Genomic DNA, 72,089 nt, shown 5'->3' with positions numbered 1-72,089 from the left:
GTTCCAAAACAACTAGAAACTTGCCATGCCAGCAAAGATTGTCGATCGTATGTCGTATGTTACCTTAGTTCCACCATGTTGCTCAAACACATTAAAATCTTCCTGATCATGTGGCCTATAGCCCTTACTATCCCTCCCAAAACTATTTGCCTTCAAGAGCCAATGCAGCCGCAGCCATTCCAGGCGCTGCCATCTTAGATCTCCTGTGATGCTGTATGACAGGATGCTCTTGATCGTCCCCCTGTAGGAAGTGGTCAGGACAGGGGAAGGAAGATAAGCTTTTCTCATGCGATGGAGAAAATGCAGGCGCTGCTGTGCCCGCTTCACCAGTGTCTCGCCGTTGAGCCACCAAGCCAGCCTACTTGTTAGTTGCACACCCAGGAATTTGATGCTGGCAACCATCTCCACAGGTGAATCATTAATTCACAGAGAAGTGTGGCTGTGCCTGCCTTTTCTGAAATCGAGAATGATTTCTTTCTTTTCCCGGTATTTAAAACTAGGCTATTTTCTTTATACCAGTTCACCAACTCCTCAACCTCCTTGCAGTAAGATCAGGAGTAGGCATATTGCAACAGCTCTATGAACAAGCTTGAATGTTCTTCCCCCTCTTCAAGTTTCTCCTTGTAAACTAGGGAAGGGCTTAGCTGACATTAAAATTAGTGCTGGTAATTATAAATGTCAGAGCTAGTTTAAAGAAAAATTACATACAAAAAAAATGTTCCAAGCAGACCACAAGATGGCTCTAGCTTGCTTCAACTGCCTTACTTCCACCCTAAACTCAAAAGGCATCCGAAATTAAAATTACTACAGCAAGAAGGGTCTACAGAAATATTGCAACTTCATGCAAACTTTAAATATTTTAAATCGGCTACAGATAGTCTTTGACTTACAACAGTTCATTTAGTGACCAAAGTTGCAACAGCACTGAAAAAAAATGTGAATTATAACCATTTTTCACCATTATGACCACTGCAGCGTGACCCATGGTCACATGGTCAAAATCCAGAGGGCTTGGCAACTGACTCCTGTTTATGACCGTTGCGGGGTCCTGGGATCATCTGTTCCAATTTTTTGCGACCTTCTGACAAGCAAAGTCAATGGGGAAGTAAGTCATTGTGTAACTAGAGCCAGGTTGGTCTAGTGCAGGGGTCTTCAAACTTGGCCCTTTTGTGACTTGTGGACTTCAACTCCCAGAATTCCTCAGCCAGGCACGCTGAGGGGAAAGGGAGAGGTTTCCAAGCTGAGCCATGCTGGCTCAGGAATTCTGGGAGTTGAAGTCCACCAGTCATAAAAGGGCCAAGTTTGAAGACCCCTGGTCTAGTGGTTAAGACACCAGCTAAGAAAGCTGGAGATTGTGAATTCAAGTCCCGCCTCAGCCATGAAAACCAGCTTGGGGGGGGGGGGAGAGATACTTTCTCTCAGCCCAACTTTTACCTTATAGGGCTGTGGTTGTGGGGAGAACAGGAGAAGAATAGGGTATTGGATATGCTTGCCGCCTTGAGTTATTTGTGACGCGACATTGCTCTTTACAACTATACTCCTAAATTTATTTGTTTATTTGTATCCTGCCTTGTCTATTCCAATTACAGCCGTTAAGCAAGCAGGACCTGTAGTTATACATACGATATGTAACATGAGAGACTAGGATATCCAATTCTGGAAAATCAATAGGTCCAAATGTTAAGACACACAAAATGTATCTATTACAACTTAAGAATACAATAAAGTCAAGGTATGTGTTACTAATTATTCAAATATCTTTATATTCTAAAAATGAAAAAAATAGTATGCTTTACACTGCACACATGGAATACACGAACAATGAATTCATATCACATGGATTCTTTTTTTCCCATTTGATTTACCCTTTTTAATTTAAAGTTTATTAATTTTAATTTATTGCAATTACTGTATACAGAGAAATAAAGGAAGCGGCACACAGAGAAGTAAATCAACTTAGCATAGGATCCTTGTTAAACATTTTTGCTTAATCCTACAAAATTAGAAGGCCCTTCAAAGATTCAACAGTTTCCTGGAGATTCCAACCATTTGCCAGGAGCTGTTTGGGGGGGATACTAGCATTCCCCACTTTTCCAGCCTCCCCTTCTCTCCATCAATATCTGCCTTGTTTTAAATAGAATCTCAACTGTCCTATCTCTAGCAAAGTGTTATTTTAATGATAAATGGCATCATTAAAATAACTGAAAATTAAATCCTCAGCAAGAAAATGAAAATTGAATGAGCATTTAATTTTTTTTGGGGGGGAAAAGAGAAAAACTATTTTCAAGGCGTTTATGCATAAAGAGAAAAAAGATGTTTAAAAGCAAATGCTTTGTGTTTGCTAAAGGTCTATTGCAAAACAGAATTCTTGTATAACGATGAGAGTGATATAATTTCCTTACAAACTAGTCATAACAGAACATTATTCATGTTTTCCAGCCTAACCTCTCTGTTACACTGTAATTTTGAAAAGCCAAGTTTCCCAAGCCCTGGTTGGGAACCCCCGATTTAAAACGAGTGAATAAAATAATCTGTAATAAGAGGTAGCATGGTTAAAATCTACATGCTTCTACTAATCAATACAGCTGGGAAGAAAGGTAGCTGAAGTTCTGAATTCTCAATTAACAGGCTAACCACCGAAGACTCTCCTCTCTTAACCTATTGACCTGCCCAGGAATTACAAGCTTGATAAACCTTTCTAGACCCCTTCCTCATAGCCAGAGAAGTTGACAGCCCACCAAGAATATGAGTAGTGTTGTTATAAACCTAGAAGAGACAAGATCTTTACTCTGCTCATAGACCAGCATAGAGTCAATGTTTGTAGCTTAAATATTATCAGGTTTTAAATTATCCCAATTGATCTAATTTAATACACACTCATGCCAGACGTGCGTTGATAGAGAAGAATTTTTATTTTACTCATGCAGCTCTTCTTATACTGACTGGTTTCCAGTGGCTGCTTTGGTCCAAATACTGTAGGTGCCGAAATTAGCATCCATTCACATCTACTATTTCATTCCTGATGGTGTGGAATTTCTCCGCAAACATGTTGCTGGACTTATGCCAACAAGGGAATTACATATCAAGCCTCCCGTGACCAGACAGGTCTTTGGTATATGTGGTTTCCTTCTGGTTCAAATCCAACAAAATATTTGAAGGGAATTCCCACCGCATAGTACTTTCTAGCTGGAGGAGGGAGTATTATGTATATTTGGTACCTTGAGTTACTTGTAAATAATAAAAGCTAATAAACAAACAAATACAGCACAATACTTCAGAATCTAAAAGGAGCCTTTGTTCCCTATTAAAATAATAATCCAAAGTTTTTGAGAATCCCTCATTGCTTCGGTTGAAGTTCCTGGATTTGTAGTCGGATTTATAGAATTAATAGGAATTAAATAGAAGCGGAAACCTTAATTGTTATGATACCTAACCTGATTAAAAGCATCTATAATTAAACTAATTCATCTTTGAGTGATACTTCAAGGACTGTGCTACAAAGTTCAAAAAACAATCAACATAATAATGTTGTATTTATTTGTATTTATATTTTTTCTCAAAACCTTAAATGCTTAATGAGGGGTAAAACTTATTTTATAGGTCACTTGGTAATTTCAAAGCAGTAACTATTCTTAAGCCAGTGGAATTTATTTTAGGCAGTGAATAAGGGCAGCTAGCTTGGGCAACCCCATCTTATTTTTAGGAACAAGGAAGGGAAAAGTTCAGGAGTTCAAAAGCCACCAGGCAGAAATGGGAGGTGGCTAAGCGTCGTTATGGCGACAGATCTCAATCTGGCCTTGTCAGAGTAGTTTTAGAATCCCCCTTCTCATATGAAGACCCCACCCCATTCCTGCTGTGCTCTGAAACAGCAACACAAAAGGGCAGGGGGACCCCTGACCCTGGAATTTGGATCCTCTTTATTAGCCTTTGTGTGCATGGCCCAGTCCTCCCAATGGAAAGTTGTCCAATCAGAGAAGCTTCATCCAAAGGGCGTGTCCAAAGGGGTTTCCCTGCCTGTGCTGGACCAGTATATATTCAGCTGGTCCATTATTATAGCTAATTTAGGAATTAAGAACTGTGTTAAGAGTATTTAGCATTTACAGCAGACATGTCAAACACAAGGCCCGGGGGGGGCCAGATCCGGCCCGCGAAGTGGTTTCATGTGGCCCGCAAAGCCATCCTGGAAACAGTGAGGGAACGGCCCACACTGCCTTGGCCCTGGCCCAGAGACCCTCCTTCTGCCAGAGACCCCCAGATCTGTCCCACTTCTGCCCAGGCCCCCATAGGCACCCTTGATGCGAACGATGTAGAGCTGGCCACGCCCACCCAGTAGGTCATACGCACTCTAGCCACGCCCACCCAGTAGGCCACACCCACCTTGGCCATACCCACCCGGCCCCTTGAGGGCAACCGCAATGCTGATGCGGCCCTCAATGAAATTGAGTTTGACACCCCTGATTTACAGGGTTAATGCTGTTTCCTTAAGAGATGGCTTCTGGGAAATGTAGTCTAGTTGTTAGTAAATCCTATAGCTTATCTAGCCAGGGGGAGGAGCTTCAAAGTTTATTGCAGGACATCCTGGCTACATGCCAGGCTGTAAAGCCTTTGTCTAATTCAGCATCATGCACGCATCAATTAACAGCTGTAACCACGCAGAGCTGAGATGGGGAATTACCCCTTTTTACCTAGGAAAATGGACAGATATGATTATGACCGGACGAATCTACTGCAAAGTAAGTCTCTGCTTTAGAGTTCCTGGACAATAAATATTTGTTTAAAACCATTTCGTTGAGTTATACTGTCTGGAATCTGGAGCTAAAAAGCATTTTAGTTGGGGGCCAGGACACTACCCTAGACCAGGGTTTTTCAACCTTTTCACTGATTGTACCACTTTTAGGACATGACAATATTCGAGTACCACCAGTGCATAGCAAGGTGTCAAAAACCTGATGACTTAAAAAAGGGGGGGGGGGGATTTTGAGTTTTACTGATTAGATTGATTTGTTGTTATACAAATGGCTAGTTTATATTATTACAGAAAAGTAAAAAGTTGAGGTTCGATATTAATGCTTCATTCTACTGCAACAGAGCAAGTGGGAAGTCAGTTCCCCTTCTTTGATTTTTCCTTTCCCCCCCCCCTCACTTTTCTTTCTCTTTTTCCTCGCCACTGTGTCCTACTATTTCCTTCTGTATTTTTCTATTTTATTCTATAATCTAGTAAAAGAGCCTTGGTGGAGCAGTGGGCTAATGCCTCCTTAAGTAACACCAGCTGCCTGCAATTAGTGCAGGTTCGAGTCCCACCAGGCTCAAGGTTGACTCAGCCTTCCATCCTTCCGAGGTAGGTAAAATGAGGACCCAGATTGTTGGGGGCAATTAAGCTGACTTTGTAATAATGCCGCTGGGGGGGGGGCGAAAGCCCTAATAAGCAGGCATATACATAGAATGAAGGCTATTGCTAAGCACATTAATTTGTGCTTTAAAATTGTAAGCCGCCCTGAGTCTTCGGAGAAGGGCGGGATATAAATGGGATTAAAAAAAAATGTTAAACCGCTAAAAAAGGAAAAAAGTACGTTTTACTCCTCTTTATATCCGCTCCTCTCCTTTATATCCTTTTCTCCCCTCTCCTCCTTCTACTCTCCTCTCCCCTTTATATATTCTCTCCTTTTATATCCTCTCATCTCCCTCCTCCTTTTATATCCTCTTCTCTCTCCCCCTCCTTTTTTTGTATCGTCTCCTCTCTCCCCCTCCTCCTCCTTTTATATCCTCTCCTCTCTCCCCCCTCCCTCTCCTTTTCTCTTCCGGTTGTGCTGGAAGTGCCAATCACCTGTAGTCGCATGTGCCAATCCTGGGCTCTCAGCAGAGCCCCAGCAACACTGCAGCTCCGGCTGACTCTTTCCCAGGCCTCTCTGCCGCTGACGCCACTTCAGCTCATCCGCTTTTATACATTTTTTTACACTTTTTTTTTTTTGCAACGCTTTTCAATCCATCGTATGCAGGCCATCTGCCAGGTGCCAAAGTGCCACCAGTGCTACACGTACCATGGATTGAAAAGCCCTGGTATAGGGCACCAGAGAAATTATCTGAAATGCATAAAGCAGACATGTCAAACACAAGGCCCGGGGGCCAGATCTGGCCCGCGAAGTGGTTTCATGTGGCCCGCGAAGCCATCCTGGAAACAGTGAAGGAACGGCCCCCACTGCCTTGGCCCTGGCCCAGAGACCCTCCTTCTGCCAGAGACCCTCAGATCTGTCCCACTCCTGCCCAGGCCCCCATAGGCACCCTTGATGCGAACGATGTAGAGCTGGCCACGCCCACCCAGTAGGCCATACGCACTCTGGCCATGCCCACCCAGTAGGCCACGCCCACCCTGGCCATACCCAGCCAGCCCCCTGAGGGCAACCGCAATGCTGATGCGGCCCTCAATGAAATTGAGTTTGACACCCCTGGCATAAAGGTACTTTGAATTTGTGCTGGAAATAGAACACCATGAAGGGTCATTCTATTTGGTGGACCTCTACCGAAGCCAGTAATTTTTGAATTCAAACACACGTATTAATTCATATGGTTTTAAACACTAATATACAATTGAAACCAGGGAGTTTTCTTATGGGACAAATGGATGAACAGCTGGGAGAAAAATCATGGAACCTTGAATTTGCATTATTGCAGTCAGATTATTATATGCACAAAACTAAAAACATTCAGCACTCCTCACAATGGATGATGGTTGATAAAGATGAGGGAACTTGCAGAGATGGCTAAAGCGACACCCTTATTAGAGAAAGGGCATTTACTTCTAACTGAAAAACCGTTATAGACTTTTTGATGAAACAAAATAAACTTTTGATTTGTGGTTTTAATGCTTAGAAAATATTAGATTATAGAAAGGAGTGAGCTTTTTATGCCTATAGGATACAATCAACACATTTGCTGCAACGAAACCAAGAGTTTCTATTTCTTTTTACCTTTTATTTTTTGCACCTTTTGTCTTTTCCTTACTTTCTTTTTTTCCCTTTTCTTGCTTTACTTTGTATTGGTTTTTCTTAAGTTTTTAATCTTCCTTTTAAAACATTTAATAAAATGATACAAAAAATATCACCCCAGAAAGTCTTTTAAGTGATTTCACGTCATATTTACTATTTTTTTTCTGGGAGGATTGGGCCCCATTTGGCCCTAAAAAAGGAATCTCTCTAAAAAAAAAAGGAATCTCTATTGTTTGGGGACTTAACATGTAGTTGCTTTTATTTGCATTGCTTTTTTTTAATACGTATAACAGACATCCAAACATTTCAAACTTTTTCAGATGCAAAGAAATGGAAACTTAGGCTACCAAATTTCTATTTGTTGTACAGTTGTTATGGCGCACGTCTCCACATATATTTTTTTTAAACTGCGGGGTCTCTAATTGTTCCTTGTTGAAATCTGCCCTGATGACAACCCTTTGCTTACAGCTGGCCTTTGATATCTCCCTCAAGAGAAGCCAAAGTCAGCGACAACTCTCCCAGTTCCTTTTTCAGACGTTAAGCTGAAGCAGGAAAACCAGTCCCCTTCTGGAATTAGACAAGCAACCGTGGAGCTGCACGGCTTTGCTTCATGCCAACATTGACTTGGAGCCTCCAACGGGCTTGAAGGACCCCAATAAGTGTGAACCTTATCAACTATGGGTATCTACTCTGATAGGGAGACTTTGCACTTACTGTCAATGCTGTACTGGAATGCTTTCTCCAGTGTCCTGAGGTTTAATTTTTTATTGTGGTATTTTTTTCTCCTCAGACTTTCCATTGCTCAGGGAAGCACCGAGTCCCGAGAATCTAACATAGCTGGGCCACAGCTATTTATAACTTCAGGATCGCCTTTCCAACTGCTTTAGACTTCCCTTGGCTTTCACTGGGAGAGGGGAAAAAATACCGTCAACAATGTGAGGCTGGTAGCTCCCAAAGTATTTTAATTTCAGCTGACATCTGTGAGGAACTCTCCCAATTTTGTCGTTTGCAGTCCCCGAAATGGCAGCGTTCCATATCCACTGAGGTTCAGTGTGGCTTTTTCTGTTCCTGGCAAACTTCTTCTAAACATCACATCTACTTGAGAAGCCGCTATATATAATATTGATGCGGGGAGGGGGGGTGGAGAACCTCTCTCATTTAAAGATTCACACCTAAATATAAGCAAGGGGACCCAAAAAGCTGCTTTTTCATGAGGCAACTGGACTTCCTTGTTTTTCTTTGAAGACCTTTCGCTTCTCATCCCAGAATCGTCTTCAGCCCTCAGCTGAAAGCGAAAGGTGAAAAACAAGAAACTTCAGTTGCCTCATGAAAAAAAAAACACCTTTGGGATAACTATGACCTGGATGACTAAGAATCTCCATAGACATTTAGATAAGCAAGAGAAATCAGGATTTTATTCCTCAGCGGAACCAACTCCAAACACATCTTTGAAGCTTGGGTGTTTTTTGCAGAACACAACAGGAAATAACAGCTCCTACCCTTTTTTCACAAGATAACGAATTCCAGATTTACAAAGACACACTATCACAATTCACACCATTTCACTCTGATTAACCATAACTTATTGCAGAAGTCAGAGCGCGCAAATTACTTTCATTTCTCATTCTTGAAAAGGACATGCTTAATTAAATCACATAGTTTGAAGAAATTTTATGCTGAACGGATTCATAAACTACCAGATATAAATCAATGTTCACACTACTAATGATTCCTATTTGCAATTCTGTAATCTATTTCAGGGAAATATTATTCACATTCTTTCCTTGAGGAGACTGCCTAATAGAAGACACCAATCATAACTTTTTTAAAAAATCTTTTCTATTTATTTTGACTTAGGTATTTGTCACTGGACTACTACATTTACTTTATTGTTATGCTTGGGGGAGCGTACTGTTTGGAGAACCATAAATTTTTATTTTTTCATAGACAATAAATATTCCTAGTTTATTTGAAATACCAAAGGCATATGGAAAAACCCTCAAACACATTTTCAATATTTCAATTTCCCTATACATCAGGAAACACTCTGATTAATTCAATGACGACGCCTCGTTTCTTCAGAGCTGCACAAATATGCCACTATACAGGTAGTCCTCAACTTATGACCACAATTAAGCCCAAAATTTCTATTGCTAAGTGAGACATTTGTTAAGTGAGTTCCCCCCATTTTATTACCTTTCTTGCCACAGTTAACTGAATCCCTGCAGTTGTTAAATTAATAACAGGGTTGTTAAATGAATCTGGCTTCCCCAATGATTTTGCTTGTCAGAGAGTTGTAAAAAGGTGATCATATGATCCTGAGACACTGCAACTGTCATAAATATGAGTCAACTACCTGAATTTGGACCACATGACCCTGGAGATGCTGCAATGGTCTTACGGGTGAAAACGGTCGTTAAGTCACTTTTTGGAGTGCTGTTGTAACTTTGAACAGTCACTGAATGAACTGTTCTAAGTCGAGGACTATGTGTACTAGGAGAAAAGTTAGGTCAGTACAACGAAGCATTTTAAGCATTTACTTAAAAGCTGCTGGGATTGTACAGGCCTCAGCAGGTGGCAGCATGAAGCCAATCTTGAAAAAATAATAAGACCCATCAAACCTGGTTAGGTTTCTTGCATGAAAGATTACCGGGAATGTCAGGACTATAAAACAAAATGGCTAGTCGAAAAATATATTTCCTGAAGCAGCAAGCTACTGTATTTCTGGATTGTTTTGAGAAAATGAACTGACATTATCTGGAAAACCTTACCTTCTTAATTTCTTGAGTTCACATAATGGAAAAAAAACATAGAAGTAGAAGCTGAATGAACACACCGAAACTACAAATTATAAATGTTTTCAAATCAGACCCATGGCTATATTCCTCCTAGGGGCATTGCACATCAGAACAAAGAATTATGGGATAATGTTGTGTGCCACTAATGATAGTAGGCTTTTTCCTCACAACGGGTGCACAAAGTGCCAATGAATCGTTAGTAACTGAGGAAATGGCTTAAGATTCAAACCTCTGTACCCCCTTTAAAACTCCAGGTAGAAGTTTACAGCTTCTTTATAACCTCAGGTATTTTAGCAAATATTTGGATGCTTTTTTTTAATTGAACAGAGATTCAAGAATCTGCCACCCTGTACTCCTGCCATAGTTTGCTTTTTTTTTGCTGCTCTATTCATTTTTTTTGCAGGTGTCTTTAAAAAAACACTAAATTTGGGTTTTCAGGCATGGCATAGCAGCAAAAGCAGAATTGGGCGGAGTCATGAGAATTATTTCAGCACTTTAGTGGTTTGCTCTCCTTTGAGAGTGAATCCATATTTACCCTGGAAGGAGAATCTCAAAGGAAAAGGGCAAAGTAGGAATACAAAACACAACGCAAAAATTGTGGGAGAGAAATCATAAATTGACAATGTCAACTGCGTATAAAGAAAATTTGTATAAAATGTTTTATAGATGGCACTTACCTCCAGCTAGATTAGCAAAAAAATTTAAAAATGTATCAGGTAAATGTTGTAAATGTAAACATAACTTAGGTACATATTATCATATCTGGTGGACATGTGACAAGGTAAAGGCTTATTGGGAAAAAAATACATGCTTGGCTAGAAAAAATATTAGGAGAACATTTAGTATTTAATCCTGATTTTTTTTTATTAGGTATAGTACCAGAAAAGATCAATAAGAAAAATTTGTACTTGGTTTTACATATTGTAACTGCAGCAAGAATAAGCTATGCGCAATGTTGGAAAAATGAACAAATACCTTCAGAAGAAGAGGTAATAAAAAAGATACTGGAATGCACAGAGATGGACAGTTTAACTATGAGACTGAAAGATAAAGAAGAAACAGAATATTACCAAAGCTGGAATTTATTCTACAAATGGTTAGAAGAGAGAACCAAAGAATAGGACTTGATTATGTATTAGCGTTTTATGAATCCAGATGGCACGCTGTTTGAAAAACTAACATATGTATGTGGAGGTTAAAAAAAATAATAAAAAACTTTATGATAACAAAAAAAAGGAATACAAAACACAACATCAGAGGAAAAAAAGTTGGGGGTGGCCAGCAATAAATATCGAAGCTCCACATACCTCTTTGTCCAACTGTGTTATTACCAGGGTCTCGGACATACAAAGAACATACCAAATAGCTTGGATATCTACCCCACAGAAGGGAATGAATATTCTATCAACTCCCCATTGCAACGCCTCCCCCCCAAAAAAAATACCAAAAAACCCAAAAAAACTAGAAGATGAAATTACGGTTGCATTCAATGTCACAGGACTCTTTACTTTCACGGTTCCAGAACTAGCAAAAGAATCCATGACAGCGGTACTACACAACATACCAGACCTGTGTAATGGCCTTCTGGAACAGTTATAGCCTAACAATATAACTGCTAGGAGAATCAATACTGCTGAAGGAATCTATTGTTACTGATTTATCATTTATAGCCAAATACATTAAAATGGAAATACCCAGAATCATGGACCTCCTCCCCCTGCCTCAGTTTGAGGGACAAATAGGGTCAGAAAAGCAGAGGAACGCATTCACTGCAGAAGCCTGTACCCAACATCTAGAAACTATAGCCCCACACATACACACATACCACTGAAAAGTATGGATCCAATATTAGACAGCACCTTTCTTGTTTTAAAGAAGGAACTAGAGAAGACTCATGAAACTATCAACATTTTCAAAGAAATAACGTTCACGAGGGAAGAAGGAAACAGCATATATATATATATGTATGTATGCATGTATGTATGTTAAGAATTTGTCAAGGCTTTTTGAATGCACCTTGCTAATTAACTCTTTCTTTCCTGCTTTGGCCTGACTCAAGGCTTATCCACAGGATATAGTCAACTTATGACAGCTCATTATTTGTGTAAATTATTCAAATTGCTAATAAAGAATTGGGAGGCTGAGATGATCATTTCAAACTTCTTATGTTCTCATCAGTCATACCCTTTATCTGAGATTCTTTATTAGCAATTTGAATAATTTACACATATATCTGTATATGTATATGTATGTATGTATGTATGTGTGTGTGTGTATATATATACATATATATATATATATATATATATATATATATATATATATATATATATATATATATATATATATATATATATATATATATATATATATATATATATATATATATATATATATATGTATATATGTATATATGTATGTATGTATGTGTGTGTGTGAGAAAAAAAATTTTTGGATTGCTAACAAAGAGTTAAAGGGCAATCCAATTTCCCCCCCACAAATATGAGCTGTCACTGTTGTGACTACAACCTGTGGATGGCCTTGGGTTAGGCTGAAACAGGAAATAAGATTTGCCCCTTGTTTGGGGCCTAGCAAGGTATTCTAAATACTTAACAAACATTTTATATATAAATAAATAAATAAATAATATAATAATATAATATAATATAATAATATAATATAATATAAATAAAATGTTTGTTAAGTATTTAGAATACCTTGCTAGGCCCCAAACAAGGGGCAAATCTTATTTCCTGTTTCAGCCTAACCCAAGGCCATCCACAGGTTGTAGTCACAACAGTGACAGCTCATATTTGTGGGGGGGAAATTGGATTGCCCTTTAACTCTTTGTTAGCAATCCAAAAAAAAAAATTCTCACACAAACCTATATACATATATACATACACACACACACTGCTCAAAAAAATAAAGGGAACAGAAAATAAGACATCCTACTATTAAATACAGTACATTGTGTTGCTTAAGTGTTCCCTTTATTTATTTATTTTGAGTAGTATATATCCTTCCTAGAGCTGAGAGTGTTGAAAAACCGCTCAAATCCAAGGATCCCAATTATTGAAGTAACAACCCAACCCTCCCACAAGAGGAGTTGTGTAAGAACAGAACTCAAGACGAGTACAAGTACACAGCAGCAACCCAGAGCGCAGCGGAATATGGGAAACAGCCCACCTCCAAACAACGTCCCCCCAAAATGGATACCCCACACAACTCTTTTTACAAATGCCTCCTTAAGTAACACCAGCTGCCTGCAATTAGTGCAGGTTCGAGTCCCACCAGGCTCAAGGTTGACTCAGCCTTCCATCCTTCCGAGGTAGGAAAAATGAGGACCCAGATTGTTGGGGGCAATAAGCTGACTTTGTAATAATGCCGCTTGCCCCCCCCCAAAAAGCCCTAATAAGCAGGCATATACATAGAATGAAGGCTATTGCTAAGCACATTTGATTTGTGCTTAAATTGTAAGCCGCCCTGAGTCTTCGGAGAAGGGCGCGATATAAATGGGATTAAAATTAAATTAAATTAAATTAAACCACACTGGCAGGGTTAAGTTCTGTATGTCTAATCCCCCTCCAACCACCACCACCATTCATTAGCACTGATGATGTCACCTAGTCGGGTAATGAAACGCCTGCAAACATCCAACCTCAGAGAGCACCGACATCTCCATTTTTTCTCTCTCTCTCTCTCATCTTTTCCTTCGCGAGAGGCATATTCCTTCTTTCTTCTCAGGAAAGCGGGACTCGCAGGTCCCAAAAGCAAGCGGGGAAAAAAAATGAGGCTGGATCTGAACTGTGTCTTCCCCCTCCTAGTCCAAACTCTCGCCACCAGTTTGCAAATCGCCAGCGACTGACAGCAGGACGCGGCGTCTGCAAGCTACCTCTCGGCCCGGATCGCAAAGGCGGGAATTCGGCGTCCAGGGCCAGGCAGGCAGGCTTGCTAGCTTTATTTGCTTCCACAATCCGGTTTGCAAAGAAAAATAAAATAAAAAATAAACCACAACCCTGCCTGACTCAGTCCCCGTCTTACAAAAGAACAAAGCTGCGAAGTCGGGTTCTCCCTTGGTGATGGAAGTGGCCAAGTTCCCTACGTTACACGCAGTCGTATGAGTCCCCAAAAAGAAAAAGGGGGTGGGGTGGGGGATAATCCAACGGGCTCGATTAGCCCAGTATACGCCACCAAAGTCACAAAGAGCTAAGGCAGCACTCCCGCTAACTATAGTTAAGCTACAGTCAAGCCTTCCATCACGATTTGGATTTCGGATCGTGTAAGCGAGCCAGCGGGTTGGGTTCCCAAATTTACCTTTCCCGAAGCGATATGCGGTTCCCGCAACAACGAGCACAGTAAGGCGCTTGTTGTAGTAGCCGATCGGGGAGTTTCGCTTGAGGGTTTCGAGTTGCTGGAGATCTCGGGAAAAACCTGCTTCATTCGGTAAACCCCGAGCGAAGTCTCCCGCTGAACCTGTTCCCGAGAAATTCAATCGAAACTTTTTTTCTCTCTCTCTTTCTGCGCGCCCGGAGTGTTTTAAGAAGAGACTGGATAACCATTTGTCTGAAATGGTATTCCTGCCTCAGCAGGAGGTGGGGGGGTGGGGGTTGGACTAGAAGACCTCCAAGGTCCCTTCCAACCTTATTGCATTATGAAGTTATGGGTGGGTTACAACTCTTGTTATTGCGTTGCATTGCATTGCATTGCATTGCATTGCATTGCATTGCATTGCTTTGCATTGCATTGCATTGCATTGCATTGCATTGCATTGCATTGCATTGCATTATCCCCCGAAGTCGACGAAAGGGTCCGGCGGGCAATCCGGCCGAGCAATCCCAACGCTTGAGTTCCCGCGCTTCTCCCGGCTCTGCCCAGCCGGGCTGTTGCGCGCAAACCGGAGAGCCTTGCAACGATTTCACCGGCTTCCTGCTCGCTTTTCCAACGCCTCCGTGCTTTTTGCTTTCTGGAACCGAAAAAGCGCAGCCGGATTCGGCTTAAAGCAGAAAGGACGCAACTCGGGCCGGGTTTTTTTGCAACCACCAGATTCCGGGGAGATGATGCCCCAAGAGCGGCGGCGCGGCGTCCGCCCGAACGAGGTCAACCGTCCCCAAGACCATCAGTCCCGCTTTGGATTCCTCTCTCCCATCCCAACCCACCCACTCACCCACCCCCGGGACAAAACCCCCGTGCTTCTTGCCCCGCCGCCGAGCGGGCTTCCCACGAGCCGCGGGGCTCCCGAAGCGGCTTAGCAGCCGCCTGGTTTGAGCCGGAGGTTTGAGCGCCCTGCGCGATTCCTCGACGGCGCCGTCTTCCGAGGAGGATCGGGCTGGGAAAAAGCGCGCGAAGTAGAGGAGGAGACGCGCAGCTCTTTACCTGCTCGGTGGGAAAAGCTGGCCGGGCGCGCTCGGCCTCCGGAGGGAGCCGGTCCGGAGCAGACATGTTGTGTGCCCTCCCGTCTTCTTCGCCGCCGCCGCCGCTTCAGCCGACTGGCGGGCTCCTGACGCGGCGGGGGCGGCGAAAGCCAGCCCGTCCACACACACAAAGACACACACACACACCCCACTCCCCGCAGGCAGGCAGGCGGCTCCCGAGTGAGGGCGGCTCCGGGATGTGCCCGTTCGCCGATTCCCCGCTCGGGTCCTCGTCGGAGCGTCCGGCTGAGACCCTCAGCTCTTACCGCCCCCCAAATCCCTGGCTTCGCAGGCGGACGCAGACGCGAAGAGAAGGGATCGCGCCTGCTTTTGCCCCCCCCTTCCCCCCTCAAAAAAATCAGGTCAGCCGTCGAGGCGGCTTGAAGGGGACGCCTTTTGTACATTGTATTTTTATTGTATTGGCCCTGTACACCGCCCTGAGTCCTTCGGGAGAAGGGCGGTATAGAAATTAAATTATTATTATTATTATTATTATTATTATTATTATTATTATTATTATTATTATTATTATTATTATTATTATTATTATTATTATTATTATTATTATTATTATTAAGCTTGTAAGCCACCCTGAGTCTTCGGAGAAGGGCGGGATATAAATGGAATTAAAATAAATAAAATAAATAAAAAAATAAATTATTATTATTGAGTTCGATGCCCGGCTCTCCCCTTGCGTTTCCTAAAGGAAGTCCGCGCAAGCGCTCCAAGGGCGACCTGAGGCAGCTGATTTAATGAAAAAGGACTTCGACCAAGTCCCTGTTTCTTTTATCAACCCCCCCCCCCCAACACGACCTGAGCCGCCTTACTTTGCATCCATAAAACTAGGTGGCTGGTTAGACGAGAGAGACAGGGGGAACCTCGGCTCTTTTAGGACTCGTGGACTTCAACTCCCAGAATTCCTGAGCCAGCTATGCCCTCAGCATGGCTGGCTCAGGAATTCTGGGAGTTGAAGTCCACGAGTCACAAAAGAGTCAAGGTTGCCGACCCTTGGCCTATACCACAGGTCTGTAACCTGCAGCTCCGGAGCCGCATGCGGCTCTTTCAGCCGTCTCCTGCGGCTCCCAGTCCTCTGCCATGTGCAGTCCAAAAAAAAAAGTCGGACTAATAATAATAATAACATAAAGTTGGAAGGGACCTTGGAGGTCATCTAGTCCAACCCCCTGCTCAGGCAGGAAGCCCTATACCATTTCAGGCAAATGGCTGTCCAGTCTATTCTTAAAAACTTCCAGTGTTGGAGCATTCCCAGCTTCTGGAGGCAGGTTGTTCCACTGGTTAATTGTTCTAACTGCCAGGAAGTTTCTCCTTAGTTCTAGGTTACTTCTCTCCTTGACTAGTTTCCATCCGTTGCTTCTTGTCCTGCTTTCAGGTGCTTTGGAGAATAGCTTGACTCCCTCTTCTTTGTGGTAGACTAAAAAAGTTCAACCAATCAATTCAAATATGCAGGGTAGGTGCATATCTCGCCTTGGCTCCACTCTTCAGTCAAACCCTGTTCTGCGCATGCGCGCATGTACGTACATGTGAACACATTTTTTGCGGCTCCCAGTTTTTCCTTTTGTGAGAGAACTGGTACCGAGTGGCTCTTTCACTGTTTCAGGTTGCTGACCCCTGGCCTATACGAAGAGGTACAGGCAGTCCTCCTAGACTTGACGACAGTTCATTTAGCGACGGTTTGAAGTTACAACGGCACGGGGGTGGGGGAGGAAATGACGTGGGACCGGGGTTTTTTTTCACACTTACGGCCGTGGCAGCCTCCCTGTGGTCACGTGATTTGCACGGAGGGGGGATGCTTGACAACTGACTCGGGAGGGGTTGCTGTGTCCTGGAATCGTGTGATCCCCTTTTGTGACCTTCCGACAAGCGAAGCCAGATTCACTTGAACAACCGGCTTATTAACTTGCTAATTGTAGAGATTCGCTGAAGAACTGTTGCAAGAAAGGCTGTAAAATGACACGAGGTTCACTTAACAAATGTCTCACTTAACAACATAAATTTTGGGGGCTCAATTGCGGTCGTACGTTGAGGACTACCTGTACTTACAATTTGTAGTTCATTTAGTGGACGTTCAAAGATAGTCTGAAGAAAAAAAAAAGTGACTTATGGCCGTTTTTGCACACTTACGACCCATGGTCAGGTGATCAAAATCCAGATGCTTTACAACTGGCTTATATTAATGACGGTCGCAGTATTCCTGGGGTCATGCGATCCCCTTTTGCAAACTTCTGACAAGCAAAGTCAATGGGGAAGCCAGATTCACTTAACAACCGTGTTACTAACTTAACAACTGCAGTGATTCACTTAACAGCTGTGACGAGAAAGGTTGTAAAATAAGGGAGAACTCACTTAACAAAGGTTTCACTTAGCAACAGAAATGTTGGGCTCACTTGTGGTCAATAAGTCAAGGACTACCTGTATAAAAAGCTTCCTTTCCCCCCTTCCCCCGCCCCTTTAATCCCCACCACCACCAAAAGTTGCATCTCTCCAAATGTGAGTTTCTACCAATTGTGTTATGTAGATAGGGCAATGGAGCCTCTTGTTATTTTCTGATTAGCTGTGATTGCATCACACATGAACTACAAACCAGGATTTTAGCCTGGTGTGTTGTGGAAAGCCTCTTGCACATCAGGTTTATGGTTTGAGACATTTTTTTCAATCAGAACAGAGCTGGAAGGGAACTCAAATACTGGAATACCGCTATCATGTTCTTTTTTTTTTTTGTCTAGACTAGCCATAACCAAATCCTGCAACCGTTCTTAATATGTTTTTGTCTCCAGGCCCTTCATCATCTTAGTTGCTCTCCTTTGCACTTTTTCCCAAGTCTCAACATCTTTTTTGTAATATGGTGATCAAAACTGGATGCAGTAATTCCTCACTTGATTTTAGGTTGTTTATACAACCAAAGATTGTCTTCGCATTTTTGGTCGCTGCTGCACACTGCTGGCTCGTGTTTAAGTGATCATTCAGTTAATTAAATAAGCTGTGGTTTGGTTAACCATGCTTCAACTTGTTGGACAAAAGTTACTCTAAACCAGGGGTAGGCAACCTTGGCTCTTTTATAACTTGTGGACTTCCACTCCCAAAATTCCTGAGCCACCATGGCTCAGCTTGGAAACCTCTCCCTTTCCCCTCAGCATGGCTGGCTCAGGAATTCTGGGAGTTGAAGTCTGCGAGTCATAAAAGAGCCAAGGTTGCTTACCCCTGCCTTAGAAATATGGACTTCAACTCCCAGAATTCCTGAGCCACCATGGCTCAGCTTGGAAACCTCTCCCTGTCCCCTCAGCATGGCTGGCTCAGGAATTCTGGGAGTTGAAGTCCACAAGTCATAAAAGAGCCAGGGTTGCTTACCCTTACTCTAAACAAATAGGCCTGATTGATTGATGTTTTAGCCATTCTGGTCTGTGAATCATAATTTATGGCTCAGCATATTCCATAGATCCCATCTTGAATAATTCTCCAGCCATATTGCCCATCCTCCCTAATTTGTTAAATACATCCCTTATAACTACTAAACTCAGCAAAGCAGTTTATGCCCTTGTTTAAAACACACAGAGACATGCATGCAAGGCACCGATCATCTTTAGTCCTAAGGCTTTTCTAAATGATTGTCTGCGTGTTTTTCAATCTTAGCAATTATAAGATTCAACTCCCAGAATTCCCCAGCATTCTAAGGGCAAAATCCTTTGCCATCATCCTTTTGGAGAAACAATGTCCAGCTGTCTACTTTGCAGAAAACATGCAAACCCACTTTGGGATGATGTTTCCAGTTTAGGAAACTCCAAGTAGGAATCTGTCTCTTGAGCTTTCACATTTGGACGACTTCCTACCAGTAACACACACCGGATGAGAAACTTCCAGGAAACACTACATACATAAAGCTCTCAGAAGAAGCAGGCATGCAATTAGGTGTTTCTGAGTTGTCCACACAAAGTATAACCCACTGTTCTTCTGAAAGTTTATTGCTTGAGGCAGTAGACTACAAAAAAGGCTTCTCTGAAATCATCTTAGGCAACTCTTCCTTAGTTACTAGATCTTGTCATTCTTGGGGTTTTTCCATCTTAAAAGAGACCTTAATTGTTGATTTGGACTCACTTTCAGGAAATAGGAGAATCAAAGACCCGAGGTTTAAAAAAACCGGACTTTTTAACAAATAGTAAGCAACCCTAAAAACTTACTTTATCTTGAAACGATGGAAATGATTTTTAACTCTGCTTTTAAATTCTTCGGCTCCTGTTCTTAAAACTAAACACAGCCACAGTGAACTCTTATTTAACACCAGGATTACTTTATAAATAGCTTTGCTCAGATTTGGAGAGCTTTCTGGTATGTAGTTTGTTCCGTTACTAATTCATATTTTTTTGCAAAACCCTTCGGCAGCCCAGCTTTCATTCTTTTGTTAGGGCTTGACTCTTCAACTGCTACCATGTCAAGTCCCCAACTTTCAACCGTTCATTTAATGACCGTTCAGTCCCAACGGCACTGAGAAAAGTCGCTAATGACCATTTCTCACACTTATGACCGCGGCACCATCCCCAGGGTCATGCGATCAAAATTCGGACGCTTGGCAACGGACTCATATTTACGACGGTTGCAGTGTGGGCGATCACGTGATCGCCTTTTGCGACCTTCCGACAAGCAAAGTCAATGGGAAGCCGGATTCACTTAAAAGCCGTGTTGCTAACTTAACAACTGCAGTGCTCCACTCAATAACTGTGGCAAGAGAGGTCGTAAAATGGAGCAAACCTCTTGTTTAGCAACAGAAAGTTTGGGCTCAATTGTGGTCCTAAGTCAAGGACTATTTGCACAAGTTGTGTTTTTTTTTTCTTCAGTGTTGACGAGGTGTGGTTAGTTGGGTTCTCCTGCACATTTTATACTGCACAAATGTTTTTTCCCAAGGGCACAGAAATATAAACGAAGTAGGACCTGCTAGATCCAAGTGACTATATATATTCTCCTATGAGAGCACATGCTGGTAAGTCTGTCCCTTTATACACCCGAAAGTAAGGCCTACCCCGAAAATAAGCCCTAGCTTGATTTTGGGGGGTAGGCCTAATGACCCCTACCCCAAAAATAAAGCCTAGTTTTGGGGCGAGGCACACACTTAAAAATCAAGCTATGGGTGGGGTGATATAACTATCTTTATAGTTAAACAGTAAAAGCCGCCTAAGTTTTGTACCATGAATTTCGATTTCATGCAACTATGTCTCCACTTCCTCAAATAAATTACAATATTTGCAGACCATTTTTCTAATATATAATCTGAAAGTTATATGCATATATATATACCTATATAGCCACTTGCTGGGCCTAAATACTTTTCTAACGTGTAAATATTTCATTAATATTTGAAAATAACACCTCTAGGTAAGATGGGTAGCACAGAGGAATAATAATAATAATAATAATAATAATAATAATAATAATAATAATGATGATGATGATGATGATGATGATGATGATGATAAAAAGGGACATCGGAAGCTTCTTTCTATTTTTTAAATATATTCTTTTATAGTTCCACATTTTTTCTTTTCTTCTTTCGTTCTTCTTTTACTCTATTACATTGTGTAGTTTTTATGTTCTTCGTAAAACTTTTAATAGAATTTTTATGACAACCAAGCATCTGAATGGTTTGAAGAAGGGCTATTAATGGGCTAATGTTAATATACTGTAAATATGCATCAGGTTGTTTGAACGTTTAAAGAACTTTTTAACTGTTCACTTAGAACAATTTTAAGATATTATTATATGTTGCAGTAAGTCTTCTTAACATATTAACACATCTGAATCAGGTAAGTCCTTTGTACTGTATATGTGAGCATACATATATTGGTAAAATGAGTGCCAATTTATACACAAAACAGACAGAGATAATAATTTATTTAAACTACATTTTCATTATGAAAACAGTTTTTCAGAGGAGCAGATTTATTACCTTTAAATACTATGGTTTGGAAGTCTTTCAGCCGAAGACAGATAAATCTAAAGAAGAAGCCATGTACATATAGACTATTGTGGAAATCACAGTAGAAAAGTGTCTAATATGGAAAAAGCTGCTATTTGATTATATAATTAGCAAAAATGGATCTTAAGAGCACAGAATGCTTAAAGTAGGTTTTTAAAATAAACAACATCTGACAAAGTATAATTAGAATTCAGGTTTTCCTTTAAGGACCTATATTAATTAACTAAATGAAAAATAAAATTCTGAAATTTCATTTAGCTAGTTGCTAAACCACACACCTCTAGGACTGTGCAAGTGTACTAACCCAACTTTAATATATAAAATTTAAATCACCAAAGGGGTCATGCTTATGAACACTCTTCAAAATGACTAAGCACCGGCATCCCGCACAAATAACCTGAAGCAAAATGTCAGAGAAGCAATACGTGATTAATCTTACGCAAATGTTTTAAAGAACCTGACCTAACTGCCTAGGACTGAATATGATACAATTATCACAAGGTATTTTAAAGTGATTTTGAGGTAAAAAAACCGAAATAGGTTTTGTTTTATCGATAAACAGTGAAATTACTGGAAAATACCATTAATTTTCAATACAGAACACAGAATATTTTACCAACTCTTTACACAGAAGCATGCGGAAGTAATTAAGACTTCAGTTATTATATGCTAAGAACCAGGCAATCATTAAGACTATAATTCCACAGACTGGCAGCAAAACCACATTCTTATACTTTTGCCATAAAGGTTGTTCAACTTCAATCTCGTCCTTTTTTCTCTTATTCTTCCGACGTCCTTTTAATCTGTTTTCAAAAGCCTCCAGTTCTGCCTGCAGAAGAGAGAGAGAGAAAAAGACGAAATTAAATTAAATGAGGACCCAGATTGTTGGGGGCAATTAAGCTGACTTTGTAATGATGCCGGTTGGGGTGTGTGTGAAAGCCCTAATAAGCAGCCATATACATAGAATGAAGGCTACTGCTAAGCTTGTAAGCCGCCCTGAGTCTTCGGAGAAGGGCGGGATATAAATGGAATTAAAATAAATAAAATAAAATAAATGATAAAAATTTCTAACAATAGAGCTTACCATTTTTTCCCCCCCACATTTCTCAAAATAACACATTGTACGACACAGTGGCCCTGTGTAAATGGAATAATGCCACGGTCTGACTTGGTGATGCTCATTAAGGAAAGAAATGGGACTAATTGAGAGCACCAGACCATGGAAGAGTCCTTCTACTCAAGCATATGGTGGCACATACACACTTTGACCCTACTCATATACTGCAACTGGAAGTTCACTTGGAGTGAAACAAAAAGTCTAGAGCAGGCATGTCAAACTCATGACGTTGCATGACGTTATTGGAACTTTTTCCCCATTGCCGGCAATGGGGTGGGCGCGGTTTTGGCATGGTGCATCTGGCCCGCGGGCCGGCAGTTTGACATGCCTGGTCTAGAATATTTATATTCTTAGTAGTCTTGGAATAAGCAATATTTCAAGCTATTCTCCAAAGTGCCCAAAGGCAGGACAAGAAGCAAAGTCCACGAGTCATAAAAGAGCCCAGGTTGCCTACCCCTGATCTAGATTGACACAAGGAGCTAAGTGGGATCAACTGAGTAAGGGTGTACCACTGGTTGCTCAAACACAATAAATCCGCAGAATGAAGTTGGCTTGTTTAGAATTTCACAAGTTCACTTTAACCTGAAATACCCAGTTCAAGGCAAAACATATGAAAAGTTTATCCTATGCGATGGAAATAATACCTGTTGTCTTCGTTTCTCCTCTTCCATGGCAGCTCTAGCCTCTGCTTCCTTAATCTGCATAAATAAAATATAAAACTCACTGTGTCGCTTTTTGCGAAAATAGTTCTACATAGATTGTCTAACTGCAACATACTTTCATAGGACGTGACATTAGCTCACTAAGGCCGTGGTGGCGAACCTATGGCATGCGTGCCACAGGTGGCACGCAGAGCCCTCTGTGGGCACGCGCGCCGTCGCCCCAGCCCTAGACCTTCAGCTGGGTTTTATAAAACCTTTTCCTTTTAGACCTCCATCGCCGTGTGCAAAAAAAAAAAGGTCAATCAATCAATTTCAACTTCTCGCAGGGAAAAAAAAGATCTCGCAAAGTTGGAATTGATTGTATGAACTTTTTAGTCCCACCCAGTCTGCCATTCCCACCGCGGCCACGCTCACCCAATGGGCCACGCCCACCTGGCCCCCGATGACACATAAGTGGGTTTTGGGTTGCAGTTTGGGCACTCGGTCTCTAAAAGGTTCGCCATCACTGCACTAAGGTATAGCCCGAGAACTTTCGAAGCCACGCTACTCAACTTAACATTAAGAACAGTAAAATGTTGGTTTTAATTGTCAAACTGGAGGGGAAAGAGTGCATGCTATTCCTGATTGTCCATTCAACTGGAGAATATGTCACCCACAGCAGCATCAATCATACAAGTGACACAAACTGCACGATTTGCCATCATTTTACATCATTCATATAATGACATCAGTGCAAAAATTAGTTCAAATCAAGTAAGCACACTGGGGGGGAGGGGATTAGGAAAGCAGCATTGTGCTAATGTGGGAAAGTTTTGGGCCCTGCTCTACATGCTCCAGTGACAGATTTTATTTTCCTGGGCTCCAAGATCATCACAGATGGGGACTGCAGCCAAGAAATTAAAAGACGCTTGCTCCTGGGGAGGAAAGCCATGGCAAATCTAGACAGCACACTAAAAAGCAGAGACATCACCCTGTCAACAAAAGTGCGTATAGTCAAGGCTATGGTCTTCCCAATTGCAATGTATGGCTGTGAAAGTTGGACCATAAGAAAGGCTGAGCGCCAAAGAATTGAGGCCTTTGAACTATAGTGTTGGAGAAGACTCCTGCGAGTCCCTTGGACTACAAGGCGTTCAAACCGGTCAGTCCTAGAAGAGATCAACCCCGACTGCTCTTTAGAAGGCCAGATCCTGAAGTCGAAACTCAAATCCTTTGGCCACCTAATGAGAAGGAAGGACTCACTGGAGAAGAGCCTAATGCTGGGAAAGGTTGAGGGCAATAGAAGAAGGGGACGACAGAGAATGAGGTGGCTGGATGGAGTCACTGAAGCAGTAGGACTGAGCCTAAATGGACTCCAGAAGATGGTAGAGGACAGGAAGGCCTGGAGGAACGTTGTCCATGGGGTCGCGATGGGTCGGACACGACTTCGCAGCTAACAACAACAACAACTACATGCTCCATGACATCGCAGGCACCTCCGAAGTGTGTGGAGCCCGTACTGCTGAGTGCTGGTATGTGTGGAAATTTCTGCCTGCATCTTTTTGCATGTGATCTAAGCATATACTCTTCCCACAAATAGCAGAAGACCAGGTTTTTGAGCATTTATATCTGGAGTTCGGGAAGTGGATTGACCTGGTTGGGCTGGTCCAGTTTACCTGCTGAATCAGAAGCAGCTTCAAACACAGTCTGATCTCCTCCCAGTTAGCGTGGGGGAGAAAAAAACCCCACCTGCCCAAATGACTGTGCATCCATGCATCCATCCAAGGCAAATTAGGCAAAACTTGGTTTAATAATGGGGGGGGGGGAAGAAAGGGGGAAATGGGTACATTACATTCAGGCTATGTAGAATATTCCAGCCTCACATCCAAATGGTGTTCTTCAAAAGGCAACTGGGCTTTCTTGGGTTTTTCCTTTGAAAATGTTTCGCTTCTCAGCCAAGAAGCTTCTTCAGTTTTAACTGACTGGTGGGGAATGGAAGGATTTATAATTCTTTGCACTCATCGGGTCGTTAGGTATCTTGGGAGGCGTTGAGACCACTTTGGAGGGGTGGGGGTGGGCTTTATCTGTATCCACAGAGTTACCTGAGGTGTGGCACCTTTGTGGGACTGCTGAAAGGACAGCATTGTACATGAATGAATGAACGAACCTTTATTGTCAAAGTACAAACCAGGTATACACTGAGATTGGCTGAGCCTCCCTTCGTGCCCCCACCCCCAACTCACACTGACAACAAACCCTCCATCTTATTACACCATGTGAGCTAATTGCGCAACACACCGGCCTCGCAAGTCAATCATGCATAAAGTTTATAAAATTATTTCCCGTTCAGGAGCCTAAAGGCCCATGGATAAAAGCTGTTCTTCAGCCTGTTGGTACGGCTGGCTATACTCCTGTATCTCCTACCCGATGGTAGGAGAGTAAAGAGATACCAACCAGGGTGTGAGTCATCCCTGAGAATTTTCCTCCCTCTTTCAAGGCAGCGGGCCCTGGTGATGTCATCCAGTGGTGTCAGGGGACAGCCCACAATGTCTTGTGCTGTGCTCACCACCCTCTGTAATGCCTTCCTATCCATGGCAGTCAGACCAGCATACCAAACCACAATACCATACGAGAGGACGCTCTCTATAGTAGACTGGTAAAAGAGGGTCATCAGTCGTTGTTCTACTCTGTTCTTCTGCAAGACCCTGAGGAAATAGAGTCTCTGTTGGGCCTTTCTGGCCACCTGGGTTGTATTGACTTTCCAGGTAAGATCTTCACAGAGGTAGACTCCCAGGAATTGAAATAGAAGATAGCTGGTGGTGTCATATTCTTCTCCCTTTTGTTGAGGGAAAAATTGTGTTCAGTTCTAACGAAGATGGCCTCCTTAACTCCTCTTTCAAATCAGTGGTCCCCTCTGCCCAGAATGTGGACTTTGCTCTCTTCAACAGAGCGGCCCTGGTTTTTCAGATGCAGCTGGAGTGCTGAATCCTATTCCTAATGAGTTTGTTCCCCTGTGTTGTGAAGTGGTTGTTCTGTTTCCCCAAAATACAGGTCTGCACGCGCTTTGCTACACGGCACTGCATATATACCAAATTGCTCTTTTGGGGTGTTTTGTCTGCTTCTGCCTTAATACATCCCTGCGTTTAAAAAGCATCCAGGTATGTTGCATTGGTTGAAAAAAACCCCAGAGCTTTTCAGATATCCCTGCAGCACACGGAATGACGTTGCTGTTTGTTGCCCTTTCTTTGCCTGTTACAAAGCAGCTCCCGGTGGAACTTTTTGTGGATTTGACGAAGACCCAGTTACTGTAAGATGGCCACAAGTTCCAAGGGCTTCCTTGATGCTTTCAAACAAAAACCAAGATCGTACCTTTGTCTTCTGGGAAAAGCATCTTTGGGACAACCGTGGCCTGGATGACTTAAGAATCTCCACGGATATTCCAGCCTCAGCCACATACGTGAGATGATCCCAGACTGTCGGCACCATCCCCTTCCGAGGGTGACCCTCAGGGCATGAAACACTTAAATTGTGGCTCTTAGTCACCAAAAAAAACCTTCTTGTCTCTGCTTTTAAGTTCTGATTTTGCCCAGATGCCAGTTTCCCCACCGTGAACAATAGGATCATGCTTGCCTCAAACATGATTTCTACTGTATGGCATATCCATTACAGATTTCAAACAAATTGCATGACAGTGGGCTGTGCAAACAGACTGTGTGTCATGCATGTGGGGGGGGAGTAGTAGTAGTAGTTGTAGTAGTAGTCAGGTCTCTTCCCTCAAGGCAGTCAAGCTGATTGTCAGGGGCAGGAGGGATGCAAGAAATTAATTAAAAAGGTCTTTTCCTAAAGTGAACCGGTCAAGTTTATAAAGCAGCCAAATAGTTGACAAATGATGTATGCAGCTGCTGGGGATGATGGACTACGATTCCTGATGTGGACAAATAGCGGAACTAAGGTTATGGCCCCCAGATCGCTCCACTGCTCTCAAATGCAGAGATCTGCTCACAGATCTGAGGGCAAATATATTCGTTTCTGTATCTAGTACTCCCATTCTTACATTAAGAGTTTTTTTCAGCGTAACTTTAGTTCCCATTACAATGGCTGAAATCATTCAAAATGAAAGGGTACAGAGGCCTGATTCACGCTTGTCACATGTTGGTTGTTAAATGTAAAGGATTTATTTCATTCATTCGTTTATTATTTTCTAAATAACTCAAGGTGGTGAATGCATCTAATATTCCTTCTTCCTCCTATTCTCCCCACAAGAACGACCCTGAGGGATAGGTTAGCTTTCATGCCTAAGGTGGGACCAGAATTCACAGTCTCCTGGCTTCCAGCCTGATGCCATATCCACTAGACCAGGGGTAGGCAACCTCGGCTCTTTTATGACTCATGGACTTCAACTCCCAGAATTCCTGAGTCAGCTATGCTGACTCAGGAATTCTGGGAGTTGAAGTCCATGAGTCATAAGAGAGCCGAGGTTGCCTACCCCTGCACTAGACCAAACTATTATTCTGCATCACCCTCTTATAACTGAAATTACATGCACAAAATGGATTGTGTACATACTCAATTGTCAAATGATAAAAAGCACAGAGCCAAGCACACACATAAACTAACTGACAGTTTTGAAATGACAATGGATACGCTCAGTAAATTATTACACACAAAATATAATAGACCAGACAGCGCAGGATAGCAGTTCAGAGTGAGCAGTGCATTTCCCCGTAAATGAAAATGTACACCTTCTATAAAAGACTCAAGAAACCCCCCAACATAAAGGAAATTATAGACAAACTAGAGCAGGGGGGTCTTCAAACTTGGCCCTTTTGTGACTGGTGGACTTCAACTCCCAGAATTCCTCAGCCAGGCACGCTGGCTGAGGAATTCTGGGAGTTGAAGTCCACCAGTCATAAAAGGCCCACGTTTGAAGGCCCCTGAACTAGAGGAATAAATGAGAGTTAAAATCACTGCAGCCTAAAATGTGTCCTGCCACATAGCATTGAAGAGCAAGACAATGGAATGTGGGTTATGATACATTATACCAAGGCAGACAACCCTAACCCACCTTACAATATTTCATCTAATTCTGCATTGTTCTTGGCTCAGCTCTGTTTCAGACAGAGGTTTATTTGCACTACATACAAACGAACTAAATTTAACATGCAATTGCTGTTTAATTGGCCTACCCAACAATCTTGGTAAGTAAACTTCCACACAGTTTCATCGCTCAAAATAGCAATAATATATTGTAACCGCAAAGGGCAAGTTACCTCAGAAGCTTTCCGTTTCATTTCTTTGCATACCGCATCACATTCTAAGAAACACTGGCCTTCGCGAACTTCATTGCACAGAAGTTCCTAGGAGAACAAGTTGAATTTTTTTAAAACAAATCCTTACTTTCCCCCCTAAAATGTTCTGTATATATATTATAAACTTATTTGCTACAAAGAATGTCCCAATTAAACTATTTTATTCTCCCAACAAACAAAAGTACACTTATAACTATTTCTTTATATTTCATATTTCTAAACTGCCCATCTCCGTTAAAGAGGGGCTCTAAGTTGCTCCAAATTATTTGATTAAGATGAGCAGTCATATGCAAGGAAGGGAGGGAGGGAGGGAGGGAGGAAGGGAAGGAAGGGAAGGAAGGGAGGGAGGGAGGGAGGGAAGGAAGGAAGGAAGGAAGGAAGGAAGGAAGGAAGGAAGGAAGGAAGGAAGGAAGGAAGGAAGGAAGGAAGGAAGGAAGGGATTCTATTGCACTCATCTGCTAGCTGGATGAATGCCACAATTCCCCTACTTCGTACCTCCCATATCTTTCCAAAGTGGGTGTCAGAATCCATTTATATCACATTCATAAATGTATGTTTAAAACATTACACCCCCCCCATGGATTCTGCCATCTCCCGAGGAAGGAGGAGCGCATGTGGATTCAGCCTGCCTTAGGTTATTTCAAAGAACAAGGGAAATCTTTTGAACTGGGGGGAACAAAAGGGAGGATTAGAGAAGAAGGCGTCTGGCCTGTGTCTTCATTTAATTCTGTAGAGGAAGAAGGCAATAACCATAAAGATTCGAAGTTCCTTTTTTCCCACGAAAGGGATGACATGAAGTAAAATGATGGGGGCTGACCAAATGGGGTTGAGGGAAGGGGGGTTGAACCGGGAACCCTTTATAAAGTTTCAATTTGTAAAACAATACTAAGTTCCTGTCTTGTATTTCCACAACCAAGTATGTCCTAGTAAAAATTCCTTTTGGACTAGAACTGACTCCAAGAGTTTTTGTTTTCCTAAGACATGGATTGGGGTGGGTCCTGACAGTGGGGAGATTTGGGAAGGAAGAGAAGACAGAATAAAGGGAGTTGAAGATCTACCCACCCATCTGCCAGATCATCAGATAATGTACGACAAATGTCTTGTAAGTGGAATCCACAAATGTAAGATAGAACTAATAATAAACATACAGGGAATCGGTTGGGGGAAAATATTAAAGGTATCTCCCAGGCACTAAAAGGCCTAACCAGCATTCTTCTTACAAGAAGAGAATGGCAACCAAAGTTAGTCCAGAACTGTGTGCAGTGCACAACAAAAAGTCACACAGCAGGATTTGTAAAAAAAAAAAAAGGCAAGGTAGTAGCTGCAATCAAAGCTCTTGCCTGTTTTGTGTGCAATGTTAATATTTTTCAATGTTAATTAAGGTAGAAAGATCACTTTCTTAATTCTATTTCAGGAATTGTCTATTAAAGATTGTTTGCCATACTAATTGCTGAAAAATTCTGTCTTTCTTTCTCTATCTGGTTAGCATGTCATCACCAATCTAAAACATCACATCCAGCCGTAAGCAAGTGATTAAATGAAATAATTACCCATTTTTTTCAGTTCATTAATTATGCCATAAATATCACAGGTCCATTGTCACTATTACAACTGCATCTATAATATGTTATCTAAGTCTTGTACAAAGCAACCCAAAAAATAAATAAATAAATACAAAGAGCTGAAAGGAAGGAGTTTGAAGAATTCTTTCTAACTAAGGATGACTTCAAGAAAGAAAAAATGAAAAAACGCACATAAGTTTAAAAAAAAATACCACACTAAAACTTATCTTGTAATTTGCACTTAAATGTGTATACACCCAGAGTTGGGTGGCATATACATTTAATAAAATATTGTTGTTGTTAATTGTTAATTAATAATACTTTTGTATTATTATTACAGACCTAAAAATATAGTACTTTATACCATTTAATTTATACAATGTATATTTCTTTGTTATTTTATGCTTTTGTTATCTTTAATATAGCTTTATTATAAATTAGAGTTAAGCTTAACAACCAAAACTAAAAATACAATAAAAATATTCACATTAATTATTATAATGATCCTTTTTCTTTAAAAAAAGGAAAAGCAGTATACAGGTAGTGATTGATTTACAACAATTCATTTAGTAATGGTTCAAAGTTACAACGACACTGGAAAAAGTGACTTACGACCTTTTTTCACAGTTACGGCTGTTGTAGCATCCCCATGGTCACACGATCAAAATTCAGACACTTGGCAGCTGATTCATATTTATGACAGTGGCAGTGTCCTGGGGTCATGTGATCCCCTTTTGCAACCTTTTGACAAGCAGTCAATGGGGAAGCCAGATTCACTTAACAACGGTGTGGCTAACTTAACAACTGCAATGATTCACTTAACAGCTGTTGCAAAAAAAAGGTCATAAAAAGGGACAGAACTCACTGAACAAATGTCTCGCTTAGCAAAAAGAAATTTTGGGCTCAATTGTGGTTGTAAGTTGAGGACTACCTGTAGTAAATCCTAAGCCGACTTCTCCTCATGGAACAAGGTTTCCCTGTGAGACCTCCTAAAATGGCTCCAGAAAGTCCCTCAGTGGTAAATCACATTTCACGAATAAAATCATACAAAATACAACCACCCTGTTTAGGATACAGTTGATCGCATCAATATAGCTTACCTTTTTGAGTCTCTTACAAGGGCAACGGATCTTAACCTTCTGATTACAATTCTGACAACACTCCCCTAGGTGACATATCTCTTTACATCGATGACCGCAAGGCAGCTGTAAAGTCCGAGAGAAATATATGTGTCTGGCACGAAACATAAATGCTCTGTTTTGCTTCCTTGCATTTGTTGGTTATACGGTGTACTTAAAATTCCTTGACCTTTGAGCCAAGGATGCTAAGAAATTTTCTACACAATTCATTTTAATGCAAAAAGTCTTTCCAGGCGAATACCAAAGTAACAATGTAGATTCACCCACGGAGTCACCAGATGTTAAACATTCCTTCAGAATTCACTATTCAAATCAACCCACTGACTCTTCTTCCCCATCAGCTTTTAGAATTAAAGTCACTGGATGCATTTGTCATTGGGCATACATGGCTTAGGGGCACTTCGGATGACTTTTGAAGTCTGCCATGACGCTACTTAATCAATTTCCAATGCTACATCACTGCCATCAAAAGATTCAAATGCTTTTTCTTTTAGTATTTACCTCTCTGGGGCACTGGTTTTTGCATGAACACAGCTCTTCTTTTTCTTCTGCATCGGCATTAGTGATTTTTCTGAAGAAATATAAACCAATGGTCATTCATTAAAAAAAGAGAGATAAAATAAACAGCAAGTCAAGTCATTATCTTATTTTCTATCAACATATCAATGCTGAGCTGAGAAAACAGATGTAAAACAGGTGAGGATTAAAAAAAAAGGAGATTGATTTTGAACAATCAAATAAATCCGATGTAATATCGGATTCAGTGATACATCTCATGAGAATAAAATGAAGAAATTCTATAAGGCAACCCGCGAAATGCCCTCTGTATCTCAGAGACTTTTGGTAAAAATGCTTTGATTCCATCTAGCCTGATAATTAGGATAAATTGACCGCTAACCCTGCGTGCCCAAAAAGCTAGATGAGCCAGACAGTACAAAGTTCTAGTACGGGGGTCCCCAACCCCTGGTCCATGGACCAATACCGGGCCACGGCAGGCCAGCAACCGGTCCACACAAACAAAGCCCCATCCGCGGGATGCAGGCAGCACACAAAACCACGCCCCCTCCGGTCCGTGGAAAAACCTCTCTCCACGTAACCCTGGTGCTCAACAGGTTGAGGACCTCTGTTCTAGTTCAGTAAAACAACAGTTTGTTTTACTCCTACTAGTATATCAGTTTGAATCAAGTCTGAAGGAAAACCCTGGAAATTGGTACCTCCATCTACCATTCCAAACAGCGGCCCCCCAAAGAAACAATAAAACCAATTCTTTTTTTTATTCTTCTTCCTTCCTTCTCCCCCTCCTCCTCCTCTTTCCTTCCTTCTCCTTCTCCATCCTCCTCCTCATTTAAAGCTGCCCGTTCTACGGGACTCTGGGCAGCCTACAAATAGAATATGATTCAAACATAAACAACCAAGATAGTTGGAACTAACCACAACTATTAAAATATCCCCTGGTGCAGTTGCCTTCCACCAGATGGTTCTGACTGTTTATTCAGAAAGAGAAGGAGAAAAAGGAGGTGGGTGAAGCGACATCTCAAGCACAGCAGTGTAAAAACTAAATAAACATAGCTTCAGTACCAAAAGGTGAAACAAGACAAACCAGGATCCTTTGATTACGTACATGCATTCAATGTACAGGCTTGTCAGTTTGCAGTGACATTTTATTCGGATCATTTGGGCACACGGCGGGCATTCTCCAGGGTGGCATGGCAGAGGGCACGCATGAGAACACCCTGGCGGTCGTGGCTTGGAACATCCTTCTTCACACTGAGAACATTCCGGACCTGCCTAGTAAGACAGCAAAGCATGATTTATAATTTATTTGCTTTTTGGGACAATCTTGTTCATTTAAACGTATGTAAAGAAGCTTGAGGGACGCGGTGGCTCAGTGGGTTAGGACGCTGAGCTTGTTGATCAGAAGGTCGGCAGTTTGGTGGGTCGAATCCCAAGTGCCGCGTAACAGAGTGAGCGCCTGTTACGCGTCCCAGCTTCTGCCAACCTAGCAGTTCGAAAGCACGTAAAAATGCAAGTAGAAAAATAGGGACCACTACGGTGGGAAGGTAACTGCTCCGTGCGCCTTTGGCGTCTAGTCATGCCGGCCACATGACTACGGAGACGTCCTCGGACAAGCGCTGGCTCTTCGGCTTTGAAACGGAGATGAGCACCAGCCCCTAGAGTTGGAAACGACTAGCACGCATGTGCGGGGGAACCTTTACCTTTACCTTTTAAAGAAGCTTGGCTCTTTTGGCAAGTGACAAAATGTTAATTATATTGGCCTGAAACCTTAAAAAAAAGAAAAGAAAAATACATATGCAGAAGCCATGTGGACTTTTGTTCTTCCTGCACCTGAAAGTCACTCCTAAAAAAGGATGGGTAGGGGAGGCCTATGTGCAACCTAAATGAATCTGCAGTTTGACGAAAGATTCAGCTTGCTGAGTAGAGAAAGAATGTTTTCTGTTTGCTTTTTTCCCCCCCTACATTAAGCGATCACCTTGGTGTAAAAAGGGTACCCCAGGGTAACAAGGGAGAGGGCCAAAGCACTGCTTTCAGCAAGGGATAACATCTTTTAGGTTCGCACCTAAACAGAGCTAGTCCGCGTTCAAACATTCAAAGAGATAATTAAACTAAGAGCTGGCAAACACGGGAGCCAGAGCAAAGTGGTTAATGGCACCAATGTTAATCTCAGAAAAAAGTTAAATGAGCGAACTGGTTGTCTGATTCTAACTGTGGCATTTCAGCACAAAGCCAATGCATTTGCACTGCTTTTTTACCCCTACTGAGCAAAGGTTGATTTGAGTCGTGAAGTTACTATTGAAACAATACTGAAAAGGAAAAAACGTCCACATGAACCTGCTATTTGCAATGTCTTCTGTTTTACACTACGATAGCATAAGGAACCATTACTACCGGCTGCCCGAGAGACAGCCCTGCCACCCAGCCAGCAGCCCAGGGCTCAGAGAGTCCAGGATGGGCATTGAGGCAGTGGGAGGCCAGTTCAATGGTGGTGGCCCAGTGCAGACAGAGGCCAGCTAAGCAATGGCAGCATGGATGTCAGAGCCTACTTCAAGCCCACATCTTAAGAAAGCAGAACTCTTGGGAACAGTTTCTTCCCAGCAGGAACCTTTATTAAGAATAGGAGATAGCAGGCATAATAGACAGGATCTGAGGGATTCCCTTGCAGAATTGGCAGCGAAGCTTTGTACACATCTCATGGCAATGGCCGGGCAACCGAAGGGCAAGAAGGCAGGGAGGAAAGGGATATAGGTACACAACACTTCAAGACAGGGAGCAAAGGGATAAGTTTTCAAGGCAGAAAGTAGAGGGCTAAGAGCTAAGCACTTCCTAAAAAGCAGCCAGAGATTTCCTGCAAAAAAGTAGGTGTCTTGTAAATCTCAGAATATTTTGTTTGGGGAGAAAGTAGCCCTTCCCTTTGTTACGCTGAAGAGAGAGCAAGAGAGAGCGGGGAGACAAATCACAGCAACTCCGTGTTTATTATCTCTTCTTTTGTATCATGTCGGCTGTACTCTTTCACTTTCACTTTTCAATAGCACGTGTGCCAACAGAGAGGGCTCTGCATGCCACCTGTGGCACGCGTGCCATAGGTTTGCCACCACAGGTCTAGATAGAAGCAATTTGAGCTATTCTGAGACTCAACCTACAAAACGAGAAACTTTATCCTAAGCAACCGAACGTATTAAGGAACAAACAACTAGAAGAGGTGAAACGTACATAACCTTTAGAGATTGACCAATGGAAACCAGTCACTCATAGAAGAAAAAAACAACCCAAAGCAATGCCCTTACTGTCTAGTTCAGCTCCACTAGTGCTGAGCAATCAGTTTCATAGCCTCCCCGTGGAAGAAAGCATGAAGACACCTGGAAAAAGGACATCATCAAGTGTCCCTGGGATAGAAGGAAAGTAGCTCAGATTCTCCCAAGGAAAAAAAGGCAAGTGTTGGTGATAGGAGACTCAATTCTGAGAGGTACAGAATCAGCTGTATCTAGATCGGACAATCTAGGGAGGTATGTTGTCTCCCTGGAGCAAAAATCAAAGATGTGGCTGAGAACCTTACTAAAATAAGCTCACAGATTACTATCCCTTTCCCCTCATTCATGTGGGGATGAACGACACGACAATGAACCTAAAAACAATATCAAGAGATTATGAGCAGCTCGGCAAGAAAGTTAAGGAGTTAGGAGCACAAGTGATGTTTTCATCTGCACTTCCAATAAAAGATCAACATCCAGTGAGGGAACAAAGGATTTTAGAACTGAACCATTGGCTCAAGGGTTGGTTCCGCCAAGGGAACCTTGGATTCCTAAATCACAGTCTACATTTCCTACAAGAGCTTCTAGCAAGGGATGGGCTGCAACTCACAAGAACTGGGAAGAATGTATTTGGAAAGCAAACGGCTCAGCTTATCCAAAGGGCTTTAAACTAAAACGGAGGGGGGAAGATGATCAATCTTTAGGATTTTTAGGTCCTAATCCAAAGCATACACCCCAAGACAACCAATCAAATAAAGAGGTAGAAAGTGATGGGAAGGAAGAAAAACTCAGGTACAATCTAGAACAAGGATCCCCAATCTGTGGGCCAAGGTCCACTACTGGTCCGTGGCCTATTCACAACCAGGCTGTCAAGTTTCCGACATATGGGCTTTTCAAGTGACTCTGAGGCATTGTTTACCTTAAAAGTCCTTTATTAGCCTAATACACCGGCAAATGCTTGCTTGAAAAAAGCTGGAATCTGAAATCTCTGCCCCCTTGCACAATATATTAAAACACAATTCTCCACCTTTCTAATTTTGTCATTAATCATATTCTCCAATTAATTTAAAGAATCAGTTTCCCTTCCGTTAGAAAACCAGCCAAGCTCTTATCTTCTTTAATTTCAGATGGCCTTGAGGAACAATCCTCCTCTTCCCCCATCCCAACCTTAATCCAATCTCTTAAAGCAATACACAAGTTTAACATATGAAATAGCTACTTCTTCATCTCTTGTCAAGCAATAACATTCGATGTTAGCAGCATTGACACAGGCTGTGTGAGTGGCTGGCTGGTGTGTGCATATGCATGTGTGCACACAGCCCCACTCACACAAATGTTGCGGATGCTCGGGGTCTCACTCGTGCAAGCGTTCTGGGTGCTCAGAGCCTCACTTGGGCGAGTGTCGTGGGCTCTCAGGAACTCACTTGCGCAAGTGTCACGGGTGCTCTCGGCCCCACTCGCGCGAGCAATGGATACTTGTATGTGAGCATGCACCTGGCCCTCAACAAAACCATCTCCTTTCCCCCCCACCACTTCCCCCAGGCCGCCAACCTAGAAAGGTTGGGGAACTCTGACCTAGAAGATGTAGGAAGTATATCCAGGGTCAGTCACAGATGCCTATACACTAACGCTCCAATTTTGGGGAACATACAGGGTGAACTTAAAGTACATGTAGAGAGCAGATATGATATAGTTGCCATTACTTCAGTCATCTACTGCAATTATCAGGATTTTTCCTAAAGCAGAAAATAAACTACCACAGGTTTGTAAAAAAAATACTACTAATGGCTTAGTGGTGGGCCAAGGCCTTAAATAAGGCCTTAAACAGGATAAAGTTTTATTTTAATATGAAAAGTCAGAAATCTTTAGAGCATTCTGTAGTTTTTGGCAGCACTGCGGAAGAAAACAGAAAAGAAAAAAAGCAGCACGAGCCCAAATAGAATTGTTGCAGCAAAATCTAAATACAGTTACGAGGCTCAACAATTATCAAGTAGTGTTCTATTATCATCTGCAAATCTGTATCGCCATTACTATTATCATCTACCAGAATACCCGGTAAGGAATTCAACAAATTAAACCTTCACGAGCCCTAGCAAGCTATAGGTTTCCACTCAGCATAGACAGAGAAAGGGGTAGAGTTAAGTAGATTTACAATCCTATTTAAACTGCTGTGTAGAGCTCTGCCATTCTTAAATACCTAACTGATTCATGGGGTCCCTGTCTGATGCCACCACTGCACGACAAGCAAGACTGAATAACATTATTCAAAAAAAATTATTACTATTAGAAAGAACGTTACATTGAGAGGCTCCGTGCAACACATATAAAAGGTAAAGGTAAAGGTTCCCCCGCACACGTGTGCTAGTCGTTTCCGACTCTAGGGGCCGGTGCTCATCTCCGTTTCAAAGCCAAAGAGCCAGCGCTTGTCCAAGGACGTCTCCGTGGTCATGTGGCTGGCATGACTAGACGCCAAAGGCGCATGGAACGCTGTTACCTTCCCACCGTAGTGGTCCCTATTTTTCTACTTGCATTTTTACGTGCTTTCAAACTGCTAGGTTGGCAGAAGCTGGGACGAGTAACAGGCGCTCACTCTGCTACACGGCACTTGGGATTCGACCCGCCAAACTGCCGACCTTCTGATCAACAAGCTCAGCATCCTAACCCACTGAGCCACCGCGTCCCTGCAACACATATATACCCTACTTATAATGTAATGCACCTGTTAAGAAAGCTTGGGGTGGGGTGGGGTGTCTTATCGTGAAACCAGCTGTTTTCCACTGAAAAGATGACTTACCTTTTGCCGGTCATTGTTTGCATCTGTTTTAGAAACCGTGTGACATTCTTTTAGGCAAGTATGATTCTGACAATCAAGCCACCTTCCACAGACTCTTTTGCAGGAATACGGCCCTGCACTGTGGCACGGCAATGGGGTTAGCTGAAAGATTGAAACAATTACTTGGGGGGACACTGTAAACAACCTTCAACATTAATTCTACGAGCTTTCATACAAGACAGATTAACACATGACATTTAATCCTTATTTAGGACATGTTGCTTCAATCATAGATTTTAAGCAGCTTACAACAGTAAAATCATATTTATTAAGGTTGATCACACAGTCAGCCAAAAGTTTAGACTGGATTTGACATTTTTATCCACCTATTGGGAAGGGCAGTTGTTCTTGGATGATGTTAAAGGTATCATCAAAGGATATAAATTGTTCGAAGTATTATTATTATTATTATTATTATTATTATTATTATTATTACTTATTAAATGCTGCCTGACTCTGACAAACTCTAGTACCGTAGAAGGCAACCGATATTTGTGCTACCACACATTTCATGCAACGATATCCAAAGATAGCTGGTTCAAATTTTGATAAGGATATTACTATAGGCTTCAATAAACTAGGCAAACTATTTAGACCCATTTCATTGCTGATACAGAGCAGTGTAAAGAGACAGATTGAATTTTTAGCGCTCTACCAGTCAGTTTCAGAAAATCCTATTGCTCATGAATAAATCTTTTACCTGAGCTTTTTGGAAAAGAATACAAAATGATGAATTACTGTAAAAAAAATCCTTAGGATTTTGAGAAAATAAAAACTAGATGTTGGCAATAAATGGTATCAAAGTCTTGGTTTGTCATGGTTCCGACAAATGCAGTACTTCAAAGAACTTCAAGGCATTGTTTAAGAATCTTTTAATATAGTTCCATAGCTTCGGCAGGTACATATGGAAGCCAAAATCTGAATTCTCCTCCCCTGAACACATCGTATCAATCACAATTCCTTCCCTTAATTTAAATGTCATAAATCACATTCTCCAATTAGCTTAAAATGCAAACTTTCCCTTAACAACCTGCCAAATTCTTATCTTCTCTTGTTACAAACAGTCTTGAGATACAATCTCCCTACTCCCCGCAGCGTCCACTAATTCTAGCTCTAAAAGTAATATACGAGTTAAAAGAAGGCTACGTCTCCCTATGTTGTCAAGCAAGAACATCCAGCACCATTGACAACTGTGGCTAATGAAATAAGTGGTTTCATCCTGCTGCTGCTAGATGCTACAAGATTAATCTCAGATTATCAGGTCTTTTTCTTTGACCAGCAAGATGTATTCATTTTCCTGTTAATGTAATAGGATTGTGATACTCATTTGATTTTGGAATGTTAGTGATATAAGCATCATTAAAATAAACAGGCATAATATTAGATTCAAATATTTTATTATAAAATATTTAAAATTATGGGGATGCATTGTGAATTATTATTATTTCATTTATGAAGATGTTGAAGAATGCTGGGCCCAAGACAGAACCTTGATATGTCCCACTGCATACTTCCCTCCCTGTAGATGTTGTACCATTAAGGAATACATGCTGAGTGTGGTCGCTCAGCCAACCTTCATCAACACTTCAAAACTCCTTGTAAGGATCTGGAAGAAGTGATTATATTTCAGAATTCTTATAAAAATAATCTGAAGACAGAGTAGGAAAAAAAGCAGAGACAGACACCAAACAGAGTTATTAAATACAGAGGAGGCTTATGAAGACAGAAGCCAATAGGAATTCTGATTATGCTAGAGATCAAATGCTGATCTGACAAGGAATAAGGAAGAGAAGGAAAGGAGAGGACAAACTACATGGAGAAAAGAAATATAAATACCAGGAGCCTATTCAGAATATTAAGCAGGAAGAGAGAGACTCATCTATTAACGTATGCCTTAATCAGCTTTTATTTTGATCTCTCTCTCTCTCTCTCTCTCTCTCTCTCTCTCTCCATCTCTCATCTATCTCTATCATTTATCTATCATCTTATCATCTCTATCTATCTCTATCTATCCATCTATATCATTTATCTCTATCATTTATCTATCATCTTATCATATCTATCTATCTATCTATCTATCTATCTATCTATCTATCTATCTATCATCTATCTATCTATCTCATCATCTATATCTATCATCTATCATATCTATCCATATCATCTCTATCTCTCTATCACCTGTCATCTTATTATCTATATCTATCATCTCTCTCTCTATCATCTATATCTACATCTATCATCTACATTTACATCTATCACCTCTGTCTGTCTGTCTGTCTGTCTATCATCTACATCTAAGTATCTATCTATCTATCTATCTATCTATCTATCTATCTATCTATCTATCTATCTATCTGAATTTTACCTGGAAACTTTGTACTTTTATTTTTCTATCAATAAAAAGTAGTATTACTATTATTTCCAGAGTTTCATACAGTTCCCTCCTTCTCAGCATTTGGAAGACAATTTTACTTTGTTGGGGTTTCAACTCTAGTTAAATGTTAATTGGCATTATAGTCTTATAAATGGACCAGCTACAACAACAGTAAAACAATGTTCTCCATGGGCCATGAAAGTATACTACAATAAAATTTTAAAAGCAGATTGAACAAAAATGCTAGAAATGTCTCATCCTTTCATAATTTCTAAAATGCCCTAAAATACATGTTGAAAGATTTAGTTCAAAATTATTGACCCCATTTCATCTTCTGACATTCTGAATGGACATTTCTGTAGAACGTCCTCTAGTCTGCTGCACCTGTGCATAATTTTTACTTACAGGTAATCCTCAATGTACAACAGTTCATTTAGTGACTGTTCAAAGTTACAGTGACACTGAAAAAGTGACTTATGACCATTTTTCAAACCCATGACTGTTGCAGCATCCCCATGGTTACTTGGTTTAGATTCAGATGCTGGACAACTGACTCACGCTTATGACGGTTGCACCGTCCTGGGGTCATGTGATCCCCTTTTGTGACCTTCTGACAAGAAAAGTCAGTAGGGAAACCAGATTCAATTAATAACAGTGTTACCAATTTAACCACGGCAGTGATTTCACTTCACAAATTTGGTGAGAAAAGTCATAAAATGAGGCAAAACCCATTTAACAAATTTCGCACTTAGCAACATAAATTTGGGGCTCCCTTGTAGTCGTAAGATGAGGACTACCTGTATAGAGAAAGTCTTGGTGCAATATTTTTCTTCTGTGACACATCCTGCTCTCAACTCTTAGTGTCCACCTCCACTCATATGCCTCTGAAAAAAACAACATGAGCCAACAAGGTCCTAACCTTGCCAAGACATCACATCATCTGCAAATCTCAGCCTGCTGTAAAGTTGAGCAATAAGAGTTTCAATCCACACTCCTGAAACATAATCCATACTTGTTTTAAATTAACAATCTATGCCAGATGTTCTAGTCTATTATTAATGGTATTTTTTCCAAACCTTAGCGGTCTCAATACATGCAGTTGTTATTTTTTACTAACCAGGGTCCGTTTTTATTGATATTATTATAATTAAATTAGCTGTAACAGTTTACATTCCTGCCAGTCTACATATGTTTTCTAAAATATACATATATCAGAATGAGAGATCTTGTGTAATCACCGAAAGCATAACATTTTGAATTAAGACCTCCCTATCATTTTTTTTTAATCCCCTCTTGTTTCGCAATAAGAAATTATACTCAGATGACTGGCTGACTACAGCCTTACTGAATCTTGTTCATCAAAATAATCCCTGAAGGCCACTGATCATTATTTTACTATCAAAATTCAAAAACTGAAGCATGTTAACTTTAATGTTTCCTTAAAGTTGTGTTGTGTAAAAGCTGCCGAGTTTTTAATATATTGAATTGGGAACTGAAATTTAGTCTTTTTGCTTAGCTTATGGAATGGAATTACCCATGTACTCCTAAAAATATACATTTAAAAGTTGTTAAAGAGAGAAAAGGAACAAGATCAGAGATGTTGATTCTCCAGAATCCACATGAAATAAATAAAATTATTATTACCGTTTAGTATTAAAGCCACTCTTCTGGTCACAGATAGATAGAAAAGTGGTATCAGTCACATAAAAAAAAGCAAAATAAGCACTAGCACAAACCAACTATGTAAGATTTTCTGCTATGAACTTCCAACAACTGGCAGTTCTAAGTATTCAGGATAATACTTCAAGCCTAAGCTTGAGTCAATAAGATGAAAAGCATTTTAAAAGGTACGAAGGAGAAAGGAAGGGGTGCCAAGACCATACTGCATTTTGAGACTTATTGCATAAAGCAAAGGTCCCCAACCTTTTGGGCACCAGTGACCGGTTCTGTGGAGAGAGGTTTTTCCACAGATCGGAGGGTGCGTGGTTTTGTGTGCTGCCTACATCCCACAGACGGGGCTTTGCTTGATTGTGCGGCTTGGTTGCTGGCATGCCGTGGCCTGGTACTAGTCCACGGACCAGGAGTTGGGGTCCCCTGGCGTAAAGGACTGGAAGACTATTTTGTAAATTACATTAAATAGTAACCACAGTGAATTTCCATGGCACATCTAAAATCCATCATGGCATGAAACCTTACATCAGAGGTCTTCAAACCTGGCCCTTCTATGACTTGTGGACTTCAACTCCCAGAATTCCTCAGCCAGTGTGCCTGGCTGAGGAATTCTGGGAGTTGAAGTCCACAAGTCATAGAAGGGCCACGTTTGAAGACCCCTGCCTTACATATTATATACCTTATTTGTGCATGACACCTAAATTCTCATCATTGTTATATTCTCAAACTGTTCATAAGCACATCAGTCACTCCTAATAGCAAACTTTGAGAGCACGCATAATTGTCGTTTGATGTTTCATTCACCAACTGTCCATAGTTGTGGCAGTGATGAAAAATTTACAACTATTTCTCACATTTATTTAGATTTAGATTTAGATTTAGATTTTATTAGATTTATATACCGCCCTTTTCCCGTAGGACTTAGGGCGGTTTACAAGGTGTTTAAAACATCAATACAAAAATTAAAAAAAACAATTAAAAATGATTAAATTCAGTCCCTGAAGTAGAAATATAAAAACCCCAATTAAAACTCTCAGCCTGGGCCGGAAAGCTCAAAGAGCCAGGTCTTCAGGTCTCGGCGAAATGAACGAAGGTCGGGGGCAGTCCTAAGCTCCACGGGCAGCTGGTTACAAAGGGCAGGCACACCCACAGAGAAGCCCTCCCCCTGGGTGTTATCCGCCGGCAGTCTTTTACCGCCGGCACCCTGAGAAGACCCTCCCTCTGCGAGCGCACGGGACGAAGGGAACTTGATGCTGGCAGCAGGTGTTCCCTCAAATATCCCGGACCCAGGCCATTTAGGGCTTTATAGGTCATCACCAGCACCTTGAATCTCACCCGGAGGGCAACCGGAAGCCAATGCAGCTCACGGAGTAGAGGTGTTACATGGGAGTATCGGGAAAACCCCATCACAACCCGCGCAGCTGCATTCTGCACCAGCTGAAGCAGCATGCATTTATGATTTTTGCAACTCAGTAAAGCAAAGAAAAACTGAAATAAGAACATAATCACAGTCACAGTTTCATTTATTGACTGCTTGCCAGTCCTAATTCTCATAGCCAAATGGGGAGTACTTGTAGAGTAGATGAATTGTGGCCAAAACTGGATTATCAAAAAGAAAGAAAGAGGATGAAAATGCCTGTGGAAACTCAGCTAGGTTCAGAAACAATTTTTTAAACCTCTTTAAGAAGTCTAACGGAAAAAGGGAACTAATGCCCCAGAGGACAGATGAACAAATGGCATGCCCAACTTAGAAGGATGCAATATATTTGGCAGCAGTTTATTTGTTCTGTTTATTATGTCAACTGGGACCATAAGTCATATTTATAAATTCTAGTTCTCCTACGTTCTCTCAAACCCCCTCCCCCTGTATTTTTTTAGGTATTTGTAGTAAGATTGAACTTTCCCCCAAACATCATCTGTCAAAGTTGCCTTAAGTTGCTCAGATGAAATTGTAAGAGACCAATTCACTCTTTACAAATCTCAAGCCATTTTAATGATGGAATATTCTTGTTACTTAAACATATTCTAAGAACCTCACTTTTTTGTGTGTGCAAAATTCAAGTACTCATTTGAGATTTTTCCATTTTAAAAAACTGAAACTCCACACAGAGTGCATGCTGATTTCCGTTCATACTACCTGATGCTAAAAAACCTTTCTCATCTTCCACCCAGATGACTTAAGGACCTCTTGTGTAATATTGAGATCAACACACATTATTTCTTTCATGGAACTGGAGAACTCTCAAATGCTACTTGACTAAACAACATTTGAATTCCATTTTCATTTTCAAAATATCATTTGCAGATTCTGTTGAAACAGCCACAAAATATATCATGCCAGCAGTTATCAGCTGACAAACCATTTAATGGTTTCCAAGAAAGATAGCGTGCAAAAATAATAAATAATAAAGCCCCATAAAAAGAAGCGAACTAATTAAACATTCAGAAAAGGCTATTTCATCAACGTGCCCTGTTATTTGAAATATGTCCAAAGTTTGATCAAACGGGGACCTCATGCTTACAAATGCTTTAGAACAATTTTGCATTGTTCTGCTGATGAAAAATTATCTGTGGGTTTCAAACAAAAAAGCAAAACATTTTGGTCGCAAATAAACTTCATGTCAAGTCAATTATATGCTCAAGCTTAGTTCTGAGACCCTTAATTAAAACCAAGTTATGCACAGCTCAGTTTTGTTTCAAATAGTGGCAGCTATAATGACTCACCTCGTGTTTTCCAAAGCATTGCCTGCAAAGAGAAAATAAACAAGCTCAATTTATTTAAACATGATTCCATTTCGTTCATCTGAATGGTTCCTTTGGGAACTCTTTGTAGTGATCCTTCAGATAGGCCAGGGGTAGGCAACCTTGGCTCTTTTATGACTGGTGGACTTCAACTCCCAGAATTCCTGAGCCAGCATGGCTCAGCTTGGAAGCCTCTCCCTTTCCCCTCAGCATGGCTGGCTCAGGAATTCTGGGAGTTGAAGTCCACGAGTCATAAAAAAGAGCCAAGGTTGCCTACCCCTGAGATAGGCCAACTTGTTTGTCTTTGTATATGAGCAAAGAGAAGACTCCGGATTCTCAAGCATGGACAACTTGCTTCAGTCATCCTGTTTTATTAATGGGGCTCGTTCTTATAGGAAGAATCAGGGAGAATGAGAAAAAGGAAATACGTTCTGGGCGGTTAAAACAGTTGTAGCGTCTGTCGAGGAAAAGATATGGCAGGAGGCTGCAAGTTGCCACTACTGGGTAAGTAGAGTATTTATTTGATTTATTTTTGTTCTGCCTTTTATTACTTTTTATAAATAACTGAAGGTGGCCTATTGTCCTATTTTTCTCACAACAACAACAACCCTGTGAGGTGAGTTGGGCTGAGAGTGAGTAACTGGCTCAAAGTCATCCAATCAGCTTTCATGCCTATGTTTTTTTTTAAAAAAAATAAAAATAAAGAAGGTCACTGCCAACTGTAGGCCATGGAGGCAGTGCTGTTTCTAAGACCTTGCTGCAGTCATGTGTCAGGGCATGGTGATGTCATGGTGCGCCATTACCTTCCCACTGAAGTGGTACCTATTCGTCTACTCGCACTTGCATGCTTTCGACCTGTTAAGATTGGCAGAAGCTGAGGTGAGGACGGGGGCTCACCCCACTGCGTGGAGCTCGGGTCTCGAACGTGGGCTGCCGGCTTTCCAGCCGACAAGCCCAGTGTCTTAATCGTTGAGCCACTGGGCCATCCCGTTCACGCCTAAGGAGAGACTAGAACTCATGGTCTCCTAGGCAGACCAAACTGGCTCTATGCTGCTTGTTGACCTTCTTTTTTTTCTTCCCAGGCTGCAGTTTAACCGAGGAAGTCTAAAGTGCCCTTTGTCAATTTTAAAGATCCTGCTTTTGCACACCAGGTAGTTGCTGGTAAAACTGACTGGTCTCTGGGCCCACCTATTCATCTGAATATTCTGTGTGATTGGAGCAGGGATCTGAAAGCACAGGAGCTGCCTGTAACTCCCACCGTCAGGGACAATTTACTCTCCGATTAGTTTTAGACTGGTAGCTCCTTATAAATTCCTGCAGAGGAGGAAGAGCAGTTACAGAGGTTGAGTAAGCCAAAACTAAAACCAGGAGAAAAAAAAAGGAGCTGCTGTTGGTAAGAGAAAACTGGGATTTATATACTTTGTCCAATCCGGTTTGGCCTTCGTAAATAGTGCCCCACTTAACTAAAGCACAAATAAGTTGCAATACAGGTAGTTCTCAACTTACGACCCCAACTCAGCCCATACTTTCTGTTGCTAAAGTGAGACGTTTGTTCGGTGCGTTTGGCTCCATTTTACGACCTTTCTTGCCACAGCTGTTTAAGGGAATTGATGCGGTTGTTAAATTAGTAACATGGCTGCTAAGTGAAAACCGGCTTCCTCATCGACTTTGCTTGTCGGAAGGTCGCAAAAAGGTGATCGCATGACTCTGGGACACTGCAACCGTCATAAATACGAGTCGGTTGCCAAGCATCTGAATTTTGATCACGTGACCGCGGGGATGCTGCAGTGGTTGTGCGAAAAACGCTCACAAGTGACTTTTCCCGGGGCTATTGCTAACTTTGAACGGTCCCTAAATGAACTGTTGTTAAGTTGGGGACTACCTGTACTGTGCATTTCCATGTACTGAAAGTTACAAGAGTTAAAATAACTCACGTTGGAATAGGGACGTGGCACGGAGGGCAAGGCAAGGCTGTCTGAATAAAAACAGGTGCGGTGGACTGTTCCCACGGTCCTGCAGGCTGATGCTTTTAAGAAAAAGAAATCCACAGATAAGTCCAACAAAGCCTTGGCTTTACAGAAAATAGTACACAACAGTTACCGCATTTTTCCGTGTATAAGACGCTATTTTTTTTCCTGCAAACACCCTGTTCAAAAATCAGCTGCGTCTTATACAAGTGCAGCGTCTTATACATGGAGTCCCCAGCCCAGGGCGTGCCTGTGTGGGTTGCCATGCCGCCTGGTGCAGGTGTCAAGCCCCTGTGGGCTTGCCACTAAAACGGGAGGGGGCAAGATCGTCGGCCGACTGAACTTCCGGATTTGCCGGCTCAGCTGTTTGGCGCTCCGCCGAAAAGCGGATCGTCATGGAGAAACTCGCATGCCAGAGCCTCTTATACAAGGGTGCGTCTTATAGACGGAAAAATACGGCAAGTTCAAAGCAGGCTGTGACGATTAATCACAAGTGCATTATTCTATAAGTTGTGATGCCAATTCCATCTGGACACATCCATGCCCCTTCAATAACTTAAGGGAGGTTTTCACTTCCCCTCCCACAGTTATCCATTTCAAACTCATCATCATCATCATTTTAGCCATTGTCTTATCCACTGCAGGATGAAGCCATCTCCAACCAACACGGTCTTGAGCTTTCTTTGCCAATTGGGCTCACAATAACTTGCTAATGACGTCGATCCATCTTGTTTTAGGTCTCTTTCATGGACCTAGTGGGATCCAGAGGGATCCCTTCTATGACTGCCTTGGTCCACCTGTCCTCGGTTCTTCTTGCTATGTGACCATTTCCGTTTCCATTTCAGTTCTTTCGCTCTCTTGAGGATATCGTATACTTTCGTTTGTTCTCTAATCCTTCCACTTCAAACTCTTTCAAAATAAGTCATTATCTGACGCATGGATAAATAAAACCTCCATCAAAGTCTCAAGATTCATTACATCCTACAATCTAGTCAGCACCAAAACATCACCCGCCAAGTGGAAACCTATCTTGGTTACCTAGCAGAAATTAGACAATGTGGGTAAAGAGATCAACAACCCTTTTTAATTTCTAAAGTCAGCAAACCCCATAACATCTATCTGTAAGCATTTTTTTTAGCTTTTAAACCAGGGGTCTTCAAACTTGGCCTTTTTATGACTTGTAAACTTCAACTCCCAGAATTCCTCAGCCAGGCACGCATGTTGCCTGGCTGAGGAATTCTGGGAGTTGAAGTCCACAAGTCATAAAAGGGCCAGGTTTGAAGGCCCCTGCTTGTGGACTTCAACTCCCAGAATTCCTCAGCCAGGCACGCTGGCTGAGGAATTCTGGGAGTTGAAGTCCACAAGTCATAAAAGGGCCAGGTTTGAAGACCCCTGGCTTAAACTCTCTTTGCTAAGAAGAGTAGAAGACACTTTTACGTTACACTTTTACATTCTGTCTTACCAAGCCAGTTTGCTTTACAAGGGCTTCATCATGGCAGGAAGCCGGGCACAAGTGCCTGCATTTTTCTAAAACTTTCTTGCAGGCCTGGTGGCAAGGAGGGCAAGGGCCAAAATGGCAACTGTGTTTCTCTCGACTAGGATGATGGCAAGTTGGTGGCTGCCTAGAACAAGAAAAGTCAGACATTAGTCCAACAGTTGACTTATCCCTATAGTCATTTCGCACGATGCATATTCGTAGTTAGAATCTATAGTTTGAGACCAGCTAATTGAAAGAATATTTCTTATTAAAACCTTGTCAAGTGTTCTCAGATCACATCTAGGTCTCAGGGACACATTTGGTGAATTCATGCATTCATTCACTTCTTCCTTCCTTCACTCCCTCACTAATTCATTCATTCACTTATTCATTCAGTCCTTCCTTCCTTCACTCACTAACATTCATTTATTCAATCACTCATTCATTCACTCCTTCCTTCACTCACTCACTAATACATTCATTCACTCACTCATTCTCTCACTCCTTCCTTCCTTCACTCACTCACTCATTCACTAATTCATTCACTCCTTCCTTCCTTCTTTCACTCTCACTAATACATTCATTCATTCATTCACTCACTCATTCACTCTTTCCTTCCTTCACTCACTCACTCACTCACTCACTGACTCATTCATTCATTCCAATTATACTGATTTAGGTAATCCTCGACTTACAACCACAATAGGGACCAGAATTTCTATTGCTAAGGCAGCTGTTGAGTGAAATCACTGAGGTTGTTAAGTGAATCACCCGGTCACTAAGCAAAACTAGCTTTCCCTACTGACTTTGCTTGTCAGAAGCTGGCTTGGAAGTTCACGTGACCCCTGGGATGCTGCAACCATGCTGGTTGTAAGCACCCAAATTTTGATCACCGTGAGGATGCTATGAAGGTGATAAGTGTGAGGACCAGTTGTAAGTCACTTTTTTCCAGCGACACCAAGGATGGGCAATTTTGTCCAAATGGAGTAAAACTACAGAATTTGCCATCAGAAAATTCTGTGACAATTCATGGAGGATAAGGATACAGTTTTCTGCAGTTTTCTTGGGAAGGTTTTCCAGTGGTTTGCCATTACCTTGTTTCTAGGACTGAGAGAAAGTGACTGGCAGAAGGTTACACAGTTGACTTCATGCCTAAGGTAGGACTAGAACTCATGGACTCCTGGTTTCTAGCCAATCTATCTAAACCTAACCCTAACCCAGGAAGCAGGTGAGAGCAAGCTGGAGATCTTGCCAAGAAACCTGAAAGGACAAGTTGACAAGGTCCCCAGGAGTCAACACTGACTCAAAGCAACCCCCTCCCCCAAAAGGACAGCAATTCAAAGCTTTGTGCCTATAAGCTGCAGTTCATTAAAGTTTGGAATTAAAAGTTCCCAACTTTCACAACTTCATAAAATGTGCTGTTATACTCTCTACAACAGGGGTCTTCAAACTTTGGCCCTTTTATGACTTGTGGACTTCAACTCCTAAAATTCCTCATGTGCCTGGCTGAGGAATTCTGGGAGTTGAAGTCCACAAGTCATAAAAGGGCCAAAGTTTGAAGACCCCCTGCTCTACAAACTTAATTTAAGAAAAAAATAATAATACCAAAACAAATCAATACTAACCTGCAGAATTCTTTGCACCTGGGAGGCTTGGTGGTACGTTCTCTCCCACAAGGTACTTTGAGAACCGTTTTACCACAATTGCACTTCACATCCAGAGTTTCAGGGCACGGATAGCAGCTGCCTAAAATCAATATATGCGTCATAAAGCACCAGTTTTGAAGTAAGACAATTAACAAATTTTGGAAAACCACTGGTAACTATCCTGCCTCATCTTTCCTGATCAAAGCAACTAAGACTAATTATATCAGGCACACAGTCAAGACCAGGGGCCTTCAAACTTGGCCCTTTTATGACTTGTGGACTTCAACTCCCAGAATTCCTCAGCCAGCGTGCCTGGCTGAGGAATTCTGGGAGTTGAAGTCCACAAGCAGGGGCCTTCAAACCTGGCCCTTTTATGACTTGTGGACTTCAACAACCAGAATTTCTGGGAGATGAAGTCCACAAGTCAGAAAAGGGCCAAGTTTGAAGACCCCTGGTCAAGACCATACGAGACTTTCATTCAGAGATCTGAATCACATGTGTCTTATTACAATATTTACAATGCACCTCGTCAATAATTATTCATGAATAATCCTCTATTAAATGATTAAAGGAGCCGCGATGGCTCAGTGGTTATCTATTACATATTTACAATGCATCTCAATCAATATTATTCATGAATAATCATCTATTAACTCAGTGGCCCTTTTGGGCACCAGGGAACAATTCCGAGGAGAGAGGTTTTTCCAGCAGACTGGAGGGGGCCTGGTTTTCCATGGTGCCTGCCCAATGGATAGGGCTTCGCTTGTTTCTCCAAACAAATCTGAAGGAGTTTCATAGAATAATAAAAAAGGGTTCTGTGAGCATGCAATATAATAGAAGGTAATAATAATGTGGAAAGCTTGTTCATCATCTCAATGTGTGTGGCATGTTTTCCTCAAGCCGAAAACTAGCAACTAAATTATAGGATTATTCTTGTGCAATTTTCATCAATACGATAAAAGCTAAACAAACTGTTCCTCGTGTTCTGTAATTTTCCCCCCACCAAACTTTATTTTAATTCATTTATTTTAATTCCTTTTATATCCCGCCCTTCTCCGAAGACTCAGGGCGGCTTACAAGCTTAGCAGTAGCCTTCATTCTATGTATATGCCTGCTTATTAGGGCTTTCACACACACCCCAAGCGGCATTATTACAAAGTCAGCTTAATTGCCCCCAACAATCTGGGTCCTCATTTTACCTACCTCGGAAGGATGGAAGGCTGAGTCAACCTTGAGCCTGGTGGGATGCGAACCTGCACTAATTGCAGGCAGCTGGTGTTACTTAAGGAGGCATTAGCCCACTGCTCCACCAAGGCTATTTAATTCAATGCATTAAAAATAAGAAATAACTTAAATGATGTTATTAGAGCTAGTGGGGACTTTTTTTTTTACTATTTATTCTTTAAGATATTTCATTCCTGTATCATCTCTTGACACAGACTTATCAAGCAAGGAAATTAACAAGGCAATTAAACTGGACTGAGAGGTTTTGACCTATTGTATTTTATCACAGATAAGACAGAATTTTGGGCTCCAGAATACACCCCCAAATTTGGGTTTGGTTTGTCTGCAGATAAGAGCTCAGATTTTTTTTTTAAAGTGCACCACAGCTTTAAAATAGTGTGCTTTGATAAATGGTGACAAAACTATTTGCCGTTTCCTACCTGTTGCCACAGTTGAAAATTCAAGGGTCACTCTGTGAATGATGCATTTTCATGGTGTTTGGGCTGAAATGTGAAAGGTTGGCTTTATCTGTGATTATGTACAGTAAATGTTTTGCAACTGCAAGCAAAGACTCAGGCACCATTTAGTTTAAAAGGTTATAAGCAGGATTTCCAGCACATTCTTACCTCTGTGGCAGACTGAAGGACACTTGTGGTTACGACATCCTAGCATTCGACCACAGACTTGGTCACATGGTGGACAATTTCCAGGACAACACTGTATCAAATATATAAGTTCTCAGATATAGAGACTGCTATAAGAAATTGCAAGTCTATCCAGATTTCCCTGACTAAATGCTATTATGTACAGCAGGACTTAGTTCTAAGCAAGCATATGCAAGACTCATAAACAAGCATACATAGGTTTTACTGAACACCATCAATAGTCAGATTTTGTGAGATGGGTGGCCATATAAATATGATTTACCAATAGTCCTCAACCTGTGCCTGGTCGCTTAACAACCACGATGAGTCACAAAAAAGGCCATAAAATCAGGTCAGTCACACTTATCACCTGATTTATGATCATCATGAGTTATGACCATGAGGAACAGGCTCCATTGTAGCCATAACGTGAAGACTACCTACATAAGTAAATGAACAAATAAATGAAATTATCATTAACAAAAGTTATGTTAATAATTGATTTTATTTGGAATAACTCCATTCCCTCAGCATGTTCACCACTGCGTGTATATTCAATCCTGACAAAGCTTGAGGGAAGATGTGGCCCTTACAGCTTTTCTACCAGTGTCTTTTGACACTTCTGTAAACAGATCTAGATCTATGATTTTTCCCTTTTGTACAGAGGGAACACAAAACAGAGGATTCAAGGGAGATAGGGACTGATTTTAAAAGGGATAATAAACATGCAACATAGCAGCAGGAAAGCCTCCAGAATTTTCTATTTTTTTCTTCTAAATCAACATTTTGTCCCTCTTGCCAGCATGCTGGCTGGAGAATTCTGAGTCAAACTCCACATATCTCAAAGTTGCCAAGTTTGAAAAACACTGCCTTAAATTCCATTATTTGCAAACTAGATTTGGTAAAAAGCAAATAGCTTTGTACCTTACAGAAACAACCTTGTATATATTTATACATGTATGTGTATGTGTATGTGTATGAGTATGTGTGTGTGTATTCTTTTGAGAGCAGGCAATCAGAATTTCATTTTTTAATGAGTGCCAGTGTGTTCACAGAAAAAAGTCCTATCTTAGCAGTGAAGTATTATTTTCCTTTCAGATTCTTCATAATCTTGTTCAATAAAAATCATTCTCTTCAGAGTCTGTTGCCCTTCTTTTGTAATGGGAATATCATTATTTCTTGAATAACATTATTCCTTCTTTTTTTTAAAATGAAAACGGAGCTTTAAAAAACATGTATTTCGCATACAAGATTATTTCACATACCAGGAAACATAGAAGCTGCTTTGTATTTTTTGCAGCATATTTCTGCACGCAATCACATGGTTTCATAGACCCAAAAGGAATTTCAACATTAAATGTCCATTTTGTTCTAAAATGCAGCACATCTCCAACATTTACCTTTCTTTTGCACTGGTGTTTTTGACAATCCCGTATTTTTGTACACTTGGTTTCACAGAGGTATGGCTTATGGCAGGGCATCTGTTTCATATGCTTTCCACAACGACACTGCTTTTCAACTTCCTATTGAGGTACAATGGAAAGAAACTAAAGCTGGCATGCATTATGCAGGTCAAAATCTGGTTACTTAACTGATAAGAAATTGGATGATGTTAAAAATAACCCTTTAAAGGAAAAAATGAGAGATTAAAATAGTCTCACAACTGGGGGGAAAATACCTCTTAAATTTATATAATTATTTTATTGTACTTATTATTTATTTACCTCAATATACAGTAACACTTTGGAATAATCTCTCAGTTACCTCAATTTCTGGGAAAAACAATAGTTTATTCACACGTTGTTCCTGTCCTATTCAGTATGAATGACATTACAGGTAATTATGTATTATATTATAACGTGACCAGAATTGAGCTGAAAACGTCTGAGGCTAAGCGAGACTTAAGTGAGTTTTGCCCCATTTTATGACCCTTCTTGCCACCGTTGTTAAGCGAATCACTGCACTGTTAAGTTAATAACATGGTTATTATGTAAACCTGGCTTCCCCATTGACCTGCCTTGTCAGAAGGTTGCAAGAGGGGATCACATGACCCCAGGTCACTGCAACCATCATAAATACGAGTCAGTTGCCAAGCATCTGAATTTTTGATCAAGGGACCACATGGATGCTATGAAAATAATGGTTCATCACTTTTTAAAACGTTGTCGTGACTTCAAATGGACCCTGAATGAACTGTTGTAAGTCAAGGACTATCTGTATTTGGATCAGCTTCATTTAAATATGCTCCTAAACATTTCCCCAAGCCATTTTCACATAATTACTTGAGCATTATCTTGTTTTTGAACAAAAGAAACTAGAAACTACAAGATGTGCAAGTTCACACTTAGAAATAATGGAGAATAGGAAGTTTTTGGACTCCTCAGTGAGAAGTGGATGTGTAAAGGAAAAAGAATTTAGTGCCTCAGGAATATATACCGAAAGAAGGCCTTTCAAAATAAAACTAGTGCAAATCTATTCAAAAGAACCAAAAGGGGAAGAAAATTCTAACCTGTCTACAAATTTCGCAAGCACCTCGATGGCAGCGTTGTGAACATCTGTGAATCCCACATTCGAGAACTTTGTCACAACTGTCTCCACAAGTTGGCACATCTTCGGTACACGGCAAAGAAAATTCTAAAATAAAAGTGAAATTGAAACTATACAAATTGCTGCCGTTTAATAGATTGATGGGGGGAAAAAAAGCAAGGATGTATTTCCACGTGTTTTTGCATTTATCGAAGACACGGTGTTGTTTTGAAAATCTTGATTTTTTACCCCCATGATCAAATGTGTAAATAGTACCAGGCAAAAAGTATTGGACATCACTTTCGGCAACTTTTCAATAACCCAAGTTCTTTGTAGAGTTTTAACCAATTCCATTTTTCTGTCTTTCACTCCTTCGTAATGCAATGTGAATCACAACTGTTTTAGGAAAATTGTATTACCGGTAATCAAATAACTGCATGGTGAATTTTTTTAAAAAAAAAAAACAAACAGCGGAGAAGGAAACTTACTTGATTTTCCACAAGGGCAAGACCTTTTGCCAGATCTGGGACATTCACCACAGGAGCCGCCATGACAAATTTCTTCACAGACATGATAGCCACAAGACAAGGTTCGCCCACAAATCTGGTGAGAAAACACGCATAGCAATGGCAAGTTAAGGGACATAGAAACGTCTCAACAAAATACATGAGGAAAAAAGTAAGTTCTCCAAATATGTTAATACGTAAAAAATTAAAAGATAGAAATAAATTATTTATAGCTTTACAGCAAGACCTGATCTACTGATGTTGTAGACTACAGTCTTATAATCCCCAATTAGCATAAACAATTTTCCAGTGGGGAATTAATGGGAGTGAAGGGAATTAATGGGACTGGAGGGACCTGTCCTACAGTATATCATGTAATAATAATAATAAAAAAAAGATGGGAAAACTCTAGTTCGTAAGTTATGTTGTTGGATTTTGTTGTTGTTGTTGTTAGTTGTGAAGTCGTGTCCGACCCATCGCGACCCTATGGACAACGTTCCTCCAGGCTTTCCTGTCCTCTACCATCTTCTGGAGTCCATTTAAGCTCACGCCTATGTTGTTGGATAACATCTCTGAATACAGATAGTCCTCAACTTATGACCACAACTGAGCTGTTACTAAGCGAGACAGTTGTCAAGTGAGTTTTGCCCCATTTTACAACCTTTCCTGCCACAGCTGTTAAGTGAATCATTGCAGTTGTAATAACACGGTTAAAGTAAATCTGGCTTCCCCATCGAACTTGCTTGTCAAAAGGGTACAAAAGGTGGCCACATGACCCCAGGATTTCTACAACCGTGGTAAATATGAATCAGTCGCCAAGCATCTGAATTTTGATCATGTGACCATGGGAATGTTGAACAGTCATGAGTGTGAAAAACGGACATCAGTGGCTTTTTTCAGTATCGTTGTAACTTAGTCACTAAACAAACTGTTGTTAAGTCAAGGATAACCTGTATTATCCATCATTGGCCATTATAAGTACGATTAATGAAAATAGAAGTCCAATGACATTAAGAGCCTCATCAACAACCCCATGTTTGGACTAGAGCAGGGGTCGACAACCTTAAACACTCAAAGAGCCACTTGGACCCGTTTCCCAGAGAAAAGAAAACACTGGGAGCCGCAAAACCCGTGCGTGCGCGTGCACGAGGGGCAGAGCTTGATTGGAGAGTTTAATTAAAAAGAAATAGAGGCTGCTGTGCATGAGTTCTCTCTCTCTCCCTCCCTCCCTCTCCCTCTCTTTCTTTCCCTCCCTCTCTTTCTCTCCCTCCCTCCCTCTCTCCCCCCCTTTCTCCCTCTCTCCGATCTTCTGCTCACCTGGCCAGCTGGCTTCATGCTGTTCTCCGACAAGCTGACACACATTCTTATTGGGCTGGCTCTCCTGCCCTCTCTGTGTGTGTGAGAGAGAGAGGGGGGGAGAGAGAGAGAGGGAGAGAGAGGGAGAGCTGCTGCTTTCTGCTTCCTGCTGCTTCCTGCTTCCTGTGGAGACGCAGCAAAGGCAGGAGGCCCGCCAATAAGCTTGTCAGCTTGTCGGATAACAGTGTGAGGCCACTCTTTTTTTTTACACACAAACACACAGAGAGAGAAGGGAATGGCAAGTGCCTCTCTCTGTCTCTCTCTGTCTCTCTGTCTCTCTCTCTCTCTCTCTGCAAATGGCGGAGGACAACTGGAAGCCGCAGGAGAAGGCTGAAAGAGCCGCATGCGGCTCCAGAGCTGCGGGTTGCCGGCCTGTGGACTAGAGCTTTTCTAAAGTTATATCTGGTTTCTAGCTGAATAGTTTGAAGACATATTCCTTTGATCACTTTGTATTTCAAATAGAGGTCAGCTAAATTTGACTCCTTCAACACGAAAATATTGATACTGTAACTAGGAAAATTCTCATCATTGTAATAGTTGAAGAAGGGAAGGTCTGCAGATGGGAGATTAAAGGCCTGGAGATTAAAACATGAAGAACGGTTGCAGGAGTTGGATATGGCCAGGCTAGAGAAAAGAAGGCCGAGGGGGGACATGGTAACAGTATTCCAGTATTTGAGGGGCTGCCACGAAGAAGAGAGTGTCAGTTTATTTTCCAAAGCACCTGAGGGCAGGACAAGACACAATGGATGGAAACTAATCAAGGAAACAAACAATCTGGAATTAAGGAGAAACTTCCTAACAGTGTGAACAATTAACCAGTGCAACGACTTGCCGTCAAAAGTTGTGAGTGCCCCATCCCTGAAGGCTTTTAAGAAGAGACTGGACAACTACTTGTCTGGAATGGTATAGGTCTCCTCCTTGAGCAGGGGGTTGGACTAGAAGATCTCCAGGGTCCCTTCCAGCTCTATTCTGAATTTGAGATCATTTCCAATTCACTGCCGGTATATCTCAACAAGCCACACTGCAATTGTCAGTATTGAGTTCCTGAACATCTGAACTAGAACAAAAATCTTTTTTTTCCTATTTCAATCTTAAAACCTCTGTTCTTAATGTTAATCCACATTTTTTTCTGGACAATGAAGTATGTGAGTTATTATGATCGTTAATAATATTGTAAACAGATCGGCTGTTTATAAAGAAACTTACCACATCACATTGCCAGAAAGGACTTGCACACTGCCTTTCTGCTATTTGTTTACCACAGACACAACTTTGTTTGCTGACTCTTGGACATGGCTGGCAATCTCCTAAATGTGAGATGAAACTAATGATTAGAAACCAGCATGGAAAGAGAACATTTTAAATGTATGCCCGTTGAATGGGGTAGGGCAGGGGTAGGCAACCTTGGCTCTTTTTTATGACTTGTGGACTTCAACTCCCAGAATTCCTGAGCCAGCCAAGCTGAGGGGAAAGGGAGAGGTTTCCAAGCTGAGCCATGCTGGCTCAGGAATTCTGGGAGTTGAAGTCCACAAGTCATGAAGGGGCCAGTTACCCCATGCTGGCTCAGGAATTCTGGGAGTTGAAGTCCACAAGTCATGAAGGGGCTAGTTACCCCATGCTGGCTCAGGAATTCTGGGAGTTGAAGTCCACGAGTCGGGGAAAGGGAAAACCTCAATAATAGAGAACTTTTATTTCTTTGATTTGTAAGCCATCAAATCTATTCATAACCCATGGCAACAAAAGAACCATAATGTAATATAACAAGGAATTCTCCAAACAAAGTCTTTGAACAATACAATTTGCACCTGGATGACAAGGATTTCCACAGTTGTGTTGCCCACAGGGCAACTTTCGTCCACAGGGAAGTTGACAGGACCATTCTTTCATGCTGCATCTCCGTGGCAATGGCTTAGCCTTTTTGCAGTAGCAAGTTATTATGACCATCTTTGGACAAGGCGGACAAGGACCTAGGGAACAAAAAACAACACTGGGAAGTTAACATATTAATATAACTGTGACTTCAATTTAATAGACATCACATGTGATGGGCCAGAATTCTAATACACACAGACACTGGAAATAATAGACAAGTCTATTGTATCAAAAGTAGTCCAGAGGAAGCAATTTTGTACCACAACGTCATTTGTGGGTGATGTCTTACTGCAAATGACGTTGTGATGTAAAATTCCTTCCTCTGGACATCACTTATAAATGATGTGAGTAGCTATGACTGATGGCGTTTGCAATTTAACAGACATCTGGCAGTGAGAGGTGTTCCCATGCTAATTTGAGCTGCCTAGGGCTGTGATGGTGAACCTACGACACGCGTGCCACAGGTGGCACGCACAGCTCTCTGTGGACACGTGTGCCGTCGCCCCAGTCCTAGGCCTTCAGCTGGGTTTTATAAAACCTTTTCACTTTAGGCCTCCACCATGTGCAAAAAAAAAAAAGGTTCAATCAACCAATTTCAACTTCTCACGGGGGAAAAAAAAGATCTCGCAAAGTTGGAATTGATTGATTGAACTTTTTAATTCCTACCCAGTCTGCTTTTACCACCGCAGCCACACACACCCAATGGGCCACGCCCACCCGGCCACTGACAATACATAAGTGGGTTTTGGGTTGTAGTTTGGACACTCGGTCTCTGAAATGTTCACCATCACTGGCCTAAGCCCTAGACGCTGCTGTATAAATTAACAGAATGGGCCAAAGAAATCCCCGCAGCCGAAAAAAAATTCATGATAAATATTTCACCCTATTCTAACCTGCGTAATTATTGCAAAGGACTTTTCGTATTTTAAGCTCATGTTATTACCTTGCTCTATAGCACTTTGTTGCACATATGAGATAAAACAGTTCCTCGAATGGCTATAATCTTGAAACTCTCAATTTACTGATGGCGTCATGTGTCATCTGTGGCAAACGGCATATAATCCTGTATTTGTAATAGCTGAGAAACAACTGCCTTCATATCACATACCTGGATGGCAAAGCAACAGACACCTGTGTCCACAAGGAGGTTTGAAAACTTTCTCACAGACCTGGCCACAAGAATGTGGAACCAGCCAAGGATCCAGAGGTGGATCTTCAATCTTCCCACAATAGCAATAGTATCGCGTAGGAATTTCAGATCGTTTGTATTCAAACCTGCATTTTGGACTGAAAAGGGGGAAAAAATGTGTCGCATTCAGTAATATTTGGTTCCTGCTTAATCTGCCTAAATGGGTGCATCTGATGTGAGAGGAAGATAAAAAGAGAGGGACAAATTCTGTTAATAATCGCTGTTCCATGAGAGGAAGGACACGTGCATTTTTGTTTTCCTAAAGTAAACTTCAGGTACTTCTCTGAAAGCCCGCCCATCATGGTCGCAGGTCGTCTCACTTAATGACCGCCCATGCCTACTCTCCCCTGGTGGAGTCTTTACAGGTCACTAAATGGAGCACAGGTGCCTCAAGGGGAGAAGAGGTACTGGGAAGCCTAGTGCAGATCCTACTCCAAGGCCTCCCCCATCCCCTGAGCAGCTGTACTCTGCTTCTTGCCTTTTGGGGTCCTCATAGGCCTTGGCTCTCCTTCTCATCCTGCCACAGGCCACGCACTTCTCCCACTCCCATCCCGGTCACTGTCTTACCTTTGACCACAGATTTGCTTCTGGAAGTTCCAGAATTTGTGTCAAGGCAGAAGAGCAAGCTGCTCCACCCCTCGACATCGGCAAGACTGCAAGGCTGCATCCCAGAAGCAACCACCATTTTTAGAATGGCCCCAATGAATTGTGGTCCCTGCAAAATGGCTTCTGGAATAGGGAAACGGCCTAGGGCCGTGGTGGCGAGCCTCTGGCACGCGTGCCACGGGTAGCATGCACACCCCTCTCTGTGGGCATGCGTGCCGTCGCCCTAGTCCTAGGCCTTCGGCTGGGTTTTATAAAACCTTTAGGCTTTAGACCTCTACCACCGTGTGCAAAAAAACAACAACGTTCAATCAATCAATCAATTTCAACTTCACGCGGGGGGAAAAAAAGATCTCGCAAAGTTGGAATTGATTGATTGAAGTTTTAATTCCCAGTCTGCCGTTACCACTGCAGCCACGCCCGCCCAATGGGCCATGTCCGCCCAATGGGCCACGCCCACCCGGCACCCGACAATACATAAGTGGGTTTTGGGTTGCAGTTTGGGCACTCGGTCTCTGAAAGGTTCGCCATCGCTGCCCTATACCAGTGATGGCGAACCTTTTAGAGACCGAGTGCCCAAACTGCAACCCAAAACCCACTGATGTATCGTCAGGTGCCGAGTGGGCATGGCGCAATGGGTGGGCGTGGCCCATTGGATGGGCATGGCCCATTGGGTGGGCGTGGCTGAGGTGGTAACAGCAGACAGGGTGGGACTAAAAAGTTGAATCAATTCCAACTTACAGCCTTGGTGGAGCAGTGGGCTAATGCCTCCTTAAGTAACACCAGCTGCCTGCAATTAGTGCAGGTTCGCATCCCACCAGGCTCAAGGTTGACTCAGCCTTCCATCCTTCCGAGATAGGTAAAATGAGGACCCAGATTGTTGGGGGCAATAAGCTGACTTTGTAATAATGCCGCTTGGGGGTGTGTGTGAAAGCCCTAATAAGCAGGCATATACATAGAATGAAGGCTACTGCTAAGCTTGTAAGCCGCCCTGAGTCTTCGGAGAAGGGCGGGATATAAATGGAAAAAAAATAAAAAAAAAAATAAAAAACTTTGTGAGATTTTTCCCCGCAAGAAGTTGAAATTGATTGATTGAACTTTTTTTTTTGCACACGGCAGCGGAGGCCTAAAGCAAAAAGGTTTTATAAAACCCAGCTGAAGGCCTAGGACTGGGGCGATGGCGCGCGTGCCCACAGAGAGGGCTCTGCGTACCACCTGTGGCACCTGTGCCATAGGTTCTCCATCACAAGTATAGGGTCTCCAGCTCAAGCAGGTTTTTGGACTAGAAGACCTCCAAGGTCCCTCCCAACTCTATTATTCTATGGCCTACTCTATTATTCTATGGGTTACATTCAGAAGGATTGAAGCAATACAGTCTGAAGTTCACTTACCAAAGCCTTTCCTAAAAATATGTTGGATATACTGTGAACAGTGAACTAAATTCAACTCAACACTAGCTAACAGAGAAACTCACAGATTGGTTGGGTTGGGAAGGGGGTGGGTGGGTGGGGAGGGGTTGGTTTTGTTAAAGATAAAATGTATTGAAAAACTTTTCAATAAAAAAAAAGAAAGAAACACAGATTAGCTGTGTGCCAATTATAAACATTTTCAAGTTCCAACAATTTTGAATAGGAAGCAAAAAGGTTGTGCACAATTTTGGCTGAATTGGTCCTGGTGAATATATAACATAGGTCATATTCTTAACTTGTACAACATTCAAGATGTGCTAGATTAGCTAAACGTACTTCAAAATGAAAGTAGGATTTATCAGCTAGGGAGCTTTACATGGAAGCTAAAATTGCAGCACTTACGGTATAGACTTCTGGCTACACCTTTTTCCCCTCGAAATGCACAGACCAGCTTTGAAAACAAACTCTTAAAAGCTTACCATGGCCACGGATAATCCTTCTTTCCAAAATCATCATCAGTCAGAGGAGAAGATACTAAAAAAAGGCTATCTTTCGCCCACTTTTGTAGGCATGGCATATGAAATATGCAGAAACACCCAGAACAACTCCAGACCTTGAAGAAAAACGAGGGTATGTTTAGAAGCCCTTCTCAGCAATCTGCTGAGCTAAACCGTAACATTTAATCCTTAAAAATAAAAGAAAACAACTAAGAAAAGATTGTGCTTCTGCCTGAGGTGAAATACCTGGTTGTCTGATCACTAAATCAATGTCGTTTATCTTCATCTTCTGATAACATAGCATTTTTGTGGCTAGGGATGTCTTAGCCACAAAATAATAACATTTAACTTTCTTAACTTTATTTTCCCCCCCCCCCCAAACTTCTCTATCTCCACTTGTCTTTAATAAGGTATTTTAAAACACAAAGCCAAATACACCCCTCCAGGTAGACCTCAACTTACAACTGGTCGCTTGGCAATCTGTTGCCTAACCCCCACAAAAGATACTTACGACCCGGTTCTCAAGTTCTGACAGCCACTGCCCCGCCCCCTCACGGTCACATGGCGATATTTTGGTCCCCTGGCAACCAACCCGTATATATGGTATATTGCAGCATCCCTGTCAGGTCCCCAAATCCTTATTGTTTGGGGCCTGCCATTCTGCTGGGGGAAGGGATAACTTTGGGATGACTTTCGCTTTCTGCTTTTCCTCTCCCACCCCTATCCACTTGAGAAAAGAATGTGTCTCCCTTATCAGGGAGACGGCTACGGAGAAATAAAACTGGAGAAGACCTTGAGATGTGAGCCAACTCTGCCACTCTGTGTGCCACCTGTGGACTGGCTGGATTTTAAATGGATACCATGATTTTGGTAGGAGGAGGAAGATTGCTAGTTTAACTATACCGTTTAGGCGGGATTTTCCCCGGATCTTGCCTTGACTTCCCTACTGTCACTAACCCCTAATAAAAGTTTCCTTTTGAGACAATGCCTGTTTCAAGAGTTCTGCTTTTTTGGGTGGTCAGCTGAGGTGGGTCCTTACAATCTCACAGTCACGTGAACACAATTTACAACCTTTTTCCTAAAACCGGATGATTGCTTCCACGTTTTTGGCAAAAACGGCCCCTAGCGAAAAACAGGTTCACTTAACAACTACATTTGCTTAATGACCGCTGCAAAAACAATTCCGAAGCTACAACTGGTAGAGAAGGAAGCTGTGCAGGCAGGGCTGGAGGTCCCTAGGGTGGCGCATGTAACACTGCTGTGCACAAAATGCAATTTGCTTCCGAATGCAATTCAAGATGTTGGTTATTACTACAAGCATGTGTCCAGGGCATCTGAGGTGCCATCTTGCCCCAATGGGATTGGCCTACCCAATTCACTACAGCAAAAGGGGCTTGCTACAAACTCATCAGTCAAGGAATTTAGGCTAATGGGGTTGTGATTCAGTGTCAGCCTGTGCTCCCAGCAGCTGAGTATGAGGAATCTGAAGAGGAGGAGGGGTTTGGAGAGCCTTTGGTGTCGGAGGGAGGCTCTGATGCACTGCAGGACTCTCAGCCTGGCCCCTCCCATCATGTTCCTCATGAGGCTCAGCTCTGTGAGGAAGATGTGTCGGACTCAGAGTCACAGCTAAATCTGTTCAGAGACGCTAGAAGCAGAAGGCAATCCAGCAAAGCAGAGCAGAGCAAATCTATGAGGCAACTCAGTGAAAAGAGGAGAAGGCATTGAGAAGCCATGCCTTGGGACAGATAATAAAAGGAGAAGGTGTGGGTGGGACTGGTTGCTGAAGGCAACCGTTTGGAGACATTCAAAGAGAATCCTGGTCTGTTCTTGCTAATCTGTTTGACTCTTGTTTCTTAACTCTTGTTTGATATTTTGAATCATTTATTGAAGGAAATATTCTGTTGCCTTTTTGTTTGAACTGTAAATAAATTTGGCTTGGGTTTTTCCAGCCTATTGACTGTTTAAAGGAAGAAGGGGTTGTCCCTGACACACAAACAGGGCCGGTCGTAGGCTAGAACAGAACAGGGGTCAAGGAGAAGGCCTTTTCTGCTGTGGCTCCTACTTTGTGGAACCCAAAGGTGCTAGACGAGTCAAATCCTTCCGTTCCCCACCATCCAGTCAGAGCTGAAGAAGCTTCTTGGATGAGAAGTGAAACATCTTCAGAGAAAAGCAAGAAAGTCCAGTTGCCTCTTGAAAAAGCACCTTTGGGACAACCACGACCTGGATGACTGAGAACCTCCATAGATACCTTCTGGAACATTCTACCACTGGACATGAAATCTGCCCCCACCCTTCTGGCCTTCTGGAAAGGCTTTACAACCTAGTTTTGCCACTTAGCTTGGAGCCCTGCTGAGGGCGCTCTTTGCTGAAAATGGTTGATGGGGTAAGAGAGAAGCTCCTACTTTATGCCACTGGTTTTTTTTTTAATTCAAGTCTTGTTAATGTTAAATATTTACAAATTTAATAATCAGTACTGTTTGTATAAACTTAACAAAGAAATTCAGGTTGATACATTTACCCACCAGAGAAATGAGAAAAGGAGACTTGGAATGCACCGACTGGAGATTGCAAAAGCAAGACTCACAAATAATTACCCTGATAAACGCTGTTCTGTTTCGGAAGGCAAGGGTATTTCAAGAGATTAGTGAGTACAGATTGGGAAAAAAGATCATGCAGCAATGTAAGATACTTACTGCTTGATTTCTCTTAATTGAAGCAATGCAAATCAGACACGTCAGCGCCCCAGATTGAAAGGCATCGTTCATATATTGCTTTGTGCGCTCCAACTCACTTGCATCTCCATCTTTGAACGGAAAAAGACAATAAAAAGATTATTATCTGAGTGGCCTTTATGGGCTAGAACAAACATGTCAAACCCGCGACATGTGCCAGCAATGGGGTGGGCACGGTTTCATCATGACGCGTCCGGCCCATGGCCCGGCAGTTTGACACCCCATGGCTAGTAACTGTAGAATCACAAAATCACATGTGCTAGGTGTTAAATATTTCTTTCACCTTCATCTTAAACTCTTCTGGGGCTATTAATTTAATTTTAATTTGTACATTGCACTGTTTTAATTTGCCCTGTAAACCGCCCTGAGTCCCTCGGGAAAAGGGCGGTATATAAATCAAAACAAATAAATAAATAAAATAAATAATCAATTGTACAGAATGTCCTCTTTACAGATTTTTTTTAATACCTATATTTTATTGATTTTTTTAGAATAACAGTCTTTAGTGCTTAGTAAACAGTGTGTTGTCTGGGTTCATATATTTAACAACAATCAATAATAGTTAATTTCTATGCTTTCATAACTAACATACTAACTAGAAAAACCTTTACTTGGTCTTTCCTTCTTCCAATAGTATTCTCCTTTCACCAAGCAAATATAGTTCTTAGTACTTTCCATACATGCAAAGTTGAATATGAAGATTTTTCTAGTATTTAACAATAACATCAATATGTAAGGTCTTTTTTAACCAGCTTATCTTACAATTGCATTTGCAAAAAAAAATCTTATATAAATCGCTATAAGTCCTGTTTTCAAAACTTATTTAAGCTTAGTTTCTCCTCAGTATTCAAAACATTTCTCGTCAGTTATAATTTTCTCAAAATTGATTACATTTAAACATCCAAAACATTTCATACATTTAAATCATCCCAATATTTTTACATTTCCCATGTCATTAAAAAAATACTATACTACTTATAAATCACATCTCTCTTACTATAGAACCCCTTCATATCCAAAATTTAACTCTTCATTTAACCATACTCAGATAAATGTTTGATCTTATGGTACGCCATCTGGTATGTCAAGTCATCTGTCTTGAGTCTGGCTTTCATCTGTTCTTATTTACGCTTAGTTTCCCTTCAGTATTTAGAACATTTCTTATCAGTTCTAATTTTTTCCAAGTTGATTCCTTTTGAATATCCAAAACATTTTGTTCATTTAAATCATCCCACTATTTTTACATTTCCCATATCATAAAGAAATACTATACTATTCATGAATCATATCTCTCTTACTATAGGTAAAGGTAAAGGTTCCCCCACACATGTGTGCTAGTCGTTTCCAACTCTAGGGGCCGGTGCTCATCTCCGTTTCAAAGCCGAAGAGCCAGCGCTTGTCCGAGGACGTCTCCGTGGTCATGTGGCCAGCATGACTAGACGCCAAAGGCGCATGGAATGCTGTTACCTTCCCACCGTAGTGGTCCCTATTTTTCTACTTGCATTTTTACATGCTTTCAAACTGCTAGGTTGGCAGAAGCTGGGACAAGTAACAGGCACTAACTCTGTTACGTGGCACTCGGGATTCGACCCGCCAAACTGCCGACCTTCTGATCGACAAGCTCAGCGTCCTAACCCACTGAGCCACCGTGTCTTTCTATAGACCCTGTTCATATCCAAAATTTAACTATTCTTTTAACCAGTGCTTTTTTTGTAAAAGAAAAAGGTGCCGGAACCCACACATCATACAACCTGCCTTGCCTACCCTATAAGGTTCCATCCCAAAAAGGTGCCGGAACTCCGTTCTGAGCGTTCTATGAGAAAAAAAGCCCTGCTTTTAACTATATTTAAACAAGTGTTTAGTCATGTAGTACTCCATCTGGTAGGTCAAATCATCTCTCTTGAGTTTGGCTCTCGCCTTCTTCTTTTGCTTAGCAGCTTTCCAAGTCAGGGTATTCAGCTTGCCGAGGGATTCTTATAGGTGTTGTTGTTGTTGTTGTTATAGGTTTTGTGTTGTTGTTAAGAATGGGAAATACAAATTGAGTAAGGTGCTTTCAAGGGGAGTTTCACCCATTTATATTCGTTAAGAAGCTTCCACTTTCATTCTCCCTCAATTTCTCTTTTCATTCTCCTGACAGCTCTATTGTCCATTTTATCAAGTCTTCTTTCTTATCTTCAGGTTTGTTTTGAAGTTCTGAAAAATAAAATGTCTTTTCCATTTCCGATATTGTAGCAAAATCTTGCAGATTTTTCTTTGTATGGGTTAAGCTGTAATTTTCTTCCATTTGTGGCCTCCATCTTTGGGTCCTGTTCCTCTGGTTTTTGGTCTATTATCTGATTTATTTGTTCATTCTTTGTCGCCATTTTCTGCGAATTTTTTAATTGTGAGCTTAGGTCAAGAAGGTGCTCTTTTATATCACCAAAATTATTTTTAATCTCATTATAATTTGAAGCAATTGTTGTTTAGATTAGTTGCAACATAGATTTCTGATGTTCCAGACTGGGAATTTTAGAAAAGAATATTGCATGTGGTTTCTTACCACTTTTCGTTGTATATGCAACCTCCTTTTTCATCAAACCAACCAGTCTTAAATTCCAAATGCTATAGTCTTATATGTTTCTTATCTTTATGAACAGTCCAAAATGTTCAACCGCTTAAAAACAATCCAGTAATTTCCCCCCTAGAAGAATAGCCAAAGTTTTTCTTTCTCTTGCCAATTTCTGAGGCAGGACAGCTGTAGCTCTATACTCTGTTCCACTAGATGTCAGTAGCTGTTTATATTCTAACTTTTAAAGCGAAAAGATTATTTTCTTATAATTTCATCAATATTCCTTTAAATAAAAAATCTTAACAATTTCCAGTTTTCACTTTTATCCAAAGTATAGTTTTACATTAGTCCATTTCAATGTATTTCTGCCCCCCCCCCCATAAAAATTAAATCGCTGCTTCCACCTGTGGAAGGGTGAGGTTATAGTCCCCTTCCTTCTCACTTTCGGAGGATATTTTGCTTCTTGGGGATCTTTTCCCGGAAATCAGTTTCAAAATAGAGAAGAGAAGATCAATATTCTCACCCAGCTCCAACATGCTGTTCACAGTTGTTCTTAGTTGGTATTTTTAGACTTCGGATGCTGGTAGCTTGGGCTAGTCACCAAAATGCAGCTAGCCTTTCTTCTGTTGGGTTGGAGGGCTTCCATGATGGACAAGACGGCCTCCTTCTTCATCGCCTCTGGAGCGATTTTAGACCCATTTAGGGTCCCCAGGCAGGGCGAAACCAGTTGTGGGGTGCGGAACGCCGCAACCCCTTGGCCATGTGAGTACAATGCAAAACCAGAAGCCCTTTACAGAACTATTTAAATTCATTAGTATTTCAAGGTTGTTTTGCATGGCCTATTTGCTTCAAGTCACACCACATTTCAATTGGGGCAAGATCAGCTCTTTTTTCAGATATTCCAAAATGTGAAATTTCTCTTGCTCCAGCCGTTCGATGAGAGAGTTACTTGTGTGTGATCATTCTCACAAAGAATATTCATTTAAGCTTCACTTCATTGACAAGTACCTGGACATTCCCTTATAGAATTTGCCAGTACAATCTAGAAATCATGTTCCCTCAATGACAAAGAGCCATCCATATTCAGAGGCTAGAACAAGGGTAGGCAACCTTGGCTCTTTTATGACTCGTGGACTTCAACTCCCAGAATTCCTCAGCCAGCCATGCTGGCTCACGAATTCTAGGATTTGAAGTCCACGAGTCATAAGAGAGCCAAGGTTCCCTACGCCTGGGCTAGAAATAGTCCCATATTATTCCAGCCACCATGCTTCATGGAGAGAAGGACAGTCTTTTGTGAAAATGTAGTGTTTTGTTCTAATAAGCATCTGGATTATCCAGGTAATAACTGGCAAACCTGAGAGGGATGGCAATTTTTCTGGGGAACAGTAGTTGCCTCCCTCATATCCTTTCATGCATACATCTTTGTGTTCAATATTTTCATAATGTAAGAATCTTGAACACTAATCTCTCACACTGCAAGAGTTGCTTGCAGATCCTTTTCCTTCATCACGGGAGTTGTTTACAACCTCGTTAGGTACAATACACTTGCTTTGAGGGGAAATTTTTGTTTGGCAATCAGTCCTAGGAAAAGTAATGAGAGCACTGCATACATTTTGCCTGTGAAATGATGAAGGCCAATATTTTGGCAATGATTTTTGCAGCCTTTGTTTTATGCTGACACTAATCCTTTTCCTGAAGTCTCTTTTGAGTAATCATCATTCACTTCCCCAGACGTAGATCCCAAAGAGCAAATTTCAATTTTGCTGACAGGAACAGCAATCTCAATTTAGCACATTAAGGCAGCAGATTATCCTGAGATTTTACATACTTTTTCCAAAACACACAAACAAAGGTTGACACAATACGGTTAGCTTGCCAGGCAATGTGAAAATGAGCAGCATCTTTCCAAATCTAGCAATGTAATATTCTATCACAAATACGGCAATTACATCTCTAAGCATTTTTTTTTAAAATGTAATGATACGTTTTTCTTTGAAATGAAAGCTGAGAAGCCAATATTAAAAAAAAATTACCAGTCTGATTAGTATATTTTGTAAATGTTTGGGCCAATATTTGTCCGTGCTTTCCTTCAATTTCTTCTTCTTCATCATCATCATCGGATGAGGAGCTAAATTGATTTTCAACAAGCCTCTTAACTGCTGCTTGATTAGCCTTCTTGATTTCATCAAATTTTTTCTGTGATGCAAGTTCTGTTAAAATAATAAAACTACACATTAGGAGAACCTAAAACAGTAATTAGCATCATATAATACACAAGCAAGTGTTTGTTCAACTAATGCTGAATGAATCACAGTAACAATGTATATAAATATACTAAGGTCAAACCAAACAACCCATGTAATGGCTTAGCATGAAATATGAATCCAGACCCTATTTTTTTCAACATTAAGGTCAATAAACTAAAGTTCTGTGTAAATATTTACCTATGATAAATCTATACAAAGATCAGAAACTTTAAAAAGTTTTGGATGTGAGCTTTTCTCCAGATACTGTTATCTCAATTGTCTTTAAGCATGTATGACTAGGAAAATTAAGGTTACTCTCTCCTTATGGTTAGATTACCTATTTCTTACCATACTTCACTACTAATGCCCCAAATTCTAAAATAAATCATCTTTTTAATATGGTCTTTCGCATGAAGGCAGATCTGAAAGCTGTCAGTCAATGATAGCTTGAATCCAGGATTTTAACTAAGCATTCACACAAAAGTGCATGAAACTCTCTTTTTTTTCCAAGAAAGGCTAATTCGGAGCATAAAGAAACAGGGAAAATCTTTTCAGACTCTTGGCTTTCCTTTCTTGACATATTTCGGAGAAAATAAAACAGAAATCAATCATGGCTTGCCCATTACAAGAATCCAACTATAAACCTCTTGCTGACAAACGGAACTAAGCTAGAATATTTAAGTAGTACAAATCAGAACTCTGCTGATTTGCACCAGATGTACATGTACCCAGCTATTACTTAGCAACCTGTTTCAAAGTGCTATTTCTCTTCCTTTATTAATGCTTCTGTGCTCTTTGAGAATCCAAATTCAGTTATATTAGTATCCATAAATATTCCATTAACACGTTAGAATTTGAGCCCCTTTCCTCAGGGGAAAGGAGCCAAGGGAGACAGACATGCAGGTCTGAGGGTTCAGGCACTCTCATAATTGCATTAGGCACCACACTGTATAGTGGTAAACATCACTGTCCTTGCTGCTGAAGACGGGGCACAGATGTGTTGTCTGCATCTCAAACAAGCACAAATCCAGACAAAAACAGACTCATCCCCAACAGCCTGCACCTGTCTTCAACAGCGAAGGGACCCAGGGCAGGAAACACCCTGCAGCCAACAAGGCTCCACAGCCATTTGCACCGCTCAGAGGACGCAGGTCGTTGAGGCCACTGTAAAAAGCCATTTTGATAAATGTCTCTGCCCAATAATTTGTCAATTCCTCTCTTAATGACTCTGCAAAGAATTTATTTATTTATTTGATTTGTATACCGCCCTTCTCCCCAAGGACTCAGGGCGGTGAACAGTGACATAAATATCAAAATACACAAAAACAGAAATTGAAAACAAATTAAACCCTGATGCCCAAATGCATTTAGCGTATGGGTGTCATGCTATTCTTCCATTTTTCCCAGCTATTTTCCCCCCCAAAATTTTTTTTTATAGATCAATAGTGCAGTGTATGCCTCCCAGCATACACAAAGGACAGCACAGTAGGAGGCTGATGGTGCAGATCAGCAGAGGGGCTGGACAGCTCCAGGCGATGACTGCTCACTCAGGATAAGCCTAATGAGTTAAGCAGTTGACAGCCCCAGGCATGGTCAGCCTGGTGGGAAGCCAGGATCTACACCCATTGTCACCTGCACTGGCAGGAAGCCCAGGTTTGAACTGATTGGATGCCATCCACCTGGGCAGGTACAAATAGACGCCAGGCTTCCCTGTTTCCCCAGTTCGTTCTGTTCAGAATAAACTCATCTTTACCCCAGCTCTGCGTCCGTCTCTATGTGAAGCACGCGACTTTACAAATAGGTTCACTTCAAACAGCCAGAAGAAACTCGTTCAAGGCACTTTCTTCTTATGCAGATGCCTCCTGTAGCATCCTCAAATCTAGTTTAGGACGATCTTTTAGACCACGGGTGGGCAACCTCGGCTCTTTGATGACTCATGGACTTTCAAATCCCAGAATTCCTGAGTCAGCTATGCTGACTCAGGAATTCTGGGAGTTGAAAGTCCATGAGTCATCAAAGAGCCGAGGTTGCCGACCCCTGTTTTAGACTCTGCCTAAAAAAGAACGCAAGGGGCCAGCGGTCTGCAAGTATTGCATCCTTGCATTCCCCCACCACCCGGTCAGAAGCGAAGAAGCTTCTTGGATGAGAAGCGAAACGTCTTCAAAGAGAAAAAAGGAGAAAGTCCAGCTGCTTCCGGGAAAAAAAGCACCTTTGGGAAAGGCATTTCCACCCCCACCCCCACCCCCGCCGTTGCTGCTCTTTCGGATGGAGGCGGCTGCAGAAAGCCTCCCCTGCCCAAAGACGAAGCGTCCCGGCGGCACAGCAGGGAGGGATACTCACCCTGGGCTCCCCCTGCGCCGGCCGGCAACCCTCCGGCTCCTCTCGCCTTTCCCCGCCCGCCGGGTCCGTTGCCCAAAGAGACCCCGCCGGCTGCAGCCCGGCCCCTGCCTCTCCCGCGCCCTGCCTGGCGCCAAGCAGCGGCTTCCATCCCTCCGCTTTAAGTGGCAGCCTCGGGCCTCCGACGGCCGCTTTCCCGCCGGTCCGAGCTCGGAGCGGCGACGTAGCCGTCCAGCTCCTGGCTCCAGCCGGGTTGGCGGCTTGGAACTACAATTCCCAGCGTCCCCCTCACCTGAGGAGCGGAAGCGCCGTACCCGGAAAGAGGCGAGGAAAAAGCGGCCGAGGGCGGGGCTTGGCCGCTTCAAAGCGAGCCAAAGCCGCCGGAAGCAGCCCGCTCGCGCGACCGCGGAGTGGCCGCGCGAGCGCGTCTGTTCTTTTGTCGTCGCTGTCCTTTTTTATGTTCGAGATTTATTTATTTATTTATTTATTTATTTATTTATTTATTTATTTATTTATTTATTTATTTATTTATTTATTTATTTATTTATTTATTTATTTATTTATTTATTTATTTATTTATTTATTTATTTATTTATTTATTTATTTATTTATTTATTTATTTATTTATTTATTTATTTATTTATTTATTTATTTATTTATTTATTTATTTATTTATTTATTTATTTATTTATTTATTTATTTATTTATTTATTTATTTATTTATTTATTTATTTATTTATTTATTTATTTATTTATTTATTTATTTATTTATTTATTTATTTATTTATTTATTTATTTATTTATTTATTTATTTATTTATTTATTTATGGCAATTTTTTGTTTTCCCCCGGGTAGAGAAATCGTCATCTTTTGCATCCATCGCGATGCGTTTGTTGCGGCTCCCAAATCGATTCAGGTGCACACGTTAATAAAAGTGCGGAGGGGGAAAAACGGTCATTTATCGGCCAGGGGGTCTTCAAACT

At 41.5% G+C, this 72,089-nt stretch overlaps 2 protein-coding genes across 2 annotated transcripts in view; both read right to left on the bottom strand.

Moving 5' to 3' along the window:
* CORIN (corin, serine peptidase) overlaps positions 1–15,223 on the bottom strand; it is a gene marked incomplete at both ends in the record, with an annotated part of 99,247 nt that extends 84,024 nt beyond the window's left edge. Inside the window, 2 exons of the mRNA XM_081332547.1 lie at positions 14,099–14,257; positions 15,158–15,223. Coding sequence (XP_081188673.1) covers positions 14,099–14,257; positions 15,158–15,223 — 225 coding nt within the window. The remainder of the gene's footprint in view (positions 1–14,098; positions 14,258–15,157) is intronic.
* A 5,850-nt stretch (positions 15,224–21,073) lies between these two features.
* Positions 21,074–71,713, bottom strand: NFXL1 (nuclear transcription factor, X-box binding like 1). Its single transcript, XM_081332984.1, has 22 exons — positions 71,110–71,713; positions 68,557–68,733; positions 63,937–64,046; positions 61,226–61,359; positions 58,654–58,832; positions 57,479–57,640; positions 56,880–56,980; positions 54,300–54,414; positions 53,795–53,919; positions 52,686–52,808; positions 51,268–51,358; positions 49,397–49,517; positions 47,757–47,916; positions 46,262–46,353; positions 44,310–44,331; positions 37,502–37,642; positions 32,562–32,728; positions 31,442–31,511; positions 30,902–31,006; positions 28,201–28,287; positions 22,937–22,990; positions 21,074–22,004 (listed from the first exon to the last, which is right to left on the bottom strand). The coding sequence occupies exons 1-22, from the start codon at positions 71,255–71,257 to the stop codon at positions 21,831–21,833; spliced, it is 2,658 nt and encodes an 885-aa protein (XP_081189110.1). The 5' UTR covers positions 71,258–71,713; the 3' UTR covers positions 21,074–21,830.
* Positions 71,714–72,089: the final 376 nt, after the last annotated feature.

This window comes from Vipera berus (genome assembly GCF_964194415.1).
Source record: "Vipera berus genome assembly, chromosome: 7".
Lineage (NCBI taxonomy): Eukaryota > Metazoa > Chordata > Lepidosauria > Squamata > Viperidae > Vipera > Vipera berus.
This window is presented reverse-complemented; position numbering and strand designations above follow the sequence as displayed.

Coding starts and splice junctions, on each gene's coding strand:
- NFXL1 (XM_081332984.1), bottom strand. CDS start 71,257: ATGGAAGCCGCTGCTTGGCGCCAGGCAGGGCGCGGGAGAGGCAGGGGC. Junction 68,734..71,109: donor CGGCGCAGGGGGAGCCCAGG/GTGAGTATCCCT, acceptor TTATTTTAACAG/AACTTGCATCACAGAAAAAA. Junction 54,415..56,879: donor CTTTCTGGCAATGTGATGTG/GTAAGTTTCTTT, acceptor TTTTCTCACCAG/ATTTGTGGGCGAACCTTGTC.